This window comes from Ptychodera flava, chromosome 3 (assembly GCF_041260155.1).
Source record: "Ptychodera flava strain L36383 chromosome 3, AS_Pfla_20210202, whole genome shotgun sequence".
In the NCBI taxonomy this organism is placed as follows: Eukaryota; Metazoa; Hemichordata; class Enteropneusta; family Ptychoderidae; genus Ptychodera; species Ptychodera flava.
In genome coordinates, this window is record NC_091930.1 from 43616106 (window position 1) to 43688194 (window position 72089).

Sequence of the window (72089 nt, forward strand, 5' to 3'; positions counted from 1 at the left end):
AGTATGGTACTAATTTTTGATCCTCTCCTCGCCTTCTCAAAAGAATAGCAGTGAATCCCTTTCATCGGCGATGATTTTAGAGTGAAAATTGTTGAAAGCAAGAGTGTTTTCACCGCTGGTTTTCATGGAAAGAAAATGGTGAAATTTGTCGATCTGCAGTGCATGCAATGCGGTCGACCGCCGCGCTGCCAAAATCAGAAAATAACCCAGCATAGAACAAAAGGTAACCTGTCAATCATCCAGGGGCCCCTGTGAAATTGTTACAATGTTTCAATTGTTCCATTCGACATCACCCCAGCTGACATCACGATCGGGCTTATGCCGAGGTTGTTGACAACTAACTAGAAGACCTCCGTCGGGCTATCTTTCCACTTCTGCATTTCTGTGTCCATAGAAATTGTATAACCATTTCAGTCGGATTGAAAGTTAGAAGTCACTCACAATCTGCAGTATGTTCAACCCGTGAAACAGTGATAGTTTGTATTCAACACCACACGTATACCGTCTTGGTTACACGTACACCACGGTCCCGCTAGCGCTCTAGAGGGACCGATCGTGTGGTTACTTGTCCGTTAATGCCTTATAAAACTGCATTGACTATAATGACAGGAAAACAAAATTAATGAAATATCACAGCAGCAGCACTGGTGACGCTCAAAACGTTTATTTCGGTGGTTAAACTGTTGGTGTATAACCACTCCCGTGATGTGATTCTACAGGTCATGCCATGTACTACATAGTACATAGCACGCTGTGCCGATGGGGCTATACGCTACAGGTCCGGAGCTAATCGATATGCAGGCTAGGTCGAAGTCAATGTTTCGTTTTCTATACCTTTGATGGTGCATATATGAGAAAGTCGGACCTATTTTGAAAATTGGGTCCTGTATCGATTCGTGATGTTAAGTTATCGCGGCGATGTTGAAACTTTACAACAATTTCTTTTGATAAACATGCGGCACGGCACCGCGCGCAGCGAACCTGTATGATCTTGGGCTAAAAGAAAGGGGGAAACCGCTTAAAACAAGCAAAAGAAAAATAAATCTGCCCTCTTCTAATCTTACTGTTGAGTAGAGGACACGTCCAGCAATTTTCTAAACTGCTTTAAGAAAGAAACTGGAAGCTGTGCATGGGCTAGAACTGGAAGCACATACTTTGTAAACAGACGCAACGGGTCACATACACGCGACTAGGTCAATGTCTAGCAACGGAGAGAGACTTTGTAACAAATTTTTGATCGACAGTCACTCAGTGTGCATGATACCGGAAACTTTCTATGCACGAAGTCCGTGTTGTATGCTGTGTCTGAGTCTATTGTTTATTATGACGGTCGGCCTGGGCAATCGAAATCGCGGCCGAAACAGCGGCCTGTTTTGATGTCATTTCAAACGTCTCCTATTTGATCTACCGTCTGGTTATAAATGTTCAAAAAGTTCGTTTGTTTCTTAAAATTGAATATGTTATCCTGATAAAGTGGTAAACTGTACAATCACAATTTCTTTAACAAGTTACAATGTCAGACGTGATTTTTTTTTCACGCAAAGTAGTAAGCAATAAGCAAACGCCTAGCTGCCCAATTTTTACTGTTGTTCTGCGTTGAGTTCAAAGTTCATTGACTTTAGCACCAAATGTAAGGTGACACTGAAACACAAAGGAAATTATGCCGTGTTTGGAATGAGAGCTTGCATAGTTAAAAGCAATGACTACTATATCACCTTGTTTATACTTGTTTTTAAATTCTGTTTCAGACCTGTGTTCCTAAGGTAAAAAAAAAAAAAATAAACCTGTGAAAATGATGATAACTGTGAAAGTTTAAATAAAGTGACTAATCAAACAAAAAAAAATCTAAGATTTGATCGTTTCACAATATTTCTTTCCCGTCAATGAACAAGAGCTTCAAACAAATCACACCCACTGATGTAAATTGCAAGCAAATTTATATAAAACACACACAGCCACATTATGTATACAATACTTTACTTTTATTTTGTGCTATTATTTGTATTCAGTATTATTTGCTTGCTTTAAGTGTTATAGATACCTTACTAAATTTGAAATAATTTTTGTTATGCAGTGCCATATTTTTATTTATAATGTCGTTGGATTTTTAAAGAGAAAATCACCTCACTGTATTATGTTTTTTAAATTTTGTATCTATTACCTTCTCCACTATACTTATACAGAACTATGGGGGAAGGGGGGTTTATTCTGGTGCAGATTGAGATTTATTTTCCCATACATTCAGCTGTTTAACTCTCCATGAATTTCATTACACTCTTCTGATAATTTATCTTCTTTTCAGGTGGCTGTTGATTCTAATCTGCTGATCGCCAAGAAAGAAAGTGGATGACTAGGTTGTATGCGTGAGACTTTCGTCATTAGAAACTCATCCCTAGGTTGATGTCAGTGAAATAATCGTGTCTCAAGGAACGTACAGGTGACCGTCTACTCCACTCCACCCTACCCCGTCCTCCTTCCAGAATACTGTATCTGTGAAACATTCAACATCAAAGATTTTCGTCATGGACTATCATTTCTGCAAAAATACTTGACTCATATTTGGACATATTTGAAGGACATTTTCAAAGCTTGGGAGAATAACCGTTTTGCTCGTGAGGAGATACCATCAGTGACTGTGCCACAACATTACGTCATTGCCTTAGCCTTTATGCAAATTTCTATACAAGTCCCGCGCGCGGGGCCTGATTTGACAGATTTTATCGTTCACCGGCAGAGTTCCAAAATCTAGGTAATTTGTATCAAAGAGTGTTCCTTTAGGGTTGACTTTGACAGAGAGTGTTTCCGTTTAAGGTTGACTCTTGGCAAACATGGACATGATCCACCCAAAATCTATAAATAGAGGTAAAATTATGAACTCTGTGTGCACTCAAGACCTTTGACACGGAGGTTAAGCCAGCCCCTTTTTAAGGTAAATTGTAGCTTGTGTCTTTGTTAGCTTAGCTTCATTAGTAATAGAATAAGTCAAAATGTTCATCGAAAAGACGTACTTCGTGTCCATATTTATTTGCTGGTGGCAGTAATCATTAAGTTTTTCCATTGTGTTCCCAGCGAAGACAGCGAACACAAGGAGTGAACCGGTGCACTAGTATTCGCTTGGAGTTGATTTTTTGTACGTGTGTGTGTCACGCGGGGGTTGTCTCTAATGCATTGAAGTGACATTGTAATATTCATCCGGCCTACTAATGGCAATAACAATAGGTCTCTAAGGGGGAGTGCATATGGGGGGGGGGGATGAATATTAAGAATGAGCAATGGAACCTCACTAACTAGCTTTTCCACTGCGCATACTTTTTTTGTTTTGTTTTGTTTTTAATGTATAAGTAATGTACGGTACATACGTAATACGTTATTTGAATTTGGGTACTACTCATACAACACCGTTGTATTTGATTTAGATTTAAGTGAAGAAAGATATAAATTAATATTTGTATGTTACTTAGAACGAAAAGCTCGTCGAGATGATTTTCGTACACTGTGTAATACCCATACTATGGGTATTATGGATGAAGGTCAACTTTGTATTTGGCGTTTTGACATAGCTATGGATGACATCAAACCAGACAAAATACGTGAACTTTGCCATCAATATATCCGAGATGTTCATATTGGAGAAGAACAATCAAAAGCAGCCTAATATGCTAGCGCATTGATTTATAAATGTTTATGTAACCCTGTTCTTGTATTTGTTCACATTATAGCCATAATGCCAGCACGATACAGAGCTTTTACTGTGGCCAGTTTCTACAATGGAAAAGATGTGTTTGGTGATTACAACTATATCAATGCTGGTGCAAGTTTTCATGGCATGGTCCAGATTGAGTGTAATACCGACGAACCGGAGTATATGGCTCAACGCTGTTTGACCAATATCCTAAGACGTGAAAAGTTGAGAGACTTTGTCCTGATACATCACAACTTCAAATGTTCCATTGGAATGTCAGCCAAACACCACTACCACATCTTATATAAGATTAATTGTCCCGATGATTTCATCGCTCATGGATTTACCAATCGTTTATGGCGATTAAAACAGGAAACTGGATGTTGGTTTTCATCATTTCCAATACAAGTTGGTGATGAAGTAGCTTATCTACACCATCTCATGAAAGATCATGGATATATTATTACAGCCCGTGGAAAACAAGCAACAGCCATGACAAAAGAAGCAGGAAGATTATTGCAAGAAGAAGAAGATGGCAAAACTACTACTCAAGAAGAATACAAGTTCAAAGTGGAAGAATATGGACGAAGACGATTTTGTTCTTGTTGTGGTGCAGCTGGACATTACAGTCGAAATTGCATTTATCTTTAAAAGAATTGTATGTGTTGAGTTTTCCCATACTAAAATTAAATTTATAGAGTTGGACACTGAAGGAAAAAATGCTCAGTTGGACTTTACAGTCGAAAATTGTATTCATCTTTAAAAGAATTGTATGTGTTGAGTTTTCCCATACTAAAATTAAATTAATAGAGTTGGACACTGAAGGAAAAATGCTCAGTTGGACATTACAGTCGAAAATTGTATTCATCTTTAAAAGAATTGTATGTGTTTGAGTTTTCCCATACTAAAATTAAATTTATAGAGTTGTGACACTGAAGAAAATGTTGCATAAGTTTTTCGAATGTGTAGTTTGTTTGTAGTATTGTTCTAAAGAAACTATCTTCTAGAAGTCCTAAAACAAAAAAAAATCTGATCAATATTTTTGTTGTCATTCTGTTTGTAAGACTTATAGTTGTATATTGCAGACACTTTCTCTAGGCTTTCAATGTATGTGATTCATATTTGCAAAATGAAAACAAAGAAAGAAGAGGGTACATTCCTCCTCCCCCCCCCTCTTTAAATTTCAAATATTGACTTTGACATTGAACATGACAGGTCAACAGTTTGTTTTGCTTTTTAAATTGCACCTTTCATGTCTTTTTACATGGTAACACAGCAAAACGCAGTTTCTGGTTTATCTTTTGAAATGCAATAAACCGAAGTCAATTTAGTTTATTTGAAATGATTCAATGGCTGGTTTGAATTTATTTGTTGATGTTTGTGAGTAAACATTTGTAAAATGAGAAAGAATGTTTGTTTGTTTGTGTGCGTGTGTGTTTGTGTGTGTGTGTGTATCCCCTTGTCCGAAGGCCAAAAATGGGCCCCCACTGCCCCTGAAGGCCAAAAAGTAGCCCCCCCCATGCCCCGAGGGCCACCAAGGAAGATTGGTCTTTGTCGATGAATGAGATCACACTTTCCCTCTTATGGACTCCCTCCTTCCGCTATTTACCCTTTGAAGGCCCCTCAGCCCCTAGGGCCTTATTTTGCCCTCCCTCTGTCAAGAAATGAGAACATCCTTTCTAGTATCATTTGACATCATTTGTCTCATTCTGCAAACAGTCTTGAAGCTGATCATCAATAATCCAGATTTCAATGTTCGCGAACTTCAAAATATTTGGCACACTTTACACATTCAAAAATGAAAATGTCTAAGATTAAAGAAATGTAAAGTCAATATAAGTCTTGGATTAATGTTATGGATTGGTATGATTGCGCTTATTTTGTTGGTTTTTTGGGGTTTTTTTTGTTTTGTTTTTTTTAAAGCCAGTCTGTAAAGTGTGTCAAACATTTTTTTTTTTTTGTTCTGGTAAGAACATTCTAACTCTAAGTATTATTAATTTGTTTTGCTGTATCCAATGAATAAAATTGAACGGAATAAAAAGGGCAAGCCCTTGTTCCACTTCGTAAAAGTATGCTGAGACTACAACAGTTCAGTCTGTTAACAAATCATCTGCGTGTGAATAATTTTATTAACGCTTTCAGTGCTGTAACTTTTCCAACCAAAATTTTACTGCCGCATTTTGTAAATTTTTTATAAATTTTCTGATTATTTTTTGATAATTTTCGACCAGTTGCACAGCTACAGTTTTGTTTTTTTTTGTTTTTTCAAAACTTTGGCAAAATCTGAGAAAAAAATTACTGGGGTTTATTTTGTAAAGGGGTAAAAAATTGACATTGACGCTCAAAGGGTTAACTTGATAAAAATATCGATACAGTCTACACATGTACGAGCTAAACAATAAGCTCATCACTCTGTATCTCAACATCGTTACATTAAGGATTAAAACAGAAACCGTAGTTGGTTTTAACAAAAACAAAACAAAACAAAACAAACAAATACTGAAGGGAAAAAATCATTAAAAGTAACAGCTCCTTGTCATTTAAAGTCAAAATGAATCTTTAGTGCTTTGGTGTTGATTTGTTTCTGTGTATGTGTGTGTGTGTGTGTGTGTTTGTGTGTGAATCTGCTTGGCCCTTGTGCCCTAAAGGCCAAAAAGTAGGCCCCTCTGCCCCGAGGGCCAAATTAAAAGAGTTCTCCTTACCATTGAATTGGATTACACTTGTTTTGATATAGGCCCTGCGGGACTTTATTAAGGCCCCGTTGCCCCGGGGGCCTTTTTTCTTTGATGTCCCCTCCCCCTCAGCCAAGAAATTATAGGTTCATTTGAATGAATCATTTGCCTCTATTAGAAATTTTGAAAATGTTTCAAACAGACACTTATTTAAATGATGGAATGGGTCCCATTCTACCAACACAAGTAAAGAAAAAAGTTAATCCTTTTACGCTCCTGATAATTATAGATTTTACCTGAAATGGTCCAAGATTTGGGGAGTGTTTTTTTTTTCAATTTATCGAAGCAATTGCTACGGAGAAAAAAGATGAATGGTGATACATTAACCGATCAAGTTAAAAGAGGAAGAAAAAAGCTGCGAAAACTATTGTTCATGTTTTGACACTTTTGATTCAGTTGTCTAATAATAGATTTTGTCTTGCAGAGCATGTCTTTGATTTAATTTGAAAAAACTGCACCACGTTAACAGAGGAAGTCTAAAACGATTCATTGCTGTTTCACTATTTGGAACGTCAGGGAGGCATACAACAACGTTATACCAAAAAAAAAAAAAACAAAACCCAAAACAAACAAAAAACAAGGATGTTCTCATTTCCAGACAGAGGGAGGGCAAAATAAGGCCCTAGGGGCTGAGGGGCCTTCAAAGGGTAAAGAGGGGTGGAGGTAATCCATAAACAGGGAAAGTGTGATCTCATTCATCGACCAATCTTCCTAAATGGCCCTCGGGGCAGCAGGGCCCACTTTTTGGCCTTCGGGACAAGAGGACACACATGCACACACACGCACACAAGCACACAAGCACACAAACAAACGAACATTCTTGCTCATTCAACAAATGTTTACACACAAACATCAACAAATAAATTCAAACCAACCACTGAATCAGTTGAAATGAATTAAATTGACTTTGGTTTATTGCATTTCAAAAGATAAACCAGAAACTGCTTTTTTGTTTTGTTTTTTGCTGCATTACCATGTAAAAAGACATGAAAGGTGCAATTTAAAAACAAAACAAACTGTTGATCTGTCATGTTCAATTTCAAATTCAATATTTGAAGTTTAAAGGGGGGTGTAGCCTCTTCTTTCTTTGTTTTCATTTGCAAATATGAATCACATACATTTAAAGACTATAGAAAGTGTCTGAAATATACAACTACAAGTCTTACAAACAGAATGATTAGAATACATTTGCAAAGATAGTGATCAGGAGATTTTTTTTTTTTCAAATTGTCAAACTACCTATAAGCAAGATCAATTTTAAATCTGCTGAATTTGATGTTTTGAAAAAGTATTCTTTTAAAACATTATACAGTGAATTGCTGGAACATACATGAAAATTGTGAAAACTTTTCACTACACTTCATTACATCAACCTCGAATAACTTGAAAGAATAGCACTTTACATAGATGTCATGGCTATAAAATAACATTTACAATAATTCTTTCGAGTGCAATCTACAAACCCTCATGATGGTTGTATCTGTGCTATAATCTATAAGTGTTGCAACTCATCCATTTAACTTATGGATAAATTTTGGGTTAAGGGAGGGGAGGGGACTCAATTTATAGTATGAATGCAAAAATGTGATATATTCTCCTTAAGGTATGAATCTGAAGGGAGAATCATCTGCTCTTTATTCTTAGGGATTAATTCTATATTGGTTTGTTTTGAATTCTGAGAAAGACTCCTTGTATAGGATGAAAAAGGGGATACTTCAAGTAGGGGGGATATCGTTGAATTTAATCCAGAGAGTGAATAGAAACTTTGAATTGTACTAGGTTTGTACATTACCACAAATTTCTTCTCAGTAAAAGAAGGTATTATTCAGTGAGAACGGAACAAGTGATAGTCTGGTCCTCTTATTTTTTCACTTAGTGTAGCCTGTATTATGATATTGTGCTCTTTTTTCATGATAAGCTACTGAGTAGCAGAAGCTGTACCTGCAGACCTTTTCTAAACATATGGACATCAAACCAAATCATATCAATGAAAGAAGAAAGCTATGGGTAAAACAATTTCTTAGGATTAGCAGTGTAATTATTTTTCTATATTTAAAAGATCTTGTGTGGGGTTGGGGTGAGGGCTTCAATGTAAAAAAATAGTAATAGAAATACGGTTGTCCAAGTCCATGGTGAGATACCACATACTTCACAAGTTGACATGATTTCCTCATACAGCAGTTGACTTTATTTCTTCATGATGGCAGAAATAAAACATAACCTGAAAGGTACCTTCTAAGTAGTTCTGCTTTCAACTGATCTTCAAATAATATTCCATGCTCTTTTCCTACTCTGTGACCCAAACATTGTTTCAGTGACAATTAACTACTGTATCTTTCAGGTATTTAACCTAAATTTCCATGATGAATACTTTAATGACTGCGTTAGAACATACAAATATTACTATGGATCCACATTACTTTCCTGATGTATCATATTTTAGTTGTGAAGCAAGGAAATGTTGTGTCACAATGACTGATTGTATCTTCTCACGAACAAAACGGTTATTCTCCCCAGCTTTGAAAATGTCCTTCAAATATGTCCAAATATGAGTCAAGTATTTTGGCAGAAATAATAGTCCATGACGACAAAACTTTGATGTTGAATGTTTCACAGATACAGTATTCTGGAAGGAGGACGGGGTAGGGTGGAGTGGAGTAGACGGTCACCTGTACGTTCCTTGAGACACGATTATTTCACTGACATCAACCTAGGGATGAGTTTCTAATGACGAAAGTCTCACGCATACAACCTAGTCATCCACTTTCTTTCTTGGCGATCAGCAGATTAGAATCAACAACCACCTGAAAAGAAGATAAATTATCAGAAGAGTGTAATGAAATTCATGGAGAGTTAAACAGCTGAATGTATGGGAAAATAAATCTCAATCTGCACCAGATTATAACCCCCCCTTCCCCCCATAGTTCTGTATAAGTATAGTGGAGAAGGTAATAGATACAAAATTTAAAAAACATAATACAGTGAGGTGATTTTCTCTTTAAAAATCCAACGACATTATAAATAAAAATATGGCACTGCATAACAAAAATTATTTCAAATTTAGTAAGGTATCTATAACACTTAAAGCAAGCAAATAATACTGAATACAAATAATAGCACAAAATAAAAGTAAAGTATTGTATAACATAATGTGGCTGTGTGTGTTTTATTAAATTTGCTTGCAATTTACATCAGTGGGTGTGATTTGTTTGAAGCTCTTGTTCATTGACGGGAAAGAAATATTGTGAAACGATCAAATCTTAGATTTTTTGTTTGTTTGTTTGATTAGTCACTTTATTTAAACTTTCACAGTTATCATCATTTTCAAAGGTTTATTTTTTTTTTTATTACCTTAGGAACACAGGTCTGAAACAGAATTTAAAACAAGTATAAACAAGGTGATATGGTAGTAATTGCTTTCAACTATGCAAGCTCTCATTCCAAACACGGCATAATTTCCTTTGTGTTTCAGTGTCACCTTACATTTGGTGCTAAAGTCAATGAACTTTGAACTCAACGCAGAACAACAGTAAAAATTGGGCAGCTAGGCGTTTGCTTATTGCTTACTACTTTGCGTGAAAAAAAAAATCACGTCTGACATTGTAACTTGTTAAAGAAATTGTGATTACCACTTTATCAGGATAACAGATTCAATTTTAAGAAACAAACGAACTTTTTGAACATTTATAACCAGACGGTAGATCAAATAGGAGACGTTTGAAATGACATCAAAACAGGCCGCTGTTTCGGCCGCGATTTCGATTGCCCAGGCCGACCGTCATAATAAACAATAGACTCAGTACACAGCATACAACACGGACTTCGTGCATAGAAAGTTTCCGGTATCATGCACACGGAGTGACTGTCGATCAAAAATTTGTTACAAAGTCTCTCTCCCGTGCTAGACATTGACCTCGTCGCGTGTATGTGACCCGTTGCTTCTGTTTACAAAGTATGTGCTTCCAGTTCTAGCCCATGCACAGCTTCCAGTTTCTTTCTTAAAGCAGTTTAGAAAATTGCTGGACGTGTCCTCTACTCAACAGTAAGATTAGAAGAGGGCAGATTTATTTTTCTTTTGCTTGTTTTAAGCGGTTTCCCCCTTTCTTTTAGCCCAAGATCATACAGGTTCGCTGCGCGCGGTGCCGTGCCGCATGTTTATCAAAAGAAATTGTTGTAAAGTTCAACATCGCCGCGATAACTTAACATCACGAATCGATACAGGACCCAATTTTCAAAATAGGTCAGACTTTCTCATATATGCACCATCAAAGGTATAGAAAACGGAACATTGACTTCGACCTAGCCTGCATATCGATTAGCTCCGGACCTGTAGCGTATAGCCCCATCGGCACAGCGTGCTATGTACTATGTAGTACATGGCATGACCTGTAGAATCACATCACGGGAGTGGTTATACACCAACAGTTTAACCACCGAAATAAACGTTTTGAGCGTCACCAGCGCTGCTGCTGTGATATTTCATTAATTTTGTTTTCCTGCCATTATGGTCAATGCAGTTTTATAAGCCTAAGGGTAGTTAAGAGGCATTGATGGACAAGTAACCACACGATCGGTCCCTCTAGAGCTGGACCGTGGTGTACGTACGTGTAACCAAGACGGTGTGCGTGTGGTGTTGAATACAAACTATCACTGTTTCACGGGTTGAACATACTGCAGATTGTGAGTGACTTCTAACTTTCAATCCGACTGAAATGGTTATACAATTTCTATGGACACAGAAATGCAGAAGTGGAAAGATAGCCCGACGGAGGTCTTCTAGTTAGTTGTCAACAACCTCGGCATAAGCCCGATCGTGATGTCAGCTGGGGTGATGTCGAATGGAACAATTGAAACATTGTAACAATTTCACAGGGGCCCCTGGATGATTGACAGGTTACCTTTTGTTCTATGCTGGGTTATTTTCTGATTTTGGCAGCGCGGCGGTCGACCGCATTGCATGCACTGCAGATCGACAAATTTCACCATTTTCTTTCCATGAAAACCAGCGGTGAAAACACTCTTGCTTTCAACAATTTTCACTCTAAAATCATCGCCGATGAAAGGGATTCACTGCTATTCTTTTGAGAAGGCGAGGAGAGGATCAAAAATTAGTACCATACTTATGAAATCATCACATTTTCACTCCATGATTTACGTGAGTACCGGACGATCGAACGCAACAGTATTATTATCTCGCGGGTCAAGTACGCACGGACAGTTATCACTCGCGTTACTCCTAGCGCTTGCAAAACGATGTTATTTTATCGACTACCGTAATGGATATGTCAGTACTCTTTAAAAATTGATAGATTTGATTCATTGAACTTGAAACATTATAAAATTAAACACTGTTTTTCAACCTCTTCCTTCAAACTCGTATTCGTCGCTAAGTGTAACGTGTTCACGGACAACATGCACTGTGCATGCCTCGTGGCGCTAGCGCCGCGTATGTTGGACGGCGTGGTACAGTGCAGCATCGCTCCTTTAGTTTACATTTTAAAGGCAAAATTTCACATTTCTCATACTACCTACTCCTTTATCGAATGTTGCAGAATGATAATATATCAATACAACTGTTGAAATCGTACATGTACATGCCCCGGCACCCCTCCCCGCTTGTTTGATAGACGAAGCCAGGTCGGGTCGATACTGCATATCAACATAGAACAAAAATACATGATGTATTAGATCGAAGAAAATGAAAAGTAATGAAATATATAGCAAATGAACTTACCACATTATCCCTTGACATCTTATCGTCCATGCTGACTGCAAAGAATGTCAATTGTTTCCTGTTATTTGCAGCAAAGTCGGAAAGACTCACTCGTATCCAATGTGACTGATTTACGTACGGTGTACATCACTACCCTGCTAGTGGTAGTGCTGTGAATAAACTCCAAAATCAGCCGTAGGATTTATCTTCATCAATTGAGGGCCAGGTAGTGTGCTACTTTTCCAAGTTTTTCAACTTCTGAAGCAAATAACCTATGTGCCACATTCCTACATTTCTTGTTCGGCTCGAAGTTGTGCTGCTCCGCGAAAAAAAAACCCACTCGTATACAGCAGGCTCCATGCACAGAGTGACCGAGCCCATCTATTTTCACTAGGCTAGGGGTCTTTTCATCACCTAGGAGACGTACGTTTCTACCAGGCGGCCATGACAGTCAGTAATCTATATCTTTTTAAAAGTGATCTATATCTTTTTAAAAGTGGTCTATATTTAAGCCCCGACAAAAAAGTGATCTATATCTTTTTAAAAGTGATCTATATCTTTTTAAAAGTGGTCTATATCTTTTTAAAAGTGATCTATATCTTTTTAAAAGTGATCTATAAGCCCAGGCAAAAAGTGGTCTATATCTTTCCAAAGGGGTCTATATCTTTTATATCTATGTTCAGTAGGCTAGGGGATCTTTCCATCACCAAGGAGACGTACGTTTGTACCAGTCGGCCATGACAGTGGTCCATATCTTTCAAAAAAAAAAAAAAAAAAAAAAAGACCCCCTAAGTTACCCAACTGTTCTATATCTTTCCCACCCCAAAAAGACCCCCTAACTTACCCAAGTGTCCTATACCGTCTCATTAACTACTAACGCATTATAAGGGAAAAAAAGGAACAAAAGGGCAAGAAGTTAAGCACCTCTAGGAAACCAAAGTGGTATACCAATGATCTTGGTAATTTAAAAAATGATGTTTACAAATTATCAACTAAGTTGAGCAGAGACCCATATAATACTGAATTACGGAGCTCGTGCTACAATTTAAGGAACAATATAAACGTCTAGTTAAAACAAAGAGAAGAGAATTTAAAAGTCAGATTTTAAACAAATTAGACAGCTTGGGGAAATCAAACCCAAATAAGTACTGGGAGCTGATTAATGAGTTGAAATCAGATTCACAAAATAATAGCAGTGAACACACACCAATTGAAAAAGAAAGGTGGTACAGTCATTTTAAGGCACTTAATACAAAGGTAGATTTGCCATTAATAGATGAGAATGTCATGATAGATCAACAGAGGCTGGGAACACAGATCTCAGCTTTGGACAAACCCATCTCTGAATTAGAAATTCAAAAAGCCATCAGTACTTTAAAGAACAGGAAAGCCCCAGGTATGGATAAAATAACAAATGAAATGATAAAAGCAAGTAGACATGTATTAATTAAACAAATCAAAACTCTTTTCAACATAATCTTAGCTAGCGGTCACTTTCCTGATGCATGGAATACAGGCATTATTGTACCGATATATAAAAAAGGAGACAAAAATGACCCGAGAAATTACAGAGGGATAACATTGCTAAGTACAATTAGTAAACTTTTTACTTCAGTTCTAAAACAAAGACTAATTACTCATATTAAAAATGAAAACCTTATAATTAGGGAACAAATTGGCTTTATGCCAGAGTTTAGTACATGTGATCATATATTTGTTTTAAAACAATTACTTACAAAGTATCTGAGTAAGGGGAAATATATTTTTGGCTGTTTCATAGACTTTCAGAAAGCCTTTGATTCAATTTGGCATGTGGGGCTTCTACACAAACTAATAAAGTATGGTATCACAGGGAAATTTTATAACATCATTAAGTCAATTTATTTAAATTCGAAGGGTTGCATTAGGGTGAAAGAGGGACTCACTGAACAGTTTCCCATGGAGAGAGGAATAAGGCAAGGTGATGGCTTAAGCCCACTGCTTTTTAACCTATACATTAATGACATAAAAGATTCGCTTAATTGTGTCACCAATGACCCACCAACTTTATTACGGAGTACTTTATCATGTCTACTTTATGCCGATGACTTACTTCTACTATCTGAGACACCTACGGGGCTACAGAATGCTATAAATTCAATAGGGCATTATTGTGAAAAATGGCATTTAGGCATAAACATTCTCAAATCAAAAATCATGGTTTTCAACAAATCGGGGAAAATTTTCAACAAATTTAAATTTACTATACATGGTAATGAGTTGGAAATGTGTCAACATATTCTTACCTTGGCATAAAGTTAAATATTACAGGAAAACTAAACAGAGCACAAATTGATTTGAAAGACAGAGCTATGAAGGCATGTTTTAAATTGAGACAGTTACTCTTTGCAGAATCAAATATTCCAATTAAGGTACATTTACAAATGTTTGATGCCATGATAAAACCTATTCTGCTATACTGTACAGAAGTATGGACTGCGGACATATGCACAAATGCAAAAACCATACTCACAAACTTAACAAACACAATTGAAAAGTTGCACATTAAATTTTGCAAGCACATACTTAAAGTGAATAACAAAGCATCCAACATAGCATGTTTAATGGAACTGGGTAGATATCCTCTAGTTGTTTCAAGCATAACACAAATGGTCAAATATTGGTTAAAAATAAGTAAGAAAGCAGATACAACACTGACTCGTGAGGCTTATGATCTGGGTTGTCAACTGGACAATGCACATACAGATAATTGGGTGTCAGGAATTAAACAATCGTTGCTGCTCGTAAATATTGGAGATGCCATGAATGTAAAGATAGAAAATGACAAACAGTTTAAAACTAATTTCAATGTAAAAGTTAAACAGCTATTTGAAAAATGTGCATTTGAATTGATTCATGATGATACCAGACAGGGGCACCATAAAAATAAACTTCGCACATACAGAGAGTTGAAAAAAGATTTCTCTCTCGAAAGCTACCTTTCATGTTATAAAAAACCCAGATCACAGATCAGCCCTGTGCAAGTTACGCATTAGTGCACACATACTACACATAGAAACAGGTAGATATAGAAACCTTGATGTCATAGACAGAGCATGCCCAATTTGCCAAAACAAACAAGTAGAAGATGAGATACATTTTCTTTTTCATTGCAAAGGCTACACAGACATTAGACATGATTTTTTCAGTAAACTAAATATTTGTAAAACGCATTCAGAGGCACACAAGACCTTGTAAGCATCTTTTCAAGGACAGATAAAGCATCACTATGTGAATTGGGAAAATACATACATACATGTTTTAAACTCAGACAAGACAAAATGAAAAAGACAAAGTAAACTATTTATGAACCTTTAATATGTTGACCTCATGTATAGATATTTATATATATATATATATATATATATATATATATATATATATATATATATATATATATATATACACACATATATATATATATATATATATATATATATATATATATATATATATATATATATATATTATATATATATACTCTTTCATTGTTGTTTTTGCAAAACCTTTATTGTACTTTATGATCAAGATCCAACTGGGATACGATTTCAATAAAGGCTTACTTTACTTTACTTTACTTTACTTTACGTAAAACAATGGCTAGCGACGGCAAAACATTTCACGTTGTCCCATTGATAAAGGCAATAGAGAACAAACGGAAAGCCTCAACAAAAAGACTGCAGCAGTCGGATAACTACCTCCCAGTAGAGTGGTCATCGAATTGTGCAGCGTGAAACAGTTTTCAGAGGTAATTTTTGGTCGTATGCCGACGATTTGCCGTACGCGTACGTACGTACTGCCATGGGGTGGGGGGGGGGTGTCGGAAAGGCCTTGACGGACGTGATTCAAAATGTGGTGGCACTGGCACACCTTCATGTGTTCATTGGCATATAAGTTGACATTTGCAGGCTTTTTTAGGTCTTGTGTGCCACACACACGGCATAGACGTGTCAGCATGGAGATATGCTTCTCCTCTGAGGGTCTATCACCGCTCACCTCCTCCATTTTCTAGGTCAAACAAGCCAATCCTATATGTCAAAAGACGGAAAATAGGCTATGCATAAAATCCCGTTCCCTACATTACAGTCGCGTTCCCGACTTGGTTGTGAGTGGAAATGTTAGGTGATGTATTCAGGTCACTGGGAAAATTAGCGGTTTCCACATGAAAAATCTCATTCATCTTCTCCAGGTCCTCTAAAAAGGACAGAAAAAGATGCCCAGAAAACTTCAGAAAATCACAAATTTTTGAGAGTGATTTTCAAAAATGTGTTTCTTACAAGAGAAATCACAGAATTTCACCGGGTTTTCACTGTTTACAAGGTTATCTTTCTGTCTTGCGATTTGCGCATGTACAGAATTGTTTCAGCCAGTTGTTGATTCAGAATCGAGCGTCATTCCAAGACAAGCAAAACCTGTCCGCATGAGCCGATGGCGGCGCTCTTCAAAAAAAAATTACGTCATTGCTCATTACCCTCCCCCCTATAGAAAGTTATACGGCTATAGGAAAGTTGTTTGTGCCTTAAGAAGTCTTAAGGTATACTGCACCTCTGTTATTCTTGAATTTTGCGCATAGTTCTGCGCAGTATGTCACAGCTCATTTTCGGTATGCCAAAACAACCCTTTCTGTCGATGCTTGTGTACACATTCTATCGCCACCATTTATCACTTGCAAATATGATTCAACCAGTCCAATTATGGGAGACTAAATCACATAAATAAGTTACGGCAGCATTTTGAATTGTTTTATCATAAAGACAGTGAGTGCATAGGAGCAGCATATGCCCTATGCTGTGTAATAACGCACTAACAATGAAACTTTTAGAGTAAGTTGGCATTTGAATAGTAGCCTTTAAGTTCGCACTGTTGTTTATGATGCGGTTAATAATAAGACATTATTGTTTGTTATGTACACCCATGATATTCCTATACCATATCATCATTTATTACCATAGCAACCGAACTAGCGGGCATCATTAAACGCTGACTTAAATCAACTTAAAAAGTTCAGCAAATAGCCTTATGTAAAGAGACTTGATGGTGAGATGCAATCTCTGTTACCCAAACTTCCTATGGACAAAATTAAATCCAAATGCCACTATATCGGAAATGCTTTGAACAATAATGCTAAGGAAAGACTAGACGCTATTATCGCTAAAGAAAGACTGGATAACCATGAACACGAAACTACATCCAGACTTCGGCTGCGATCTCATCGTCTGTGAACGTAAATGATGAAACCAATGGAAAAACAACTAAGGGAAAAAGCGCAGCAATCGTGTTCAGAAGAAAGAAAACCGATCCACCATGGCCGTGTCCTGAATGTAGAACTATCACAAAATTGTTGAAGTCCACTGAATTGAAACTAACTGAAATGTTGAACGAACGGGCCAAGTTCAGAGTTGAACTTTCTTCTCTTTAGGCCGTAAACTCTGATTTAATAACACAGCTCTCTATTAAAACGACTGAAAATGAACAATTAACTACAAAATAGATGTCATGAACTTGAATCTAACTGCGAGTCCATGCGACAGGAACTCAATACGCCATGCAATACGAATACCGATGTGAACAATGACTCCATTTCTAATTACAACGCAGATAACGAACACTCTGCCCAATCTCCATCAATTCGATCGCGTACAAATTCCTCAACAGCCTACGAGGACCACTCTGCAGCTGGCCGCCAGAAAAATGTAAATAAGGTACTGTTCATCGGTGATTCGTTATTACGCAATTTTTCAAGCAATTCAACTGACACTATTGTCAAGTGTCTGCCAGGTGCTACCATAAATAGAATGCGTCACTTCATCGCCACGAAATACTCTGGCAACGATCCTTTCAAGGAGGTTATTTTAGAAGTAGGTGGAAATGACTGCAGTTCACAAGATCTCACTGTTGAAAACTTGACTGCTGACTATGAACTACTTTTAAATGAAACAAAGAAGATTGTGCATGAGAAAAACTACTATTCTCAGCATCTGTCCCAGGATTGACCAGTCAAATCCTGACCTTCTTCTGAAAATTGATCGAGTCAATCATGAACTTTCCCAGCTGTGTGAAAATGGAGACCTTGCCGCTGCATTTATTGATAATGATGCTAATTTTCGATTTCGGGATGGATCAGTTGACACGTCTCTGTTACTGCGTGATGGTGTTGTTGTTGTTGTTGTTGTTGTTGTTTCTTTATTTCCTCCCTTGCAATAAAGAGTCACAGCAACATACATATTTACATTTTAAGTGTCATAAATGATGTAAACTGTCATAACAGTTTACATCAGAGAGAAAAATGAAACTAATTAACGCAAAAATATTGTCTGAAAATTCCAGGGAAGTTTTCACGAGAAACGTACTATCCTCAGAGCTGAAAATGAAGGCGTCTGTAAAAGGGTTTTCCTTTAATGTGAATAAATAAAAAATAAGTAAATATAAAAACATTCATATGGTCTATCTTTGACTTCTTCTACCTTAAAAATTCACGTTGTGACCCCTAATTTTTTAGCCTTATTTTCTTTCAAATATCCCCTATAATTTATTCTGAAAATTTCAACAAAAGTTTAAATCTGGAAATGGCAAAAATAGTCAACGGTTTAAAACGTGCCAATTTTACAAAATTCGAAGTACGTAATTCAGCATTGAAAAAGACACAAAATGATGATATAATGCAAAAAAAATATCGACTTTGGTAAAAGTGATTCGTTCATGATAGGTTCATTCTATAATGACCTGAAAACATGACAGCACAACCAAAACAATTATATTTAAAGTCGTTCTGAAAGTATATTGGGAAATTCGAGATGTACAGTGATGTCTCGAGTAGGCCTACACAAGTCAAAGGCTGTTAGCGATCCATGGCATTCACTTGCTTTTCCCACAGCAATGCCGACATCACAACCCACAGCTGTGACAGAGATATCCATTTCATGACAACAGGTAGATCTGAAATTATTGTGAATTGACAATAAAACAAAATTATGTTCCTAATGATTATTTGCTTGTACCTCTCAGACACTTGTACACACTCGCCTATTTAGAATCATGAACGGCTAAGCTCTCATATGCAGCATTTGATAATGTGATGCGACGGTAGGTCTAATCATTCGACACTCAGGGCATTGCTAGCCAGGGTTTCCCTACTGCCTCCATGTTTCCAGGTTAAAACGATTGCTGATAATGTCACAGCAATTCAAGATAGCAGTACATTGCTATGATTCATCAAGTCACCAAGCTGAAATATGACATTGACTGACATTGATTCATATTTTGATTAATAAACGTCAAGTCAACACACCGGAATCGCTTTCACCAATTTGAAATTCCCGCTGTTTCGACCGATGCAGGTTGCCCGGATTTTATCACTGAATTTCACTTCCGAAGTTTGTAAAACTAAAGAAACAAAACTGTTTGGTGTGTCGAATTTATTTTCGTTGATAATATCATGGATAAAAATGCCAATACTCACCAATTTTCTAGGAGTGCACCGGCGGCTGCTTCCGGATTGCGGCAAGCGGGTCTATTGTTTACGTTGGACTGCGTGTTGCAGCTATGGTTACGTAATGTCATTAACCTTTGACCCATAGTGACAGAAACCTTTTGATTATTTGCTTTTTATGTCTTCACTTACAAATGTCAAGGAATACTAATAGCAATTCCAATGACGGTAAATATTTTTTATAATTGTAGTAGAAGCAGTGCTTACTTGTTTGCTGTATCTAAACACTTCCTAATGTCAAATATTTTCCAAGGCGACACTTTCAGTAAATACATACAAGAAGTCTAACTTACTAACCATTATTTGTAGTACTCACAGCTACTTCAAGCTTACAAGAAAATGTGTCATGGTATTTTCTTTAGTTTGGACTTTGAAATTGTTCAAACTATTTTTTTGGTATGTGTTAAATGTCATATTCCATTTTTTCGAAATTAAACTGTTAGCAATAAACCGACGATGAAAATAATAACAAACGAATTAATTTATGAATTCGTCACCCTTATACCCGGAGTATATGTATTCATATGGTAACAAACAAAACGTGTCACGAAGTTGCTACTTGTGTTGTTGCTAGTATTGTTGTTGTTTATAAATTTGAAAATATGTTTTTAGGTTTATTTTTTGTCAATGGTATAAAAAACGAACTTGCTGATAAATGATTAAAACAGGCTTTAGCAAAAATCAAAATAAAAAAGTAGCGATATTTCATCACTTTTCATGACAGCATAACATGAAAAATAACTGTTTGCCCGCAAGTTTTAAAAGTGATTCACAAAACATTAGTCATGTTATGTAACATGATGTACATGTCACTACGGGATCTCGCACAAGGGTTACCATTTTTAATTTATAAAATTGGAAGTTTTTAACGCTGAAATTTGCTCAGATTTCACTTCTCCGGCATTAGAGCGCCCTCTACGGCAGAGAAGGGTCAAAGGTCAATATAAGGTTACGGACGTACTGAGGGGACCTTACTCATGACAAATATATATACTGATACCGTCACTTTTTGTTAGATAATAATCTACAATATAGTGAATATGTTGCATTTTTACAGAATTTTCAACTTTTTAAAGGGGAAATCGTAAGGAAATATGAGGTCCTCACCATATCACGTGACATGGCCTGTAACATCAAAATGGGTCCGTTTAAACAAAAAATAAAATTCGTTCCTTCTTAGTTAAACTATGCCCTATCATATGCGATATGTTTCATCTTAATTGAAAATTTGACCTTGGCCACCTTTTGCAGGTTTTTACAGACAGGGCCTCTTAAATACAAGAACTTTTAACAAATCCGAGTCCGTTATCGCAAAAAGCTTATGCAATTAATAAATAAAGTTTCCTGGCGTGCAGTATCAAAAATTAAAGGCACAGTTAAAGGACGACGACGTAAAATCAATTTTAATGATAAGCTCGAAGTTGCTGATAGTTGATGACGAATAAGATGTTAATCAATTAATTTTTGTATATGTAAGGGACTCAAAACGTTATACCTCAGTGGGAGGTGATGATGATGTGATTATTTACCGCAACTTTAGTGCGATACTGTTCATAACTTAACAACATCAATCATTATAATTTCATTCAGACTATTGACTGAAAGCTTGACAGCTTCAGAGGCGTTGCAACTTAGGCCAACAAGTATACTAATAGGAGAAACATACAAGTCATAATGTGCCTAAAGGTGATGCAAATATGTTAAAAGGGCAAAATGATGTAATAGTTACTTCATAGTAAGTTTTTTCTTTTGCATCTCCTGTTTTTTATTTATTGCTAGGCCACCTGTAGTTAATTTTTTTTCACTAACATCTGGTGAAAATCTTCTGGTTCCCCCCCCCCCCCCAAAGTTCTTACAGATCGGAGACCGATATGAAATGTTGCATCCCCCGGTAATACCTTTCACCAAAGGACAGTAACCGATATTCCTTTGCGCATGAGCGCTAAGGTTTTTATATTTGGTCTGACATTCAGGCAATGGGTACATGGGTTATAGCCACATGGTAAGAGTATGAATGCTTTGTATTTCAGTTACATTGTTTAATTAACTTCAAAAAAAAATATGGCCTTGCTTAAACTTATTTGTTTGTGATTGCAAAAATTGTTGATTTCGAACTTAATCAAGAGATATACATAAAACAAGATGAACAAAACGTATAAATAACTCGAGCATAAAAAGTATAAATATCACATGTCTGCGGGTTGGAAAAACGAAGGCGCCTTATAGGCAACGGTCAAGTAATGTAACTTTTATTGGGGATTTGTCATGTTTATGTAACTTCGAAATTTTGGTTCTGGCTGCGTAAACAGTATTTCCTCTACGCTGTCTAATTGACTTTATTTTCTTTCAAAGCCATGGCCTCGCTTCATACTATGTACAGTTGTATATGACCACATGTATGTGCCGGTGATTCGAAGTTTGCTGGCTTTGTAAATAAGCATTAGACCGTGTAAGAAAAAAATTCTTTGTTTGCCGTCCTTGGATTTTTGAAATATCTACCAGCCAGCCAGCAAAAAACAAACAAACAAACAAACACAGAAAAAACACAACATAGATCAATCACATAAACTTTAGTTTTCCCATCGGTTTATGGGTCACAAGTATGAAAAATCATCTGTTACATTTACCATGCAGTGTTTTTTATGCTCTTCATTAAGCACGTTGAAAGCAATGCTTGGAAACAAAGGTTATACTTGTATAAGTACAACAAGCATGCTTAGAGTTAGTCTGAACAGAAATTCCATAATTAACAATGGCAATAAACACTATACCAGTACATAATGTACCACATGTACAGTGTGATAGTAATCAACTGGTTGTGTTACGAAGATCTATAGTTTGTCTCTGACGGAGGTTTATGCACTAGGTGGTCATAGGCACAAGTAAAACTATTAATTAAAATAACAAGATCTCAATTATGAATACAAGGCATATTCGCGACAAATGTAAAAAGATGCAAATTATGTATTGCGAGGATGTTTACGAAGTTTTGAAGAAAACAAAATATATTTGAATCAACACTTAATGAAGGAACATAAGAATTTCACGTAATGGGTTCAATTTTGCAAGGTGTCTAAGTGACATTTGTATATTAACTATGACATGTAAAAAATAAGATCAAGACCTGCATTGATGTTTACGATTGGACGTATATTTTTATCTTTAATTCATATCTATCATATGATCAAAACCAAGCCTTAAACATAACGTTTAAAATCCCATTCTAAAATAATACGGGAAAGGGAATACAAAGGACAAGAGAGAAAAATACAACAGACAGGGCAGGAGGACAGAACGACCAAAGAGTAGTCCAGGGCATTTAGACAATTGGAGAAGCGTATCTTGGGCGACGGCACCTGTCAAGCTTGTCTACCGAGAAATAAAGTCTGTGTAGTACCAACGAACTCTGAACATCTCGTGTAGTCAATTGAAGATTACCAGTACCTCTCAGCAAGCTAAGACGAGTCCATGAGTAAAAGCAGGCCAAGATGAGGTAAGGGCGACATTTTTTATTTTTGTGTTTCTCATCTCCCGACCGACCGTAAATTTCAGCTCCGACATCCTAGGCGATCATCCTAGCAACAGCACCACCCATATCAAATTGTGAGATTGCAGCGACTCAGACTGAAAGGACAGAGAGTACAGAACACTGAACTGAAAGACAAGCAATTGCAGTGACAGTGAATGGACAGAACATTAAACTGAAACAAATACACGTTTTTTTGTACTTAAAAATTGTAGAGACTGAATGGACAGAACATTGAACTGAAACAAATACAGTTTTTTTGGTACTTGTTTTTTTTTATTTCGACCGCCCGCCCTGCCCGAGTATTCCTCTGGAGATGAGAAACAAAAAATTAAAAGGGTCACCCTAATGAGATAATACGAGAAAAAAACGAGTAGTAGGCTTTAACAGTTGTTTTGACAACTGTACACTATGAATTTCAAAATGTTGGGGTAAGCTTAGAACAAAAAGGTGTTCTTGCAAAACCTGAAAATTCCAAATATTAAACTGCAAAAGTTACTGAGTATAACAAAGTATGTAGTTGTCACTCAAAAAACAAATGCTTAACATTTTGGCAAAAGTGAAACTACTATCTCTTCCATACAATTACAATTTTGCAGTAAGAAGAGTGGGTAGCTGAACAAATCATAACAGCCTTGAGTACAAATCCTCCTCTTTACTAAGAGTCAAATAAGTAATAGTCCTGAGCACTGTTTCTCTTGAGTTAAATGCTCCATTAGCTGTAACTTTAAAGGCTATTTATTCTAAAATTTTGTTTTTCAACTACTCTTATCAGCCGAATTCCAATAGCACTGATCTCGATGTAAGGTTTGTACTAAGTACAGCTGCACGCCCGACTTCGGACACAGATGCCTGAAATTCGGACAAATTTTATTGTTGCATGCGCGGTCGTTGTTACAGCTTGTAGTCTGAGCCATAAGTTCATAAGAATAAGTGTGACTTTTAGTATGCATTGTAACACTAGCAGGTTTAATTTCATCGTTCTTGCCGAAAATGTGGACAAATATTTATTTTTGCATATTAATGACATAAAAATGACGTTAAGTGATCAGCGCCGTTGCATACTAAAATGCTGTCAAGACAGCAATGCCGAGGGACCAATGCTATTTTTGAAAACTGAATTCTAATCCGGACTTTAAAATTGACCAAATCGTTTCCTAGCAGAAAAAATGCTCAAAGTAAGAGCAACTTCAACCGCGTACGAACTATTTGGAACATTGCACCGGTGGTATACCTGCTTGCCCCGGTGCAGATCCAATATCGTGATCAATCGCGGATCGCGAAAAGCTGATGTAAAGTCAGTTCCGTTCCTTATTCGAAGCTAAACCAGTCCAGAATTGTTTTCGATCCGTCTTGTATGGAGACCAAAACAATTTTACGCACTTCCGCCGACTTGAAAACTTTTAGGGAGAAATCAGCTTGTAAAACGTACGGTCGATCGATCTTCACTTACGGTACACTGCAGTCCGCTACAACAGGAGGTGCACATGTACACTTTACGTACAGCGGTTGATGTACCCCTTTACGATAGGTAACCTGATTTGCATTGAAACAATTGTACGACATTTACGTTTTCGCGACACTTAAGTAAATTGCTGCGACATTGCGAACAAAGGAAGGGCACAACGCACCGTATTTTTGAGCATACGATCTCTGTTTGTTTTTTTCAGATTTCGTCCAAAAACCTATACTACCCGGACGCGGACGGCAAACAAAGAATTTATTTTACGGCGCCTTAGCCATAAATAAACCAGTCACGAAAATAATGTTAAAAACGTTAAAAGTTGTATTGTCATTGGTTGTCACACGATCTGGTCACTTGGAACGCTCTTTTTATGTGTACATTTAGAGTATGCAATTATTATACGCTGACGTCACACATCTGGGGTCCGAGTAAGTTACAAAATTTCTTACAGAAGTATAGCAGTGCTTTGTCGTGTCAAGCTGACCAAATTGTGTACTTGTAAAGCAATACCTACAGTGGTCAGTGAATTGATCTTCCGTCTTCAATATTTCTAAAGATTTTATTGGAAGTGTACCTGCAGTTATCAGTAATGCGGGATATAAAAAAGTGCATGGAAAACTATTACAAAAATCTCCATCTCCAAAATAGATGCCGTACTTATAGTTTTACCATATGAGGGCGCTCTTCACAACAGAGCTGGCCACATTCACAGCCAGACACAACAAGCTGTAGCTCACTCAGGAGGAAGCGCTTCGCCATGCGCTACTGCCGCACGTCAGCATTTAGCAACTTTCAGTTTACCTCACCAGCTCAGCATGTGACTCAAACACGTTACATGGACTTTTCAAATCATAAACTTGGGGATCACATCACACACTACAGTCACACTTTCACATTCATTTACAATAAACAAGCATGAAGTTATAATTGATGATACAGCAGCTACCTCCCAGAGAAGAGAATATCCTATATTTAAGTTACACCTGAGTTTAGGGAAGAGTTAACCGTTCAAAACGTTCAGTTTCAACAGAGCATAAATGAACATGTAGTACTGCCGTATGGAAAAGTTATTACCGAAAACGCAAAAACAGCTGGTGGGATTTCCTTCCTCGTAGATAACGATTCTCTGTTCGGCTAGCTGGTCGATACTAAATTCACACTTTATACACGCAGTCGACTTGTCAAGAAGAAGACCAACGGTTTGATAGAGTTATGGATGTAGTGTCGTTTCCACATTCGGCTTTGGAATTTGCAATGAAGTTGAAAACTGACTATCTTTGCAGCAAGGACATGAAACAGAGCTGTACGAGATTTGCTGGTTTATTTGCCTTCCGAACAATGGATGTCATCCAATGGTATATTGGAATATGTAAGTACATTTTGCAAATGAGAAACTTACAAAATACAACATTTTATCGCCAAGCTTGTAGACATTTATACATATATTTCGTTTTAGATCAAGAGAAATTACTCGTTATTCCTTATATCTCGATGTAAGCATAGATTTGGACGAAAGACCATGGAAAGCATATCTTGAGGATTTAAAAAATCAGTTTAAGCGTCTGTCAAGGGAGACACCAGCAGCAAGGCTGCCATTGATGGCGTAGCAAAACGTAAATGGACGTCGGGGTTACTTGGAAAAGATGTCAACGGGATACAAAGTTTTAGCGATGATGTGTTTTTGTCTTCTCAGATTTCTTAATTGTAAATGAACTTGATAGTGGAATCATAGCGATCTGAATAAATTATTCTACCGTCTGTAAACACTTCAATATAGTAAAGGTCTCCATACAGTTACAGTTTCCTGGTATTCAACCTGTCTATAAAATTTCATTATCTTCCCTGCATCTGCCACATGAATATTGTCTGCATCGTCAACTGTAACTCAAAATTGTTGCACCAGTAATCACTTCCAAATTGATTGAATATTTCAAGATTACTGACTGTCCAAAACATAGATACAATTTTCATCACCATCACGTAACACTATGAGTTGATATTTGCCATTCATGGTCAGAGACCAGGGCTTACTGAGTTGTTGACTTGAAATAATGTCCCCATCTCCATTACATTTGATTACACAGTCTGCACTGTAGTCTGCTATGAAAACATTTCTGTCTTTATCAAAAACAATACCGTGGGACATTTCAGTTTACCCATTCCTGTTATTTGTTTCACTCTAATCTTTGCATCACTCACTACAGACAACTATCACTCCCTTTGGTTCAGATACTTCTCCTGATGTTTCCTTGCCATCTCTTTGCATTAAAGCCCTAATAGTGTTGGTCAGTGGTTTACCTGTAGGCAACATTTGGTAAGTATAAAGCGTCAGTTGTCAGTTATTGAGTGCACAGAACATGACTTTGACCTTAAAGCAATTCACTGGTTTTGCGAATTTCCCCAAAGGGGCGCTGTCTTCTTATACTGCTCAGCTCTTCTTCGTACATGGTCATGCGCACATGTGCGTTGCCATCTCGATAAATTTGAATATTGTTATGGCTACGTATACCCTTTCCATGCAGACTACCTCCGAGGACAATGCGAAAGATTACACTTTTGACATATGTTATATGTTGCTGACACGTAGCTCGGTCGAAGTAAGAGTACCGTCAGTGATCTGTGTTCTATTAATAATATGTCGGGCTGTATGCCAAGTCAGAACATGACCAACACAACAACCATTCAAGAACTAATGTACATACAGTGTGATTAAAAAGGTAGTCTTGTTTATTGAATTGCATATTGAATTGCAAGAATTACATTTACATATGAAAAGCTCGTTTTCCAGTACTCTATTGGCCATCACAAATCACATGACTAAACCATAAAATCTTCTGTTGAACGTCGGTAAATTTCACTACAAAATGTCGAGATAAGTTTTGCAATGTTGAATACCTTCACGCATGCCTTCTGCTTCAAAGCTGCTTGCTGACTGAATTGTACCATATTATTAGGATAGGAACATAACGAATAGCAGTGACTAAGACGCATATTTGAGGATGGTACAGCGGCTATATGTCTGCTGCGGGTTCAACTTGTGGTAACACACGTCAGACCGTGACCCTAAATTGACCCATATCAGAACAAAAGCCGAACCAAGCACCGCGTTCCTGGCAAGAACATGCGGCTGCTGAGTTGAATGGAGTATTCATCTATCAGAATAGAAGTGCAGTGATATCGCCGGAAAAATGTAAGTACACAACGATTGCCTCGATGCCTTTCCCTAAAGGCTGGCATTGTAATCAGTGATAAGGACGGATTATATTTTCTTTTGTCCATTGTCGCGCGAAACATATGTGAAGTACTCTTATATACATAAACCAGGTTCAGTAAGATCAGCTTATTGACAATATTGTGTTTCAAGTCCCCACCATACAATATGGACGTGCGGATTACATATAGTGAGGCGTGACAAATACATGCTAGGCATTTAAAATATTAAAATAAATATGTAAAGATAAGAAACTTTCAGGGGAAAATAAAAAAGATACTCTATCTATCTACCCTGACTTTCATACGTATACGTTTCTTACTTTCACAGTGGCAATGAGTATAATAGTTTTGTGATACAAAGTTTATCCCAACCTTGATTGGCTATGTAGGTAAATGTGGTATAGATCACTGAAAATGTAAATGACAGACACTAGTTTCATACAGCGTTGGAGGCGTCCTTCACCGTCCACTACAAAGTACATAATACTAAAACAGCTATCTATTCAGCTTCTCGGTTTGTATTCTTGCATCACTCACAATGCTGAGACGATTGACATCAGCAATGGAATTACGATCAACAGAGTTAATCCTGAGAGAGAGAGAGAGAGAGAGAGAGAGAGAGAGAGAGAGAGAGAGAGAGAGAGTTGTAAAAAGAACCCAATGGCGCGAGACTGCGAGCTGGCAGTAGAAGGATTATCTTTACGAATGTTTGCGATGTATTCTGCGGCCATCGCCGTACTGTCTGGACGCTCGAGCGGGGACAGTGTTATGCGCCCCAAGCCTATGTGCCACTCTCACTTGTTAGTAGTTCTGTTAATTTTACATATAGCAGTCTTTTTGGTATCTATAAATAAACTTTGTCGTTGGTATAGTACTTCACGTCCGCTAAAATCGCATTTCCTCCCGCAGTAGTATAGCCTTCGGTTTGTGTACAAGATACCAGTCGTTTATAAATAATTTGTCTCGGTTATCAATGTTCATTTACATATGGTTTTGGCGTAAGGAATTCGGTAATTGCACTGCAGTGCTAATACCGATGCGCTCTGATGCAAGTGAATACGTAAAATAGGGGACACTTTTATTATAGCATGTCAAACATAGCTTGTGCTTTTATTTCGTGCCCTTGTGTCAGTCCTAAGAATAACTACCAAGAGAAATACCAATTCTCAATATTAGGTATATTATATCAGAAAGAAGTAAACACATGCTCTTAAATGAAGCAGTCCAATACTTTCATGTTGACAAGGAAGTGAATAGTTAAAAACAGCACTGGCATATAACTCACCTTTCGAAGCAGTTATGACGTTGGAGGCGTTCCCACAGTGATCCGTTTGTTTATCTCGAAGATATCCCGGAATGCAATGACCATTTGCGCATCTGAAATCATCCTTGTTTTGGCACTTACCATCTTTATCTGATAGGGAAATAATGGTTTACTTGACCTATTTTCTCATTAGTTTATCATTACGGCATTTAAATATTTTCTAAACTTGTTATTATAGAAATAACAGGCTCGGCAAGCCCGTTAGTTTTGGCTTTCCTCTCGCCCGCGTCCTTAAATAAAGTTAAAGGTCAACGACCCCCCTAAAACCGTCAAAAATTACGAAAATTTCCGTGCGAACGACAACACAGCCCAAGACTTGTCAGTGAGTAGTGCGCGCCCTGCAAAAATTTAGCAAATCCGGAGATTGTTTTGAAAAAAGTATCTAAACTTGGCCCAAAAGTGCTCTATTTCATTTTGTGATTGATAATGATCTTTGTACAAGTCACGATTTTCGTTTTAGCTGTAAAGTTAATATGTTTACGTTACGGGCATGACAACAAACCATTAATGTGTATTTGTGGGTAGTCACGTGGTTCTGGTCGACCAATTAAAACGCGATGGACAGGGCATGGTAATATATAATTTTACATATAAATCTCTCCATTGTGCCTTCAAATCTGCATTACAATATCCGACGGCGTGATTAGACATATATACCTGACTTGTGGAGCAGCGTGTAAATCGCTTCAAAGCCCTTTTTCGTCTCGCTGGCCTCGCTGACGTGCATCTCCAGTGTCACCCTTCCGCTCATGAGGTAGTCCTTCCCATAATTCCCTCGGCAAAGTACGTCGACTAGCTTGCCATTGCTTTTGATTTTGATTTTCTCACGCATATTGTCACAGTTAGTCACGATACCTGTGTTTGAATGTTTACTGTGTTAGTATGTTTGTTCTGTTTTTAGGTCTTTTTAAAAGAAAATATTTGATAAAGGTATAAAGATATGAAAATACAACAAATGACAGAGTAACTTGAATTTGGCGCCACGATGAGCAATGAATTATACAGCTAGACTATATTATATTCTTGCCGTCTATATATCACTGGATTAGTCTATAAAACAAATATAAATAACAGTGAAATTTCAAACATTGGTACAAAGTTCGTAGTTACTCAAAAGTCCATTATCCCAGATAGTGTTTTTTTTCTTCGTCGTCAAATCCTGTAATTTACCTATACGCTGCGGTACCTGAATGAAAGTCCTTGGAATCAGATGGCGACGGGATCGTGTCCTTCAACCAACAGTTGCCTTGTCTGGTGTCATAGCCGTAAGACTTGCAGTTTTTATCAGCCTGGCAGACGTGGCAGCATTTTTCAACGCTGTCAACAACCTCAGCTTCACCGTCATTGATATCTGATCCGTCTCGAGCTGTGAACTCTTCGATGTTACAAGCAGCATCTGAGTGGCAACCACATACAGACGAGCGTTTCAAAACCCATCGCCAAATCCTTAAGGTAGCGCATGAATAAGCTTTCACGAGTTCAGTGTAGGAAATAAGGGGTTAAAGGCAGAAATACACGATCGCTTTTATTTTGAATAAGTTTTCAGTACATTGGTACTTACATCGCTGCAACATGAGGGCAGCATCGTTATGACGGTGTAGTTTACGAAATACTATGAAATGCTATCGCCGCGCTAGAATTGTTTTGTACACGATAAGACTCTACAATGGCAAAGCATGCTAAAAGTTACCTTCAATCTTTTCATTTGTAAGATGAACCGTATTGAAATTCAGATATATTTCGCTGTATACTTTATCCTGTCGTATCGTAAGTTCGTATACTCCACGCGGCAGTGGGGCGCTGTCACGATAGCCCCAATGGGAATACAGTGTACCTCCCCTTGCTCGTGTCTCGTCATCTTCTTTTGCTGTTTGTATAAGAAATTTCATGAATGTGAAAACAGGTAATACATGACATTAGCAACGTGAATTGGTTCACTTACAGAGAGAGAGAGAGAGAGAGAGAGAGAGAGAGAGAGAGAGAGAGAGAGAGAGAGAGAGAGAGAGAGAGGGAGGGAGAGGGAGAGAGGGAGAGAGGAGGAGAGAGACAGAACAGACAGACAGACAGACAGACAGACAGACAGACAGACATTCATTCATCTCAAGCCTAGATAAAGCATGCAGCAGTCAACTGACAAGCGATCTATTTTATGTTGATCACTTCTTTTGTTGGTCACATTTAGTCTCTACAAGTCATGAACCACAGCAAGACCATCCGACCGACGCTCACCTGTATAGTCTGTTCTTGTCGATGAGGGCGTGCCATCGTCATCGATTGGTGTTGCGGTGAGGTGGAAACCACCGTCGACGACAGATCCGTCAGAGCGAAACTCAATGAAAAGTCTGGGACCGCTCGTGAGTATTGTCTCCGGTGTCTGGTTTCCACAATAATTGTTAATAATCGGACTTAGGGTATCACCTCCGTCGAAGATGTCAACAAAGTCTTTCTTACATTCATGCGAGTTTTCCAATGCAAACTTAGAAAACTTCACCTTTACGAGTAAAGGGAAAATGAATATATGTTTATATATATATATATATATATATATATATATATATATATATATATATATATATATATATAACCGGGAGGGCACATTGTATACATTTTGTGTATTTCGCTCACTGTTTTAATAGCAGTTAGAGCACTCTGAGATTGTTGGGCAGCCTCTTGCGTAATATAAGGGGCGTTCACTGTTGGCACTATGCTTCGCTCATGGTACGTGTTGCCGTTTGAGCACTCTGGTGAGTCCATATTTTTCAATTCTCAACAATGTGTAACCGTACTCTCTGTGCCCAAGTTCAGAGGTTGCCATAAAGCCATTATGGTGATAACCGGGAGGGCACATTGTATACATTTTGTATATATATATATAATATATATATATATATTATATATATATATATATATATATATATATATATATATTTGGCAGTTTTTTGTCTATAGTAGTAAATCGGAAGATGTTCCTGGCTAAGACGTTTATTTTCGCCCAGTCTTTGCTTGACTGCTTCAGTAGGCCCTGTCCATTTCATTCCTCTGCTGTCCTGTCATGTGATGTCACATGATCCAAATGGTCTATTGTCTTCGGTTGATACCATTATTCCAACGGGTGTTTAGTTTTTTTTATCCAGAATGTTTCACGTGTTAGTCTATATGACCTATTGTTCCATGTTTTTTCAAGTCCAATTATTTTGAAGTCGGCTATTTGGTGATTTGGTGAATTAGAATGAACTGGTACCGGATCTTTTTTTTTTTTGCGCGTATTGTAGATAGGTGATTTTGCATGCGAGTGTGTATTGTGTCTCCAGTTTATATATATATATATATATAATATATATATATATATATATATATATATATATATATATATATATATAATCACCCGCCATCCATTATTAATCACATACCTGACGCAATAAGCAAACGCATCTCAACAATATCTAGTGACAAGGGCATCTTTGATAAATATAAAGGGCGATACAATACAGCGCTAAAGGCAAGCGGCTACACCGAACAAATTGAATTCACCAAGACCAACCAATCAGCGAGGAGAAGCAATAACAGGAAGCGTCATATCACGTGGTTCAACCCCCCCCCCTTTCAGCAAGAACGTGGAAACTAACATCGGCAGGAAATTTCTCCAACTTGTCGATAAATATTTTCCAAAGGGGTCTAAACTTCACAAGATCTTCAACAGAAACACAATTAAAGTGAGTTACAGCTGTATGAGGAATATGGCAAGTATAATCAAATAGCATAATAAGAGGGTAATCTCCGGAGAACAGCGCAAGGACCAACCAGCTGATTGCAATTGTAGGGTTAAGTCGGCATGCCCCTTGAAGGGTAACTGTCAAGTCAAACGCGTGGTGTACAAAGCCAACGTATCAGCGGAGGACAACGGAGAGAGGGTTTACATCGGCCTCACTGATAACACCTTCAAGACGCGCTACACTAATCACATGAAGTCGTTCCGCAACGAGAGATACAAAAACGACACCGAGTTATCAAAATATGTATGGAACTTAAGAAATAAGGGATAAGACTTTGACATTCATGGTCAATCATTGATAAAGCATTGAGCTACTCTAACATGAACAAGCGATGTAATCTTTGTATATCAGAAAAGCTGCACATTATCAATGCTGACAAATCTACACTGTTAAACAAACGCTCTGAGTTGGTTTCAAAATGTCGCCACCAAAACAAATATTATTTATCGAATTTTAACACTACCTACAAATAGAATGGTTCGTCCCAATCATATATGTAAGAGTGTCGAGCTAGTAATCCTTTCACTCTATCTGAGGATTGCAAGATGCATGAAACTTAAGTAATAGATTTCATTACTTTGTACTTGAAGTAATCTGTTTATTTATAACGCTCTGCTTTTTGCATTGAGCACTGTAATTTCCCCCGAGGACATCTGTATACTTCGATATATATATATATATATATATATATATATATATATATATATATATTATATATTATATATATATATATATATATACACATATCAGTTATTTATATATATTGTCATCGGTGTATATATATATATATATATATATATATATATATATATATATATATATATATATATATATATATATATATATATATATATATATATATATATATATATCAGTCACTTCAACTACATGTCCTTAGATCATATTTGCGAATGCAATATATTACAGAGTTTCTTGATATTAAACCTATTGTATAATACTTGGAAGCTCTGATTCCCGAGAGAGATATGATGTCCGTACACTACTACAATAAAGGCATTCAGTATTTCAGCGTGTTCAAGCTTGAACAAGTACACCTGCGCAAGCGCAGCTACATGAATGACATCACAGCATTTAATACCTACCTCAATGAGTTTACCTGGCTCAGATTCAAGACGGTATGAGCACTTTTTGTAGAGAGGGTAATGCTGTGGATAGAAGGGTGACATTATATCCGTCGCTTCTTTCGTGAACTGTTCGTAATGGCAGTCCACTGTGAAAAAAATAAAGCAATCTTTAAATTTAAACCCAGACGTAAATGAAGTGAGAAATGATGTATAACATAATAAGATTTAGTTTAGAATAAATAGATTGACTGTAGAGCTTCAACAAGATGAATAAGTACAACTATAGCGTAGAAGTCGACGCTCTTTAGAAATCTTGAAATCATTCATATGTTAATAACCCCCTTTTGTACACATTCAACCTCCAATAATAGACACGTCCATATAAGCATGGTTTTCGTGTCCCGTGTAACCCGTGATGGTTTTTAAGTGGAACTGAAGGTTGAGTGCAAACATTTATGTCCTGAAGGACACTACTTCTCGATATAGAAACATTTCTTGACATAACTTCGATATCGTATAAATTTCCACCCTTCACGGAGAAATTTTCAGAGTCATCAAAATTTGACATTTCAAGTTGACTTGTAACGCGCGTACCACACCTACCCCCATTTCATAAAGTAACGAAACTAAACGACGTGAGATTTGAATGTTCTTACCGTCATGGCATTCTGCGCCTACAAAGCCGGGTGCGCAGTCGCATCTGTACGAAGTGTTGTTGTCGAACAGACACGTTCCGCCATTTTCACAGGGCTGGGAGAGACATGGATCAAAGCCTGTTGAACAGTAAGTTACAGAAACTTAGACGTTTCATGAAATACTATCGCCATACTGGGTATAAAAGGGTGTAAGTCACCAAGTATTTTAGTCCTTAATATAACTAACATCTACTTAGATACTACGATCTTTCCAGATAAGTCTTAAGTACGAACACGGTCCACTCCTTACTGCGTACAATGACAGTATTTTATTATCAATCGGTGTTTCTGTCTGTAATAATATCGTCAGTCTTCAACTTACTGAACGAGTCAACGTACAGTCAACTCTCTAAACAGTTCAAATGTGTAGAAGGAGCGTGAAGCACCACTTGTTTTTATAAATATATTATTCGGCACAATCCCCTAATCGTTGTCAACATCAATTTCTGTGCGCAGGGCTTCATAAATTTGCGTTGAAGGTGATATTAAACAGCGTAATATAGGAGACTGGCGACGTTTGAACTTATCTCATGCCTTTACCTGTCACGGGCACTTGTTCGCTGGATCGACTTGACCATGCCAGCGCGCATAAGATAAGTAAGCCGAATACTGCTTTCATCTCGTCAGGCTTTGGATCTTGAAACTGAATTTATGAGATGGAAGAATGGTGAGAAGAGGAAGAAGGGCCATCTTATATTTTACCACAATTATACGGAAACTGACGACAATAACGAGGGGCCAAGAGCCATGATCATGAAATAAAAAGTATGCAATGCACAGATGTATGTAACATTGAAAGTACCTTCGTAAAGGCGGAATTACTGCGAGAAATACCTAACAAATGACTTATAAAACGCAAGAAGGGAACTGAGTTTGAAGGAAGTAACATAGAAATAAGATTTTCATCAGAACTTAGAAATTGAACAGTTGAGTCGTGTAGTTTGAGATTTCCAAAGAAGATAACAATTAATGCATTCATGTTTATGGCGACAATATTCGGCATCAATAGTACTTTAATGTTCATAGTTTTGAACATCAACACAAGCTTCCTATCAGTGTTGCAAAAAATTGACAGTCAAATAAAATATGTTAGCGGGGTTGTTGCCATTTCCGTGACAATTTTCTTAACTTGACTAATTACAACATTTGCATGACAAACAAAATTCATTGCCTTCTAGATGAACCTCTCCATGAGCGAAAGTTAGGGTGTGTGAAAACCCAACATGACAAATTATGATTCGAACATTCCGTGAACCAATTGATATGTCAAACGTGAAATACTTAAACATTTGCTAAAAATTTCCTAAAGGAATCCTTCAACTGTTCTCTTTCAAAAAAAAAAAAAAAAAAAAAAAAAATCGGAGGTCTCCGTGCTAATTCTGGTACTAGAGAAACAAATACTCAAAATTTACCGATATTTAAAATTCAACTTGGCTGCCGTCCCTGTGTTGCTCTGTGAAGGAAAATAAAATTTTCGATTTCCGAAAAACTGAGACGGTGATAAACTTACACCCAAAGCTTTAAGATAAACCCCAACAAGTGGTATATCAAAGAAGAATTATAAACGTTAGAGAGTCCGATTATCTGTCCCGAGGCGCGTTCTACCTTAATGTGCACTTCTCCACTGAGAGTTTATTTTGAGGACAGTGGCTTTCATCGACCCTCATTTTGCCATAAACCTTTTGTCCCCATTGTAATGTGGTCTTAGATCACTTCTAAAATGGAACTAAAGCCTGTAAACCTCTATTGAACGGTATACAAGGCAGCGTCTGAATTGTCTGCGGATGACGTCGACCATTGATTAAATCGAAAGTGCTCAAGAAAACAACACTTGTTTGTTTTAAATTTAATTTAGCAATTTTTAATATCATGACGTGTCCGTGATCTCTCAACTGGCTCGAAATGTTCTTCATCTCCCTACCCTAGAGGTAGTGACAGCACTAGGGCTGTCAATTGACAACTAAGAGTTCTTGCACAGCCAAAGGCAAAATCAAGTTCATCATCGTTCAGTGCATAAGAATCCTATTTTAAAACGAGCACATGTACGATGACAATTCATATCAACTATCGATGTTATTTTACCAATCTGATCCACTCACTCGCAATAACGGACGACTGACGAAGCCAACAAACAGAAATGACAACTGTAAATGGCAATTTATCAAGTTCACAGGCAAAAGTACCATAACAATCCTATGATTGCTGACGTTGGTAATTTCGTTTTAATAATCGATCGTTGGTGGGAATATTGTCCACACACGCTCTTCACATAGATATACCTCTGTATACACATAGAAACAATTGTGATATGCTTGAAAAACAAAATACACAGTAAATTGGATGCGCTTATAAAAATGGAGCATGGAATGATTTAAAATTACGAAAGGTCTTTTCTCCTGAGCTTAGATCCCTCGATGAATGCTTGTTCCCAGTTCTCTGTCAGAGATTAGGACGCAGGCAAGTGTGTAAACAGCCGACGGAGATGCGTTTGTATGTATAGCATGGTATACCGTCGTGAAGAACTCTTTTCAATGGTATATTTTTAGCACAGGGGAATTTTTGTTACTTGCCTTCGGGAAAGTCCAATATTTTCAATGATTTTGACTAATGTGGGCGTTATTTAGGGAGTTGAAATTTATTCAGTTATAATATAATATACGATGTTTTCTGTTACTGTGTCGACAACATTATGACAAGAAAATATTACGCACATATCGAATCTCTCGAATAAACCCTGTGTGAGGGCACACATCAGAAATTGAGTAAGCCGCCAGTCGACGGCTATGCCATTACACAGAATCACCATATTTTCGCGTTTCGGCCATCGAAATACGAAGAGCGAACTCGTTGTAGGTTGAAACACTATTGCTATTGTTGAATATCCATAACGGTATATATCCATGGATGATTGGAGATTAAATAACTAAATGACTTAAAAGGTATACGCTTTTCAAGGCGACGGGTGACAAGAGAGTGACTCTGAAGCAGTGCACTATTACAATGTCCGGCTCTTTAAAATCTGCACAGTCACAGGCAGAGTCATAAATATGATGAAAATAAGTCTGTAAAGATTGCGTTATAACTTTTGGTTGCACTTTTCCGGAGATGCCAGCCCCTACCCATAGACTCTGGACCACCTCGCCGTACCCTATCCCATGTTCCGATACACGGAGCGATGTCGTTGACCTTGTTGGAGTGCGCTGCTGACTAAATTCGAACTCAAACCACTGAAACCATGTGAGTTTCTTTTCAGATTTTTTTTTGCATTTTATACTTGCAAGGTACAGTTCTCGTCTTTACGATGGTGTGTAATCTTAAATATACTGTATACAAAGTTTCAATGTATGCACTCAAATCAAAGTACATCCCCTAATACTAAAAACGTGAATACATCCACTTAATAGGCGTGGAAAGCGGCAAACTACCCTCAACTGAATTTATATCAAGAATTTTCGATGGGCCAATTTAATAATAGGACGCAACTAACATTTAATGATATTTAACCGTGCCTTAAAAACTTCTAACAATCCTAGGTCCCATGCACTAATGTTAATATGGTACAGAATAATGTTCCTATCGATAATTGAGGATGAATCCGAATCTACCAATCTTTGTGAATATAACGTCACAGTCGACAGTCTTCCTTCTGTGAATAGTGACATCCTTAAAATTCATTGCTATAAATAAAATTTTGGATTTGGTATGCCAAACTTTGTTTTTGCTTATTATGTCATATGCTTATCTGTTATTCTTTATTATAGCTCACATTTTGTTGCGATTTTGTTTGTACCTGATGATAAGAACTTAGCCACGAGAAGGATTTAAAGTCACCACTTTGCCTAAAGGTGTGCCAATGTTTAAAAGAACGGTCTACCTTGGACTCCCAAATAATGACCACTCCCTAATACTTGCCACCACAGGACAGTGATCGATTATTTTTTGCCTGAGCGATGAGGTTATTGTATATAGTGTGACGTCAGGACAATTGTCACATGGGCGATGACCTGCTTGGCAGGGTTTGTATGCCGGGTATTTCCCGTTTGTTGTTTAATTGACTTCTTAGAAAGTGTGGACTTGCTTCATGCTGATTCAAGTCAGATTCGGTAGACAGGTTCGATATGCCTATGGCAAACACTGATTACATTTTTAGTAAGTGTGGCTTGCATATTAATGAAGCTATGAAATATCTTCTTTTTTCATACGATGGTTTCCTATGGAGACAGTCATGACAGTGTGGACTCATATCAAGAAATACTGCACAAAATTTCATGAAACTTTTCACTGATAACAATCTCGGACCATTTTTTGAGTACATGTTGTTTCATTGCTCCCTATTGAAAGACCAGGGTACTTTTTAAAACAATTATTTTGATCAAAAATCTCACTTCATTTTGATGATACTGTGAATGCCATGTCAATTATCTCCTCATTTGCATATTGTCCCATATACCTGCTACATATATGAAGGTGACAGACATCTGGCCATTCTGAGATATATTAACATTGTTTTTTGAAAGATGCTGAAGGTTTTTTTACTTGATTTGAATTGTACATAATTTTTTTTGTCCTGCAGAAAATCCAACTGACAGCAGTCAATGAAATTTAGCGATTTTTAATTCAGCTAATTACAAATTTGTATATTTAATGACCTTTGGAATTAATTTGTGGTATATATTGTCCATGATGTTGATCATAACACCTTCGATGAAGTTCTAAACATGCGGCACAAGTTTAACGTTGCAAACAACTGCAATATATACTGAAACACGTGAGCATATTCAGTTTATATCTGGTCATGTGTATATGGTCAAAAGTATGTTTCAGTGATTGAAAGATTGTTGGCTTCGGAAACAAGGAATGGATGTTAACTAAACACTCACGAAGATAATGTTGAAAAATAGTTTGAAGTATTGTCATGGGTTGTAACACGATATGATCACTTGGAACGTATTGTTTACTTTCTCTACATGTACATAAAAGGTATTCAAAGAGCATACGAGGAAGTCACATAAGTTGGGTTTAAATAAAGTAACCAAAATTCCTGGGTTGTTCAGCTGACCAAATGATGTACGTGTAAAGCAATGCATACTGTTCAATAATTACCATGCACAATAATCGTCAGTAAATTGATTCTCGACTAATTTCTGCAAATTTTATTGCAAGTGGACCTGTAGACCTAACTGGTGTGAGGCCTTTTAAAAATTGAAAAGAAATTATCAAAACAGATGCTGTATTTTTAGTTTCACCACATGAAGGCGATTTTCAAAACCAAACTGGCCAGATACACAGTCAGGCCCACCAGGCCGCTACACTGCAGTGGCAGCACTTTTTAACGCCACTACTACCGCACGTCAGTTTTACAGAAAAATGCAGTCTACTCATCACCTCATCAGCAAGTGACTCAAATACGTTAGAGGGACATTCCACATCATAAATTTAGGTATCACATCACATCGTACAGTAGAGTCACAAATTCTTTGCTTACAACGAACCATTACGGAGTATGCTTATACGCTGATTGCGGACACACACTTTGTGCTGTTTTAATTTTAAAACTGTTGAAAGTTGAAAGTTTCGGTGTGCTGAGTTGAAATAAATGCAAAATCACACAAATGAATCCGTGTTTAAACAGCAGGAATGGACGAACAAAAATATACATTTTAAGCAGTGAACATTTGGAAATAATTTGTGAACGTATTTATATGAGGAACAACAATATTGGAAGATTCTATGTCTTCAACTAAAAACATGTGAAACCTCATCAGTTTTTAGCCAGGTAGATAAACCCAATACTTGGTTATTTTAACAACGGTGACATGATACATGTTTGTATAACACACCCATTTTAGGTGCCAAAATGAATTCCGTTGCAGCAAAGAATGTGCTACATTGCGACACGTGATGACGTTAGGGCTAATATATTTTTAGCTTCGCCATATGCGGGCGCACTTCAAAGCGACCTGGCCACATATACAATAAAATATATGCATAGAGACATCACGTCGGTGGTCAGAGGTCAGGTATGGTCACCATAACTATTTCCAGCAAATCAACATGAAGACATTTAGATTCACCATTACATTGTTATACATCTCACTTTCTCTCTCAATTATCACCATTTTTTATCAAGTTGTGGTTTACAGGCCACAAACAAAGCGTAAAACACAAACAAATTGTAGTTTTGAGAATGAGAAAAGATATAGCCTGAGAACTTCAATACTAAAACGTATCATTTTTATTTCATTATTTTATTTGCCTTTCATTTACGTAAAAACATTTTATAATGTCGATATTACTTAGATTGTACTGATCCTAGAGGGAGCGTTGGTAGTCACTCCTTCATCGCGCTTATCACAAAAGTGAAATCGTAATATGTATTTTCACCAGCGGTACTAGTCCGCTTGCGAGACCGACAGATAATCTGTGTAAAGCCTGCCTCTTCCAGCGCCGACTTCAGAAAGGCTTCATCGAGGAGAATGCCTTCAAAGACCCAGTCACCGAGTCGGTAAAATGACAGGGGTTCACAAAGCTGAACAAACAAAACCTCCCGTCTTCAAAAGGCCGGCCATGTTTTTCAGGCATTTCACATATTCTGGTTTGCTTCGGCACGCTACTTCCAAGCAGTAAGCAGACGACATGCAGTCAAACTTTGGCGGGGAAGCATGACCGATCAGCGGATTAGCCAGGCGGACGTCACAGGGAATGATGTCTTTGATGGTCTTACGTAGCAAAGACTCCCGTTCTTTAAATTCACTGAAATACAAAACGAGCGGTAAGTGGTCCAATTCAACAGCTGAAATTTAAGAAAAGCAGGCAAAGGATAATCTTAATTATTCAAGTTTTAATAGAAATATTAATTTGAAGTTTCATGACATGAGTTACAGTTTAGCCAAATAAAATTGGGAATATAGGGAAACCACTGTTGACTTGACTTCCAAGGCGAGTAAGAGTTCCAAGGGTTTCGCACTAAGGCATACAAGTAAATACGTAAAATTATGTGATGACGGGTAGACTGGAAAAGGTGAACTTGAGCCAACCGAGCAATAAAATCCAACGATGTTGTGTGGTTATATAATTTCGAATTCAAGTCATGGGAAAGACAGGATTATCTCATCAACCCAGTGATCTTGAAAGGCTGATTAAAAAACTGCGACTTAGAATTTCACTCGAACTTACCTATGACCTTCCAACTGACACACATGTTCAATGATCGACGACCAATCGAAGCTGCCGGGTTCGTTATCAACCCACCGCTTGAGGGCGTTCCTATTTTGCTCACTGTACTCACCAACGACGATCTCCTTAAATTTTGTACACGATGACACGAATGAATAGATGCATGGACCCGTGCCGATGTCGATTAGACGATCACCTGAAACCCCCTCTGAGAAAATAAAAACAACACAAAAACCATAAAAAATCAAATAGCAAACATTCCAACGGGTTGTACAAGATATTCGAAAAAAAGGACAGAAAACATTTGTCCTTTAAACGCGTCTCAGATTGTTAAAAAAGTATATTGGACGTATGTCGAAATTATCTTTCCCTCACCCCTGTGTGTTGGTTTATTTGCATGGGGGGAACACGTCTACGTTCATGAAGAAATATGAATATTATGCATAGCTTTTATGGCAGCTTATGTACATAAATTGAAATAGTATTTGCCACAAGAAAATGGTTACCATCGTAGATAGATGTGATATGGTCTGAATTATCTAAGAATCGTAAACCTGGACTAGGCTATTTTACTTGATATGCGTACAGCTATATTTGCGTATATGAACGTATATGGAGCACCACATTAGTGGAATATGTGATGTGTGTCTTTGTGTAAGGAACAGACATCGCAGTGCAAGAGTACATAAAGTCTTCTTGCAATTGGGTCAGGCTATTTTCATTGACAACAAAAACCTTACCATGGCTGAAAATACTGTGCAGAATCTCGAGGGTCCAGGGAAGAACGCCCTCCTCCTCTTCCACATATCCTTCCACCGAACTGTAGTAACGGTCCAAGTACGCCTTGGGGTTGAAGTAAAGGTTGTAATTGTCGGTCACGCCTGCCTTTGACTCCATTGGCCCACAGAATTGTACGAATCTTGAGTCGTGGCGTCTGATGTTAATATGGTAATCGTGGTGAGCTAATCTGGAATATGATCACAAAGAGAGCCCATGAATACACATTATAAACCCATGCTACTGAGTATTTATCAGGCAGGATACCGTCTTCAAATCTTTTTGTTTGTACTCAAACTGAACTATAAAACCAAGCACAGTTAACAGCACTTACCATATCCATGACTGACTGAAACTAATTCCCAACCTTTCACCTTTACCTGTACACGCGAGTTTCTTGAAGCTGCAGGACTCGGTCACATGAGAGCGCGATTCTTTGATGCCCAATGCTTTGATTCAGTTAGGGCTTACAGGGCATGGAGACTGTTTTTTAAGACAGCTGCGACGGTGGCATGACGCATCGCCTAGTCGAAGAAGTTGCACAGTGTTACTAATTTGTCACTACAGCGATGAAATTTGACAAAGAAGGGCATACCTGTGGGCCTGTTGCTGCCTGTTCTGGTCCGACGGTCTACCCTAGAAGGTACGTAAGCCTTACGAGGCAAATATAACCCCACTTTCCACACGCCTACGTCACAGGGGATTTGAGACTCCTCATTTTGTCAGTGTATCACTCTTAGGGAGCCTTCAGTAATTACAGGGGGTTGGCCGGGAATTCCATGCGCACCTGTACTGTAAAATGTGGTTATCCCTTATTCTGTGTCAAAATGTGACTCTCCTCTTGTCCGGCATTCTAAAACTTGACCCTCCCCCGATCACTGCGGTATTTCCCCAGGAATAACTAAAAACAGGACTAGTATCAGTTAATTTACATAACAATTACTTTAATTGTTATGAAAGTTACAAACAAAAATTAAAGCTGCAAGCAGCGTTGGCGGTGCCCAAGCCTAATATTACATATACACACAAAAATTGACCTTGAAATCGGGTATTTGAGAAAAGATTTTTATCTTATAGTACTCGTCATGTACCAAAATTCGGCCCTCTTGCCCTATTTGTCAGCCTAGAATTAGATATGCACATAGTTAATAAGGTCTGGGCAAAATTGAGATTGGTAGAGTCTTTTGCTTCTTGTTAAGAAGGAAATTGAACATGATTTCATAGTTACTGTTGATTTTACCAGTAAACGTAAGTTTTACGCAAAATCCATTATGGCGGCAAAACCGCTTGACAGATCAAAATGTCTTTTGCAAGCATGAAAGAGATCACTTCAAGGATGACATGAGTAAAATTTCGACTCAATCGGTGGTTTAGTTTTGGAAAAGTAGATTTTTGAAGATTAAATTGGTATTTTTCGAAAATCCAATATGGCGGACAAGTCACGTGACCGATCCAAAATGTCTTTCGCAAACTTGAAAGAGATAACTCTAAGGATGACATGAGTAAAATTTCAGCTCAATGGTGTTTAGTTCGCAGAAGAAGATTTTGAAGATTAAATTGGATTTTTTCGAAAATCCAATATGGCGGCCAGATCACGTAGCCGATCGAAATGTCTTTCGCAAACTTGAAAGAGATCACTCTAAGGATGATATGAGTAAAATTTCAGTTCAATCGGTGTGTTGGTTCTGGAGAAGAAGATTTTTAATGATTAAATTGCGATTTTCGTAAAATCCAAGATGGCGGCCAAATCACGTGACGATCCAAATGTCGTTTGCAAACTTAAAAGAGATCACTCTAAGGAAGACATGTGTAAATGTCAGCCTAATCACTGTTTTGATTCTGGAGAAGTAGATTTTGAAGATGAAACTGCGATTTTCGCTAAATCAAATATGGCGGCCAAATCACGTGACCGATCGAAATGTTTTTGCAAACTGAAAGAGATCACTCTAGGGATGACATGAGTAAAATTTCAGCTCAAACGGTGTTTTGGTTCTGGAGAAGAAGATTTTTAAAGATTAAAAGGGTATTTTTCGAAAATCCAATATGGCGGCCAAAGTCACGTGACCGCATGCAATTTTATTTACAAAATCGTCAAGACCTTAGGTCATGCTTGCTATGTAAAAAATTCAAATTGACCAGACCCCTAGATCATCAGGAGAAGCCGTTTTAAGGTTTTTGGAAAACCCAATATGGCCGCCAGGTCACGTGACCAATAAAAATTCAAGGGTCAGGTGTACCACTTTTTATTGGCCCCCATCATTTACCAAGTTTGAAATGTTTAGCATAGGCGTTATTCAAGTTCTAGGCTGGCAAAAAATGGACACAAGAGAAGAAAGAAAAATTCCAACGAAACCAATAGGTGCCCAAGCTTGGGCACCTAATCAAAAGGGGAGCGCTGGCGTTTTTGGAGGGAGGGTTGCAATTAATCACACAAGCATTTTTGAAATGTTCATGCATGTGCGGGAGGGTCACCATTTTCTGCGCAACTATAAGGCGGCAAGATATGGCTGATATAGTGCTTCATCCAGAAATATTAAATCATAATACATCTGAGTCTATCAGGACAAGTACGAATAATTTTCCACCAAACAACAAGCTAGATGTGTACATTAATATATGTTTGATAATATATGAAAATGCACTTTGCTTGAAATGGGAAGTAAAACATGTTGTGTGAGCAAGAAATTGGATTTTGGAATTTCACCGAAATGTTGATTCACTTTATATGGTAGTCTATGACGAAACTCCGGATATATTTTCCTATACAAAAATAGGTGTATATGTGTATTTATGTACTCTTGGTTTTCATACTAAGGTACTTGATTAGACAAAGGTCGTGACAAATGGATTGATGTTTTGCCAATGTAAAACATAAAACTAACAATATCTGTGCATTTATAGACATTTGATAATTGATATACACTTTGCCATCTGTCCCATATGTTTTGTCTCTTGTCTTTCATCAGTTTTAACTGTTCAAGGTGTTTAATGTAGGATACCACTGCATCTTCTTTGCTTGTGAAGCTTGTCGATAACGTGTATGTATTTAAAAGAATCGCATATTTTGTCGACAATTTCCTATTTAGGAAATATCAAATAGACATTGAAAGGTTCGGCTCTGAAATCTTTTCTATCAAAGTGACCCTCCCCTAAGATAATTTTATAAACCAGATATGAACTGAATATGCTCTCGTGTTTTACAGCAGGTTCATTAATAGTAGTACCCTTCACAGAACAATAAGATATACGTTAACACTATATGTAGCAGGTTTTTTCAACTTCGCACAGTAATTTCAGAGTTAAATCACTAATTACAAAACTTTATTTAATATGCAAATGAGCTGTTGATTAACTTGACACTGCTCAATGCTTCATATAACAACTAGATATCCATCAGTTCAACATTTGTAGCACGTTTATTTAATTTAGTGCTGTAGTTTTAGAGTAATATCACTAATTACAAATTTCAATAAATATGCAAATGAACCCTTAATTAATTTCACACTACTAAATGCTACACACTTCAGTTAGATATCAGTCAGATCCGTATCTGCAGCAGATTTCATCACATTGGGTGAAATTGTATCGGAGTTATATCACTAATTACAAAACTTCATACATATGCAAATGAGCTATTTTAACTCGACACTGCCAAATACTTCTAAGTATAATTAGATATATATAAGATAAATATTTGTTGCAAGTATCATCAAGTTTCGCTCAGGAATTTCAGAGTGATCTCACTAATAACAAAGTTCATTAAATATGCAAATGAGAAGATAATTGAAATGACACTCACAGTATCATCATAATGTTCTTAGATTGTCATCTGTGAAAAGTTTCATGAAATTTGGTGCAGTTTTTCTTGATATATGTCTACACTGTCATTACCGTCTCCATAGGGAAACCATTGTACGGAAAAAAAACAATATTGCATAACTTCATTAATATGCAAGCCACACTATCCAAAATCTAATCAGTCCTTGCAAGAAGCATAGGGTACCAGTGTACTAAATCTGACTTGAATCCGTTTAGGTTTTTTTGAGTTACCGTGTAAACAGACAGACAGACACACACACACACACACTAACACACACACACACACACGGACAGACAGACAGACATCGCTATGACAATAGCCCACGTGTTTACACACGTGAGCTAAAAATGGTCGATAACAACTATAACAAATTAAACCACTCCTGTGATTACTGAAGCTCCCTAGAAGAAAATTTACTAATCACATATGTAATTCCTTCGAAACCAGATATGAACTGAATATGCTCACGTGTTTTACAACAGGTTCATTAATAGTAGCACGCTTCACAGAACAATGAGATATATGTTATCACTATATGTAGCAGGTTTTTTTTAAACTTCGCACAGTACTCTCAGAGTTTAATCACTAATTACAAAACTTTATTTAATATGCGAATGAGCTGTCAATTAACTTGACACTGCTCAATGCTTTATGGGACAATTAGATATCCATCAGATCAACATTTGTAGCACGTTTTATTTAATTTAATGCTGTAATTTTAGAGTAATGTCACTTATTACAAAGTTCATTAAATACGCAAATAAACCCTACATTAACTTGACACTGTTCAATGATTCATAGCACAATTAAATATTTATCAAATCAATATCTGTAGCACGTTTCACCAAATTTTAGTGCCGAAATTTCAGAGTTATATACCTAATTACAAAGTTTATTAAATATGCAAATGAACCCTTAATTAACTTTATACTACTAAATGCTTTACAACACAGTTAGATATATGTCGTATCAGTATGTGCAGCAGTGTTCATCACATTTGATGCAGTTATTTCGGAGTTATATGACTAATTATAAGACTTCATGGAATATGCAAATGAGCTAATTATTAACTTGACACTGCTCAATGCTTCTCAGTACAATTGGATATTTATCAGATCAACATCTGTAGCAAGTTTCATCAAATTTAATGCTTTAATTTTGGAGTAATATCACTAATTACAAAGTTCATTAAATATGCAAATGAACCCTTAATTAACTTCACACAACTAAATGCTCTACACCACAATTAGATATCTGTCGGATCAGTATCTGCAGCAGATTTCATCACATTTGGTGCAGTTATTTTGGAGTTATGAGACTAATTACAAAACTTCATAAATATGCAATGACCTTTTCGTTAACTTGACACTGCCAAATGCTGCTCAGTACAATTAGATATTTATCAAAACAATATCTGTACCAGATTTCACTGACTTGGGTGCCGTAATTTCAGAGTTATATACCTAATTACAAAGTTCATTAAATATGCAAATGAACCCTTAATTAATTCTACACTACTAAATGCTTTACACTACAGTTAGATATCAGTAGGATCAGTATCTGCAGCAAATTTCATCACATTTGGTGAAGTTATATCGGAGTTATATAACTAATTACAAATTTTCATAAAATATGCAAATAAGCTATTATTAACTTGACACTGCCTAATGCTTCTAACTATAATTAGATATATATAAAATCAATATTTGTGCAAGTATCATCAAGTTTGGTGCAGGAATTTCAGAGTTATCTCACTAATAACAAAAGTTCATTAAATATGCAAATGAGAAGATAATTGACATGACACTCACAGTATCATCATAATGTTCTTAGATTGTCATCTGTGAAAAGTTTCATGAAATTTTGTGCAGTATTTCTTGATATATGTCTACACTGTCATTACCGTCTCCATAGGGAAACCATTGTATGGAAAAAATCGATATTGCATAACTTCATTAATATGCAAGCCACACTAACCAAAATCTAATCAGTTCTTGCAAGTACCACATGGTACCTGTGTACCAAATCTGATTTGAATCCGTTCAGGCGTTTTTGAGTTATCGTGTAAACAGACAGACAGACAGACACACACACACACACACACACACTAACACACACACACGGACAGACAGACAGACATCGCTATGACAATAGCCCACGTGTTTACACACGTGAGCTAAAAAGGCATCCGCATATCTCTTATTGATTTTGATTTAATACGGGTTAAGCAATACCTTGGGATTTAAAGCAGGTTGTGCTGTATGACCTTTAAAGCAAAGCTAAATTGTAGTTGTGTTTAAATAGGTCGCCTTTTTAGCTCACGTGTAAACACGTGGGCTATAGTCATAGCGATGTCTGTCTGTCTGTCCCTGTGTGTGTGTGTGTGTGTGTGTGTGTGTGTGTGTCTGTCTGTCTGTTTACACGATAATTCAAAAACGCCTGAACGGATTCAAGTCAGATTTGGTACACAGGTACTATATGCTACTTGCAAGAACTGATTAGATTTTGGTTAGTGTGGCTTGCATATTAATGAAGTTATGCAATATCGTTTTTTTCCGTACAATGGTTTCCCTATGGAGACGGTAATGACAGTGTAGACATATATCAAGAAATACTGCACAAAATTTCATGAAACTTTTCACAGATGACAATCTCAGAACATTATGATGATACTGTGAGTGTCATGTCAATTACCTTCTCATTTGCATATTTAATGAACTTTTGTTATTAGTGAGATAACTCTGAAATTCCTGAACCAAACTTGATGATACTTGCAACAAATATTGATCTGATATATATCTAATTATACTTAGAAGCATTTGACAGTGTCAAGTTAATAAATAGGTCATTTGCATATTTTATGAAGTTTTGTAATTAGTCATATAACTCCGATATAACTTCACCAAATGTGATGAAATCTGCTGCAGATACTGATCCGACTGATATCTAACTGTAGTGTAAAGCATTCAGTAGTGTGAACTTAATTAAGGGTTCATTTGCATATTTAATGACTTTTTAATTAGGTATATAACTCTGAAATTACGGCACCCAAGTCTTTGAAATTTGGTACAGATATTGTTTTGATAAATATCTAATTGTACTGAGAAGCATTTGGCAGTGTCAAGTTAACAAATAGGTCATTTGCATATTTAATGAAGTTTTGTAATTAGTGATATAACTCCGAAATAACCGCACCAAATGTTATGAAATCTGCTGCAGATACTGATCTGACAGATATCGAATTGTGATGTACAGTATTTACTTGTGTGAAGTTAATTAAGGGTTTATTTGCATATTTAATGAACTTTGTAATTAGTGATATTACTCCAAAATCACAGCGTTAAATTTGATGAAACTTGCTACAGATGTTGATCTGATAAATATCCAATTGTACTGAGAAGCATTGAACAGTGTCAAGTTAATAATTAGCTCATTTGCATATTTCATGAAGTTTTATAAGTAGTCATATAACTCCGAAATATCTGCATCAAATGTGATGAAAACTGCTGCATATACTGATCTGACAGATCTAACTGTGTTGTAAAGAATTAGTAGTGTAAAGTTGATTAAGGGTTCATTTGCATATTTAATAAACTTTGTAATTAGGTACATAACTCTGAAATTACGGCACCAAATTATTAATGCTCTGTGTGTAAGAAAACTTTTCACCGGCTTAGTTTTCGAAATTCGAAAATATTTATTTTTCTCCATAGATTTAACACAGGATGGCGGCCATTTTGAATTCAAATATCGGTAAATCTCGGGTTATTTGTTTCTCTAGTACCAAAATTTGCACGGTGACCCCGATTTTAGCTCACGTGTGTAAACACGTGGGCTATTGTCATAGCGATGTCTGTCTGTCTGTCCGTGTGTGTGTGTGTGTGTTAGTGTGTGTGTGTGTGTGTGTGTGTGTGTGTGTCTGTCTGTCTGTCTGTTTACACGATAACTCAAAAACGCCTGAACAGATTCAAGTCAGATTTGGTACACAGGTACCATATGCTACTTGCAAGAACTGATTAGATTTTGGTTAGTGTGGCTTACATATTAATGAAGTTATGCAATATTGTTTTTTCCGTACAATGGTTTCCTATGGAGACGGTAATGACAGTGTAGACATATATCAAGAAATACTGCACCAAATTTCACGAAACTTTTCACACATCACAATCTACGAACATTATGATGATACTGTGAGTGTCATGTCAATTATCTTCTCATTTGCATATTTAATGAACTTTTGTTATTAGTGAGATAACTCTGAAATTCCTGCACCAAACTTGATGATACTTGCAGCAAATATTGATATGATATATATCTTATTATACTTAGAAGCATTAGGCAGTGTCAAGTTAATAAATAGCTCATTTGCATATTTTATGAAGATTTGTAATTAGTCATATAACTCTCATATAATTTACCAATGTGATGAAATCTGCTACAGATACTGATCCGATTTTTATCTAACTGTAGTGTAAAGCATTTAATAGTGTGAAATTAATTAGGGTTCATCTGCATATTTAATGAACTTTGTAATTAGGTATACAACTCTGAAATTACGGCACCCATGTCAGTGAAAATGAGTACAGATATTGTTTTTGATAAATATCTAATTGTACTGAGAAGCATTTGTCAGTGTCAAGTTAACAAATAGGTCATTTGCATATTTTATGAAGTTTTGTAATTAGTGAGATGACTCCAAAATAACTGCACCAAATGTGATGAAATCTGCTGCAGATATTGATCAGACAGATATCTAATTGTGGTGTAGAGCATTTAGTTGCGTTAGGAAAATTAAGGGTTCATTTGCACATTTAATGAACTTTGTAATTAGTGATATTACTCCAAAATTACAGCGTTAAATTTGATGAAACTTGCTACGATGTTAATCTGATAAATATATAATTGTACTGAGAAGCATTGAGCAGTGTCAAGTTAACAAATAGGTCATTTGCATTTTATGAAGTTTTGTAATTAGTGATATAACTCCAAAATAACTGCACCAAATGTGATGAAATCTGCTGCAGATACTGATCAGACAGATATCTAATTGTGGTGTAGAGCATTTAGTTGCGTTAGGTAAATTAAGGGTTCATTTGCATATTTAATGAACTTTGTAATTAGTGATATAACTCCAAAATTACAGCGTTAAATTTGATGAAACTTGCTAAGATGTTGATCTGATAAATATCCAATTGTACTGAGAAGCATTGAGCAGTGTCAAGTTAATAATGAGCTCATTTGCATATTTCATGAAGTCTTATAATTAGTCATATAACTCCGAAATAACTGCATCAAATGTGATGAAAACTGCTGCACATACTGATACGACAGATATCTAACTGTGTTGTAAAGCATTTAGTACTGTAAAGTTAATTAAGGGTTCATTTGCATATTTAATAAACTTTGTAATTAGGTATATAACTTCAAAATTACAGCGTTAAATTTGATAACACTTGCTACAGATGTTGATTCGATAAATATTTAATTGTGCTATGAATCATTGAACGTGTCAAGTAAATTTAGGGTTTACTTGCATATTTAATGAACTTTGTAATTAGTGACATTACTCTAAAAATTACAGCATTAAATTACATAAAACGTGCTACAAATGTTGATCTGGTGGATATCTAATTGTTCCATAAAGCATTGAGCAGTGTCAAGTTAATTAACAGCTCATTTGCATATTAAATAAAGTTTTGTAATTAGTGATTAAACTCTGAGAGTACTGTGCGAAGTTGAAAAACCAGCTACATACAGTGATAACATATATCTCATTGTTCTGTGAAGAGTACAATTATTAATGAACCTGTTGTAAAACACGTGAGCATATTCAGTTCATATCTGGTTGATTGAATCAGATAGTGGTATCGGACCATGAACCGCCACTCCCCATCACAGACTAGTGGGGTCACTGCCATTGTTTTTAAACGATCTGGTTTGTCCAGACGGAGGCCACACGTGACATACTTGCACAAAATCTGCCAATGTCTGGTACCAAGATAGTCCAAAGATCGTGTCTACGCCCTTTTGTTATGGGTAACACTTGCGTTCTAAATCTGTGCCGTCGTCTACAGCTTTTACCTGAGAATCTTGTGTTTTTTTATGAAAAGTCACACACAAAGGCCCTATTATGCTACGAAAGGCCTTTTCAAAAGCAACACACGTGCTGCCAGGGTCAGAAGTGTACGTCTTTAAAACTCATCTCCATAGACAATCTGTCTATCTGTTGATTTGATCACAGACCCTATTTTATCTCTTGGGTATATGATTTGATCTACTCTATCAATCAACAAAGACAAACCCAACATCTGCACACTAAACGACAACGATCCAGTATATCGTAGCGTTCACGAAAGCAGTCTCAGATAAAGCACCTAAAAAGTTTGAGACGGCTTGACAATCCGACAACGTTCGTGCTCACTATGGTCGCTGGATTCACTGGTTTGGGGTGAGCGAGAATACGTTAACAAATTCGTCTCGAGAGTGATAATTACCGAACATCAAACCACAGACTGACCTCGCTACTCTGGTGACAAGTGTCGTTCCAGTGAGAAACTGTACTTGCGCCCAAAATACAAACAAGCAAACACACAGATAGTCGCAGCTGTCCCCGGTACTGGCAGCCTACTGGACACGAACAAATTTCCTTTATAGTACAATTAAAGTACGGGTCAAGGTTCGGATGAAATGACCACAGGCAAAGCAAAACAGCGCCTATCACAGAGACTGAAATCACATTGTTACGGCGCCCAGTCAATACAGAGTGAAGCAAAGGAAAACAAGAAGAATAGTTGAAATTGAGCTTAAGCTTAAAACGTGCAGAATAACTTTAAAACAACCAACAAGGTATAAAACGTCCCTAGTTTTAGTCTCTTTAATTTGCTGTCACTATTACTTACATATTATCCTCCGGGAAGCTGCATATCCCCGACTATCAACTCAGTGAAGATGAGGCTGCTCACTGAGTAATTATACGCAAATTGTGTCGTCGTCGTCATTCGGAAGAGTTGCGATGAAAAGATAAATTATTCGTCGCAAACAAAACGAAAATAATAAGACGAGAATAATTATAAGCCCTGGTGTGTCATCATTTTTCGGCGATACCACTTGTGTGTTAGTCCCTGAAATCCTACATAGGCATCTGTCACAGACCGTCATGATGTCAATTTCAATGGGTCCACCCAGAAGAATACAACAACTTTTCGGCAGCCGCATTTGATGGTGTTCGCGACAGCAATATTGATCATCCCAGCGCCGAAGGCGAGGTTGTCGTTACAATTCGAATATCGGACAACAACTAGGGACCAATGCAAATCGCTGGCTGCCACTAGTGTTCCTCGCTAATGACTGTGGGAAAACAAACGTTATTTATAACCAAAAATACAATTATAGGTCGATAATAATCTTTTAACATTGGATTTGACGCAGTTTCTGAATTAAGTCCCCATTTCGTTATTTAAACAACTAACCATAGATACGTACCTTTTCTCTATAGGCCCATGAATTTACGCATCGTAAATTTAAACATATAAACAAAACATAACGCTGTAACGTAAGGCTACTTTATAGTTTTTCGCTCAGGGTGGTTGATTTCGTGTATACCCGAAAATGATAAGGTCTAGAACGTATGTTGTCTTTGTAAATTTTTCATCGGGCCGAATTTGTGTCAAACGATTTCGAAAGTATTTTCAGCATTGTTGTAGCTTTTTCCTAGAACACTTCAGGTAAACTTGTACTTAAGTATGAACTATTCTGCTAAAAGGGCACTGTCATTTGTCAGTTTTATCCATAAGCAAATTGACTACCTTGATAAAAATTTTAAGGATGATAAAAGAGCATCGATCTAATTACTCGATCTTAAAAAAAACTAATCCGAGAATCAGGGATCGAGAACTGCCCCTAAACCAGCATGATTTTTGCGCATGTTCAACAAGTTTGGTTAGGGGGTCATATTTAACAAAAAAGGACTTGGAGGAACATTTATGAACATGCCCCGATTTCATCCGATCCATTCCCTATCGCAATGCATGAAAGCTCCCTTAACACGATTTGGAACTAATTTGGGATAATTGCATCTTCATATTTTTAAAGTTTCTTTTATTTTTCAAAAATGGTAGGTGCTCTACAGCTGAATGTTGCAATATTATACATTACTCATAGAAACGACTGTATAACTTAAACAGATAAGCAGATGACTTTTCACTTGCAGATTAAACCAACATTACTTCACCACCCATTACCCCAAATTAGTTCCAATCGTGTTCCTTTTAACATTCTGGTCATGAATCTCTCTCTCCCTGCAAGGTTAAAAGAAGTTGCAGCTCTGCATTGGCTACCGACGAAGCCTGGTCTATGATAAATCGTCGTATAAAGACACAATGACTGTGCGCCGACGGAGAACAAACTTTCGGACTTACGGCCCATTTTTTTGCAGACATTATCGCACGCTGCTCTTCAGAATGTGAACCGGAAGATCTGTCGCACGAGGGCACTCCATACTCCACAACCAACCCCGATAGGGCAAGCCCTTGTGCGACGGCCCGGATTTCATAGTCTCTTTACTCCTGATGTGCAGCATGCTAATAAGGTTATCTCTGATTGGTCCATTGTCATTATTCACAGCGACTTAGGGAGTCTATTTTTATTTTTTAATCATATTGGTAAGATTCAGCTACCCGATTGGATAACAGCTTCTTCAATGCCGCACAATAGCCCTCTTTTCAGGCTGCTGATACGCTTTCAGATTTACTGGAAATTACTGAAAGCCTAATAGAAATTGTATTACTTAGTTGCCGGTGACTTTCACCTAGGCTCAGATTTTCAGCTGCCAGAATATACCCTTCACAGAAGGACTTACATTGCACTTCAACAGTTTTTTATGATTCGTTTACACTTGACCTTTGAGTGTTATTTCGAAGGGGAAGGGGACCGGCTTTGACAGTTATCTCGGAAATCAAATCGCTGACAAAAATAAATATTGAAACAGATACGTTAAGTGATTAAATAACAAGACATTACAAAACTGTGTAAAGGTGTGTATGCTTCACTGAGAAAGGCACATCAACTCCCGGTTAAGTGACAGATGATTAGAGTTAACACAGGGATGGCGGCCATTTTGAACTTCAAATATCGGTAAATATTCGTTATTTGTTTCTCTAGTGGCAATCTTTGCAGTGTGATTTTTATTCTTGATTTGGTAAAAGAAAAGTAGGAATTTTCATTGAGGAAAGTTAGATTAAACATTTGCTTTTTACTTTCACGACACAAACTATATGTAAATTATAGTGCTAAAATAAATTCCAGGCAATAAACGTTTCTTGATACGCAACTTCTCTACTAGTAAGGGTCACCTAAGGACAATGACCTGACTATCACAGTGTAAGTGTTCAATTGATACATATTTAATATATATATATATATATATATATATATATATATATATATATATATATATATATATATATATATATTATTTATATAAAGTCTGCTTCAAAGAAGTGATATATGTCGGTTGCAAGTCTCAGAGAAACTACAATTCGCCAATAATGGTTGTATATTTTTATTGTAGTTATCAAAAAAGCCTTAATACATGCCTTATTACATCTGGGAAAAAATTGTTTTAAATTACAGAAGCCAATAGAATATTGAACATTGATCATACATTGTCATTATCATGTGTCATGTCTGTTGTGCATGGGTCTCGGTGGATACTAGAACTGTAAATTCCCCACTTCTTATTATGTGAAGACATTTTCTTTTTTAAAGGCAATGTGAAAGTCAGTTTGTACAGAGATAACAAATCTTTTGTATGCTATAAAGCTGGGTAGTACCTTTTTACTAACAATTTCTGCATAGATTTAACACAGGGATGACGGCCATCTTGACTTTTAAATATCGGCAAATCTTAAGTAATTCGTTTCTATAGTTCTTAAGAACTTTGCATGATCACCCACGATTTCTATTTTTAGTTTTGGAGAACTTTGTTTTGGAATTTTCCATGATGAAATTTTAAGCACATTTTAAAGCTATTTTTTTCAATTATGCGTTGCACATTTTCTTCACATGCAACTAAATGGAGACTCCATTTAATAATAAATCTTAACTGCATACGAAGGACTGTCCTTGCAGTAGCCTACTGACGGAACAGAATGCAATTGGACAAGCGTTATTTCAGATAAGGACAATGACACACTAATACACCATCAAGTAACACGGTTAAAGCAAACAAATTATTAACTTCTTCGTCGACAAAATACACGAGAAAACTATTTTATCTAGCCAAAACAATGTCACAGCGGCTACTACGAACAACACTCACAGTTTAAGTACTTCTGGTGATAGTTTGACAAACGGAAACGAACGCAAAATCTTCGCCAACTTCAGACAACTAAATTCGAAACTATTCTTTAATTATTTGAGAATAAAGCAAATACAAAAGCCTTTGTCAACTTCTTTCCATTTAGCATCGACAATGAAAATATTCTGTGAAATGTTAGAAATTATTCTTCCTTACTTGCAGACATTATAGGGTGGATGTGGTTTTTCATTGATAAAACAGAGAAACCTATCCTCTTTTCAGTGCTCCAGTCAAAGGGTAGAAGGGTATCAATGAGAGACAATACAAGTTAAAAGGAATTGATTTGTCATTTGGCAATTTCTGCCTTGGGTTCAGTAATTCCCAAACTTGCAGAAGCATATGTGTGATCTTTGAAACTATAAGCGGTGGGATAAAGAACCTGATACTACTCAATCGAATGACTACAATTTCTTTGATCCTCGTGGGTCGTAGAATAATGATTCTGCTATTTGGTTTTTTCCTTGCGAGCTAGTTGAGTCTAAAAATTCCAGATTTTGCCATAAGCCATCGCTGAACTAATTCCCGCGGGAAGAGATATGCTTATTAGTTCACGTCGATGGTCAGCCGGACGCTGTCCTCTCGTGCGAGGTTACAGCTGCAGTGACATTCCTTACGAGTGTTGTCAGCGAATTGGAAAACGACCAGGAGCTGGGACAGCGTCGTCGGAAACCACCAGTAGGAAAGCAGCTCGGGCATGATGCAGTACTGCGGTGGAGCCAGCGAACCATCGGTACCGGGCTGTGGCAGGAACAGTAAGTAAGCGCCTACAGGGAGGAATATTTGAATGCGTGTTTACTAAAAGCGGTTCCAACGTCAATAACCGGCTACTGAAATTATCTTACCGCAACGTGAACGTTAAAAAGCAAACAAAAAAAGAAAAAAGAAAAAAAAAAGAATACAACAGTTTCCGAAAGGTACATGTGATTAAAATTACGATTTGGCATTTGCAGTGACCTTATCTAATAATCAATCCAGAAAGAACACAGAATTCTGTTAAGAGAGAGTCAATCGAAAACGAATCAATATTTCCCGTAAAGTTGAATATTCGCGGTTAATGCCAAGTTGCTTGCCAGATTGGAGATAAACCGCAATCGTATGGAACATAACTCAGCAATGCAATTAAGTTTACATAGTGAAAATGGCAAATAAACGAACCAGAATAGTGGAAAATGTACGTATAGCATACTAATATGGAACTAACTGCAATTTCAAATTGATATTCCTGGCATAAGATTTATTATATCCTGTATATTGATGGCGGAAATACAGCGATCTGATTGGTCGAGACGTGAAAAGAACCGTGGTATCTTCGCAGTATCGCATGGTTGGCACACGTGCGAGCTCTCGGTATGATATGAGCAAAAATCCCTTTTTGACGTTCTACACTAGAATTTACTCATACTGTTACATAGCAATAAATCACATCGATTTTGACCAGTTCGCTTCATATATGCACTCGCTATCGCTCGTGCAACTGAACTCGTGCAACTGAACTCGTGCTTGTGAACTGGTCAAAATCTTGCTGATGTACAATCGCTAGGTGTGCTGCATTGCTTAAACACAACTGGGCATAAACTACTTCTTAACTTTGCTTAAACTTTCCACAGGAAATTGTTTTACTATTAGAATAAAAATTAGGGTTCAGAACACAAAAGTTGATGTTGGAAAAACAAAAGGTGTAATTTTTACTAGCACTTAATATTCAGAATGGCCGTCATCCCTGTATTTACTCAATGAAGCGTGGTGGCAAGCCGCTCTTGATGAATTAACTCCCTTGCGGACTGAACAAGTTAAACGTGTCTATTGTTCCGAGGGATAACAACTCAAGATGAAACCTCTATGAGTATCAGGACTTTGTGTCAAAATATGCCATCATGAAGACTGTACAGATGAACCATCTATGGTTTGCCAATTGTTAATTTTCCTGGTTCAAGTAATAGAGAGTTCGTGTTGAAAATGGTAATGTTAATTCACGCAGTAATTTTAAGAATACAATAAGGTGCCTTTCCAAAATGAACTGATACCTGTTTATGTTACCAATACCTGTAAAATCTACATGTATGGCAATAAATAAATAAAAAACAAACAGTACTTACCATTGGCCATCAGATAGGTAAACAACCCAAGCATAGATATGGATAACAGAACGGCGTATCTGGCCATCGTCGAATTTTTCCAGCTTAACGTTCCGTTCCAAAAGAGGTAGACGTATTTAACGTTGGTGACAAATCCCAATGCACCACTGAACACGAAAAATGTAGACACGACCAGTAGGCCATGGCAAGTTTTTCTGTACGAAATACCTGTTGAGATATGTGAAATACATGGTGCAATCAGTAGCTGGACATTGTTACGAGACGCAGATTATGTTTGTCGTTCAAAATGCTTTTACACACTGCAGACACAAACAAGAAGTTTCAGGCCAAACAATTTTTTTTGTTTTTTTTTTGTTTTTCTTTGCTGGCCATATAGATAACAAGTCATTGCTCATCGTGGCGTGATGTCAGTTTTCGGTCATTGTGTTAGAGCATAAAAAGTAATAGGTATATTTATGGATAATTTCAACTTGAAATGCATACAGGCCTTTATTGACTGAACGGCTTTTTTCCAGTTCTCACTAAATCTACTGTGATCGATATCAAGGGCAGCCACTTACTCGATTTAGAGAAGTTATTACACTTATCAAGTATTCACGTACTTCGACTACCCCCGTATTATATAAAACTTTTGACTCCAGCCGACAAATTTTCCCACTCCAAACAAATAAACCTCAAAATTGCCCTATCCTAAAAGATAAAATTGCAGACTGATCACTCCAAGCTCCTGAAATCTCACCAATGCCACTCGTACCTGGCACAGACCCATAAGGGAGCCGTCATTGTTTACGGCCTGGGGATTGGAGGAATGTGAAGGTGGTTACTCAAGAAGTTGAAAACTACAGGGGGTTACTCAAAATTTGAAGAGAAACAGGGGCTACTTAATTTTTTTGGAAATATACTGACGCGTTGAGTATAGTTATTCAATGATACAAAATTAATAAAAAAATGAAAAACACTACAAATGAAAAAGTGAATAATCGTGACTCAATTTAGTGGATATATACTAAAGAGAGCTTATCAGATATTCAGAATCTTGTGGCGTCATGCCGTCAAATTATTATTGATAATCTATCCGATTATCCAGCAATTCTGTCCCTAATTTTCCTCTATCTACAAATTACTAGCATTGCCAAAACTTTAAAGGAATAGCAGTAATGTAGCCCCTACGGGCCTATAAGGGAGCCGTCATTATTGACGGCTTTGGGTTGAAGGAATGGTAAAGGTCAATAAAAAGGTGAAATCTACAAAAGGGGTTGACTCAAAATTTGGGAAGAATAAGGGGGCTACTCGTTTTTTGCATTTTTTTGGAAAAAACCGAACCGTTGACTGAATTTATGAAACGAAACGAAAGTGATATAAAAGAATAAAAAAATACAGATTAAAATGAGTAATGTAGCTTACATTAAGTATATCTATATATAATAAAGACAGTTTATATTATAAGCAAATGGAATCTGTCTGTCTGTCTCTATGTATGTATGTATGTATGTATGTATGTATGTATGTATGTATGTATGTATGTATGTATGTATGTATGTATGTATGTATGTATGTATGTATGTATGTATGTATGTGTGTGTGTGTATGTTGTATGTATGTATGTATGTATGTATGTATGTATGTATGTATGTATGTATGTATGTATGTATGTATGTATGTATGTATGTATGTATGTATGTATGTGTGTATGTGTATGTGTGTATGTGTGTGTGTGTATGTGTGTGTGTGTATGTATGTATGTATGTATGTATGTATGTATGTATGTATGTATGTATGTGTGTATGTGTATGTGTGTATGTGTGTGTGTGTATGTGTGTGTGTATGTATGTATGTATGTATGTATGTATGTATGTATGTATGTATGTATGTATGTATGTATGTATGTATGTGTGTATGTATGTATGTATGTATGTATGTATGTATGTATGTATGTATGTATGTATGTATGTATGTATGCTTGAAGTATGTATATATCTAATTATGTTTCAAAAAGTCCTTTTTTACTAAAACCACTTTCCCTACTGTTTTAAAACTTCAGTTGGTATGTATAGTCCAAAGGTAACCACTGGTAGGTTTGTTCAAATTGCGGTGAACTTTGTATATTTGAATTTTCATTTTTTTTTTCAAAATATCTTCTCTGAAATTGCTGCGCAAATAGGTTTGAAGTTTGATGTCAAGGTCAATAGGCGATGTTTCAGACCAGCTTTGAAGGTCAATAGGCGTTGATTTATATCAGTTTTGTTCAAATTGTGACAAAACCGGCAATATCGTATTTTGGGGACAATTTTTGCTTTTCTGGACTCTAAAATGCTACCCATCTCATATTTAATTCCCTGGTTCAATTGCAAAACTCGGGAACCGCTGCACATTTCACCTTTTTATTTGGCATGAGGGGCATGCTCACCTATAATGAGTATTTGTTCAAATGAAGTTATCATTTACCAAGTACGCTTATGAGCTGCCAAAGCATAAACATGGTGACAACCTCAATTACTATGAGTATGAATTATACATGTTGGGTATGATCTGTAGAGAAACAAAACATGACAAACACTTTCTTTTTATATAGGGTACTCATTTGTCTGGAGAATCTGTAAAAGTAGGTAACTTTGCAGGCAGTTTATCACAGTTTGGAGTTTCAAATTAAATTTGTTCGACCCTAAAGGCAGTAATTATATGACAGCTCTCTAATGAGGTCAAGCAAAGTGTGTACTCTATGATGTGCTCGGCTTTGCCTCGTACTTTATGTTGTGCAACGTTTCTTTTTTTCTAATACGGTTCTAATATGGGGTTACATTATTGCTTAAATTAACGGACGCCTTGTGTTGACTGAGCCTGTACGAATTTAGTCGTGCACATTTGTCGATTAATAGGCAACTGGCCGGCCAAATAGAGTTATTGGACTCCGCTTCGTACGCTTCTCATAATGGTTACAAGTTTAACAGAACAATTCAAGAAAAGCAGCCCTCTTGACGGTCACCCGATGCGAGCAAGCCCCACCACTAGCCTTGAATTAGGTCAGAGTAAACCGTGACGACTGAAAATTGTATGCCCAGTGAATGTGTACTCTACACTGTTTAGATAAAACCTAGGTGGCAGTAAACTTGTATCATTATTTACTTGAAAGGCATATGACCTATTTTAGTGCTCAATAAAGTTGATTGAATTGTGTGTTCTGGAACACAGTTGAAGATTACTTGCCCATTGCTATAGTGATGACCTCGATGGCAGAGAACACCAGGAGAAGACCGAATAAAAACACTGAAAAAAGACCATAAAACAAAAGAAACATGAACGTCATACTTTCTTCCGTAAATATCAGGTTGAGCATATGTTTATGTTGCATAAAACATCTTTCGTTATTTTCAGATAGAGAGGGTATATACGGAATTCTTAGGTAGACAACCAAAGGCATAGAAAACTGGACACCTAACTAAAAGAAAGTTCGCCTGTGTAAATCTGAGTGTGACAAACGTCGTATTTGCCGGAGGACGATAGATTCCTGGGCGGATATAACATAAGTCGGCCAAGAAACGGTGTACGGCCTTAGTACTGGTGGCAAACTCCCAAGCTTTGTCAAAAGTCCAACACTCACCGCTTCCTAATGCTGACGTCTGCTTGGACGTGTTCCTGGAGAGTGGCTTTACATCCATGATGTACCTTCTTCTAACTCAGACAAAAATCAAATCTGCGATTCTTAAAAGTGAAATCTTTGCTCTTTTACGCAAATTTGAAGAGGTGGTAAGAATCTCGATTTCTCGCTTACCGATCACCTTTGATAATATGTGTGTGCTATCGGTCGGCAAAAACTTTGTTCCTCGTGTGTAGAGCGAGTAAAGGTATTCTAAGCTTATGATGACACAAACCTTCACCGTGACCCCGAAACGACAAGTCTTTCGCCTAATAGTGTTCCAAATTAAGCGTCGGCGAATCACAAAAGCCTGGCGCAGTACGGTTCAACACAATGCCAGGTAATCTAGAATAGATTGAATATGCAAGTCTGGTGTTGAAAAGGCTATATACGCGATCAACTTGAATTCAAAAGCATGAGACGTGGCCTTACTGACATGAATGTACCTTGTTGAACTTTTGCATTCGTCATGTGACCTTACTAAGCAGGTTGAAGGTCGCCAGCGCAGGGCAAAGAAAAGACAAGATTTTATTTTTCGACGAATCACCGGTCTTGTCAGACCGCGTCGTTTTTTTTTCACTTCTGCTTCAGAAGACTGAAAACAGTTCGGGAACTTACCGCTAAAGATAGAAAATATCTTCACGTGACGTCTATTTACCAGATACAGTATGTTTTTCAAAACGAGGCGGGACAGCATGCGCTAATCTTGACCCGGAGTTGACGACTGTAAACGTTAAAAAACATCAAATACAGTTTGTTTTCCTCGCATCAGCCTGTTTCTAGTAGAGCTTTGTGCAACTTGTTCGAACATTAGTAGCTTGAATTCTCTCGCGGAGCCTACATTTTGTTTTTGTTTATACTGATGATAACGCCTAAGCTTGTAAGTGTGGATACGATGGAATCTGTACACGCGTTCCTATTTTGAAGTAAACGCTTATCAAGCTTACTGGCCATTGCCACGTCAGTTGGAATGTCAGCCCAATTGAAAAATAAACAAACATGTAAATCATGTCTCCCGAAACTCTAGTTTGCAGGTAAAAGGAATTGTACCCTTGAATATTTGTTTAAATGCGATAAAATTCAGAAAATTCTTTTTTTTTTTGAAAATACGAAAACAGTGTCTAGAGTCCATGAGTTCTTCTAGGGTAGGTCGGCTAAACAGAAATATTTTGTTATACGGGCCAAATCTGTGAAGCTCATCGTTTTCCGAAGAAACACACTGCATTTGCGCGTTGTTCAGAAGCATGCGTACATGGAAGGACTGACTGTACCCTGGGGGAATGGCCTACAATTCCAAATGACCCTCCAGGGAATATTTCTTTACGCGTGCACCTTGTGTTGACAGGCCGCTCGCGTTAAGCAGTGGTGGGAGCGCAACCGATGTTTAATACAGTGTTTTGCGCTGCAAATGGACGGAGGGCGAAATTTGTACTACCACTGCATCCAAGTCCATTAATTCTACACAAAACAAGACGTTGGCTTAGACAACCCACTTTTTTATTAATTTATGAGCAAGGATTGCCGAACCAGCCACATATTTGACCTTTGTTTCGCAGGATGTCGTCTTTTACCAGGTTCACCTAATCAATCGACATCACCGAAGCGGTTTGAACAAATATTGTTGTTACAATAAATGTAGACTCTATTTATCATCACAGCTACCTGCTGTGTGGACGTAACTGTCTTACACAGTTGTCTATGACTCGTCCAGTAGCATTCTAGGTAAAAAAGGTGGAGTTTAATAAATATTTGCCCATCTTGAACGCTTTACTCCTGCTGTAGGTACGGTATTGGTTTCAAAAATACTGTTCTTTTGATTATGACAATCAGGTACTTTGAAGATTTTCCCCTTGCTCAGTACATCTGCTATAAATGGAATTGCCTTGGTATTATGACGACGTCAAATTTAGACCCAAATTAAACTGTTTTTTATCACTAAGCTAGAGTCTTTTTCCGCTATGTGACTTTGATCGTTTTGAATGATAGACTGTAACGTTGACGTTACGAGAAGTACGTCATGTAATATAATACACATTTCACCTTGAATCGATGGACCGGTAATTCACCAGTATGTTTCGATTAAACACTCTCACAAGTTGCCATGATAAGCCAAAGAAGAACAATGCCTTATTTTGATAAATCTTTCTGGAAATGAAGACTAAATACCAAGTATTTTGCTTAGAGCAGACAAGAACAGACGTTAATTCACTAAGTCTCTGGGACCAGCCTATAGTTTTCTTTACCAATAGGCCAAACCCGGAATTTGAATAGACCACGGTACAAACAAAAAAATGTGCGCAAACGCGCATAGACGTACGTGTATTTCCATACGCGTTGGTACGCATGTGGGTTCGTTTGTACCGGCTCCACGTGATTATTTGGGCGTACTGAGTCTGTAGAACGCATCGCGTCCTTTTTATTCCGGAGTAGAACCATTGTGCTACTGTGACCTCGACCTCCTAACCACAGTATTACAAAAATAGGCCACTACAATCGATGATGACTTCAAAAGCAATCAGGGTGTGTACATTTAGATAGAACCAAGTGGCCAACGAAAGTTATCAGATGTGCTTTAATATTGGATACTTTCCTACAGTCTGTCCGAGCACCTCGACTACGTTAATATGAAAAGTGGTTAACTAAGATCTGGCTTGAATAATAATTTGATTCTTTCAGGGTAATCTTAGTCACACCCTTGAATATGGCGTGTTGGTGAACTGATCTCTTCAGCGCTGGGTCAAGGTAGAGATGTCACAGACGCTTTAAGGTAGAATGCACCTCGTAAAGTTGAGATAAAACTTTTGCTGAAACTTTTCTTAAAGAATCATTCAACCATTCCCTTTCAAAATCAATGATAAAGATCGGGGGTCACATGTAAATTTTGGTACTAGAGCATCAAATAACCCAAGATTAATTAACATTTACAATTCAAAACGGCCGCCATGCCTGTGTTACCTCTATCGAGAAAAAAATTAAATTTTCCAATTTGAAAAACTAAACCGGTGGAAAGTTTTCATCTACCAAGAGCTTTAAAATAAACCTCCTGCAAGTGATATACTAGTAGCATGAGAGAATGGGTAAAGTTTGAGAGTCCGAATATCTGTCCCCGAGGCGCGCTTTACCTTAATGAAACGCAACTGTCAATATGGGCGGAAGCTGAGGTGAAAGCCTATACCTTGATCAACTTGAAATTACTTTGGGAATAAAGACTAAACACGAAGCGTTTTACTTCAAGCAGCCAAGAATAGACCATGATTCCCTAATATTTAGCCTTTCCAGTCAATTTAGGCAGTAAGGACAGTTGGAGAGTCTTCGGGGTCATTTGTGCTTGACCCGTTTACAATAGTGAATCACGTATGATATGCATTTTCCATTTACAATGGCTTCAATAGCAATCATTGGCCGTATCATTGCCTGCGTCATGATACAAAACTTTTGACAAAACCAACTTCATGACAAAAGTACTTTCGAAAGTTTTTAAATCGAAAAATATAACCTTAACGGTATAATAAAAGCATATGAAAGAATTTATCGCTGGAAGTAGGGTTTACCTTGTACCTTTCCCTCACCCCCGCCCAACAAACAAACAAACAAACAAACAACAAAAACGTATCGGTTGCTGGCTGATGTTGAGTAAATATAACACAATTGGAACTAACTTAGGATAATTGGATCTTCATATTTTTCAAATTTCTCAAAAGTGTTAGGTGCCATATAGCTGAATGTCTCAATATTACAAATTACTCATAAAAACAAGCGTGTAATGTAAAAAGAAAAGCAGATTAGCTTACATTTGGAGATTTTAAAGACATTACTTCACCATCCAATTATCCCAAATTTAGTTCCAATCGTGTTATGTGTAGTACCTACAAGAGGCCAGGTATTACTTAAATTGGATGAATTTACTGTTGAAATTTCTTGTATGCAGTTAATGGTTTCAGTGATATTAAAAATCTATGCATTGCTCTCTAATTGAACTATCATCAACGCCCTCTACTATCAGACGAGCGCGACGTGTAAAGGTAAAGTCCGTGAGCTTGACATATATCTCACATCGTCCAGATCTGCATGTGAAAATAAAGACAGTGGCCGCTTTGGCGCTTGAGCACAAAAAGTGAGTTCTCTTCTCTTGGCGTGTTGGTGACTCTATGTCATCGTATGGGAGGCGTAAGGGCCTTAAGGCCGACTGCAGCTACCCGCCGTCTCATGTGCTGAACCCAATTGCAAACTGTAAAATCACTGCTTTGAGTTGTTCTGCTTCAATAGGCGTTAGGCTGCGTTCACAAAAAAAGTGAAAGATGGGCCGGAGGAATTTAGGAGGATTCAATTTTTTCTGGGTAGGGGGACTTAAAAACTTTCCTCCGCCTATAGGGGACCTGAAAATTGATTGGTTCCTTTTTTATGATTTCAAGGATTGGTGGGTAACTCAATAAAAACTTAATAACATTTTAATGTCATCCAATTGTTATAATGTCAGTGACCATGTTGTCGCATTTCATTACCTTTGTCTCGAAAATATCAAAAAATGCTTGATTTTCTAAATTTTCATTTTCTCATCACAAAATAACGCCGATGTAAAACTTTGTAAAGTAAAGACTCTAAATGAAAAGAGGTGTGACCGTATGAAATTATTTTAATTTTACCATATTTACCATTATTGCTTGTCATAATCATTTTGTGTGCTCTTCAGCAGGTGCCATTGAACTTGCCAGAGTTTAAGTAAACTCAAGTCAGCTTCGACTGATAAATCCAAAAAGTACACTTATGTGTTTAAACAGGAATCAATTTAAGAACTTGCCTTAGGAAAATGGCACAACAAATTGCTAATAACATGTAAAATGTTTGGATTTACTGACCAACGTCACTTATCAATTTGAGTAGTTGTCGACATAGCCTAACACATTAAAAAAATCAACCATGCGTCCGTCTCTTCCAAAACTTAGTCATTAAAGCTTCATTTCTCATGAAAATGTTCATTTCTTCTGTATTTAAATCATAGAAAAAGTTAATTACTTACACTATTAACATGGATTATTGCCTGTATTTTTGCTGTACATTGCATATACAGATGAATACAGTCAATAACTCATTGCTTGTATTCGGCAAGCGTGTATTCATGTTAACTCATGCATTATTCAATATACAGGCAGCACATTCATCTGTATTATTGCTTTGTTTGTACTGGCAAGTTTGTGATAACTAAACTTTCGAATGATATTGCAGTTACTAGTATTATTATCTCTCTTAAAATATTGATTATTCTCCAAAAAAATTTGATTACCTTCTAAAAGTAAAAAAATTCATTGTTAGATCACTAATTGCCTATAATGCAAATAATATGTTTCCAATTATATATAAGCGTATTTGCGTATTTGCGAATTTGACGTAAATTGAACGTTACTCATAATCCGTACCTATGCTTGGCGTTTTAGATTGTGTATTGAACGGAGGTACAGCGGGAATAGCAATTAAAAAGTAATAAAAATCATTAATAATAAAGACATCTTGCAAAGCCTGAAATGTCATAAAAGCCAATAGACCGTTGAAAAGCTGTCTGCAATTATTATCTAGTTTAGTTGTTCTGCTCAATGTTGTCCTCTTTTGACATTCATGTTTTTAGCGACAAACAAGATTAAATTGCTATATTAATCATATCAAAATTAATAAAAGCTAGTTTGACTCATGGCATAAAAGACAGTGTAATGAATGTAGATTAAGCTTGGGAAGAAATAAAATTAACAAAGGAAACAAATAGCTATATTAATAATTTGAGAGACATCTCTCGAATGTACGCTTAAATTAAGCCTGAACTATTCCTAATTAAGCGATGTCCCTATGCCTTAAATTACAAAACCTTCGGCTCGTCGATAGTATTTCTTTACCAGCAAATAAGATTTAAAATATGCACTGTTTTGCACGGCACATTTTTGAATTCAGAGACATAATGTGAAATTCATAGTGACCATCTAAAAAACTAACATTTCATTCGAAACGGCGAGAACACATGCGCCCTCTCAAGTGCTTCTCGTTATGTGCATAATTTTGCCTGTCAGTTAGTAAAGCTGACGTTGTATTGTTATGTTGGATGATTCGTTTGAAAATTTATTTTGTCATATCGTCTCGCATGGACTGCGATTTCGCGGTCACCCTTCATTATGAGCGCAGATGGATGTCATGCTTCTTCACTTGGTGCAATATATTACTGTAGGACAAGGGCAAAAGATGCGTCTCGATTGTTGCGCGTACAACTATTTGTAAAAATGGGCTTTCTGTCATTTCAAATCAGCGTTCATAATATTTAACGATTTTCTTGGAGGCCACTGCTAGTGCATTGCTGCATATTTGATTATTTAACGAGGAAAATTCCGAAATTGATATAAGTTATCGCTTAAATAACTAACAAAATAGGTCTACGCTGAGTGACATAGTTTACGTGAGGGAAGCGGAAATAAACGTCGACTTCTCGATCGTTGACGAAATTGTAAAATTAATTAGTGTAAAAATGACTTTCGCAAATGGGTGGACTGTGTGGTGTGGAAGGTTTCGGTAAAAAGATTCCAAAGGTTGCCCTTCAAAAATAAAGTCAATGGTTGAAAAAATAGATGTATATGAAGTATAAATGATGCTTCAATTTTCGTTCCCACAATGCCACCACCTTCTTAATGACCTCGCACTTGTTTTTTGTACCTTTGGTCACCACATTTTCCTAAGACCTGCTTTAATAAATATTTTATTTCATTAATGCCATGACCTGATTATCCTTTTGAAGCATTAAGTGGCATTATTCATTTGTTGTGCCTCTACTCTGCCAAGGCTTCTTATTCTTGCAGCCGAGAATATCTTGAATACTTAATTCAGCTTGTCTGTATAACCTGTATTGGAGATCTTATTCCAATTGTTGTTCCTTACTGTAATGTGCCAGGCTTATCATGACTAGTCAAAAAGCATTAGTTGTAAATGATTGGTTCCCCAAACTAACCTCAATATTGCCTGATTCTTATTTCTAACAATTTCAAGCACGAAATTTGCAGTGCGTTCTGACGAGGGTTGGACAAGGAACTATTGGATATTGTATTCCCATTATTGGTTTTTTACTATGATGTGCCAGGCTTATTATGACTTGAAAGAAAGTGTTAGTTATGCAATAATGTACCCCCTCCCGGCCAATATGGACGAAAGCAAACTTTGCACGACATAACGTACTCGGCTTCGCCTCGCATTTTATAGAGTGCAAAGTTAGCTTGCATCCATTATGGGCCGGTATGGGGTACATTATTTCTATTATTTTATGGTTTTGGTAATGCCAGTGAATTTCTAATTGTAGACAGCGAATAAGAAAGGAAATTTAAACTGAGTTTAAAGCCAGTAAGCGTCGTCCGGCATGATCGGCCCTGACTCTGTACACTGTATACATTTACATGCACTCCACACTGCACTGCACTGAACACGCACGTTCAACACGAAAAAAAATGAGCAGCACTTTCACGGGTCAATTTGAATTAAAAAAAGTACTTTCGAAGGAAGTGAAAAGAAATGCGTCCCTACCGTCTATATCGAACTTGAAACATCACCTTTCAATATCATGCCATTCAAAAAGCCGACACGGTGAAGTGCCAGACATAAAGAAAACGGAATGTTCATGCATCGACATCAGCACGATCAGCGAGCTGCATATTATCAGCTGATCAATACAATCATCATTATGTCGCTAGTAGTACAGCATTCAATTGCAAAGGATATAAACAGAGTTCAACAATGTTATTTAAATCTTTAAGTTTCATTAATAATTTTTTTTTGTGTCTATAAATTGAATTTTCGATGACTTCTTGAGAAGAGCTATTTTATTTCGGCGAACGAGAAAACTCGGCTTAAATGGGTGCTTGAAAGGTACAGTTGACAAACATAATGTTGGGTCTCAGTCACTATGTCGAGAACAAGGCAAGGTGAAACCACGGACAAGCAGAAAAAAGCGATGAATGAAAGTTGTCTCCGATTACCGTCAGGCATCAGAATAAGGTGTCCAAGATGTTAGATCAACTGAGAGCCAACCGGGTCGTCATGACTGCTGGCAGTAGCTGACGTTGGACCGAGACTGTGGATGGCTAACAAAAAACATACATTGGCATTCAAGCGCGTATATATACTCATGAAAATAATCTTCTGTGAGCGTGGGTAACAACAACTACGTTTAAATTCACACATTTGAAACAAAATTCAAGCTGAATTAGTGGGGTAACAAGTACTGCTTAATCGTAAATCTCCCATCCCCTACTGATTATTAAATGGTCTATCCCTTAATTGCATTGCATCTATTGTCACAAAGGTACCTAGGCATGGAGAAATTGCTTGAATGTAGCCATATCGAATCTACATAAAGCCTGAAAACATTCAGGTTAACGTTATTATCTTTTTACATGACTGTTTTGATGTTTCTTAGTAACAATTACAAATGATAGACATTTCAGAATAAAAGCGTGCAATCATAATAAAAGAAAACTACGATGCATGGCATGACATGTAGTAAATTTAATATTGATTGAACGCTAAAGAAAATTAAATTTGCAGAAACAACGAAAACACGTTATTAAATTCAGGATTTAAGAGATGTACCATGAGAATTACACTAAGGATTTAAGTTAATTATGCGTGGAAAAGCATTAGTGAAAGAAACAGGGTCTCATCTACTTCCACCTTGTAAAACATTTAACCCACTGTTGTCAATGTCTGATAGTCTGTTTACGTGACAGACAAGACTTTAGTCGACATTTCGCCATAAATAACAAAATGAAATGTTGCACAATATGTGCATTCTTTGATTTGAAATTCTTTTTCACACTTTAACGAATCCAGATGTATAATTCATCACAGTGACCATCCATTAGCAAAATATGTGCATTTCAAACGCTTTCAATAACGTGAATAGTAAGACAGTAAATTCATAATTTTACTGCGGTTTTATAGACAGTCTAGTACATGTCACCTACACTCAGAATTGTATTGTGGTGAATAGTTCGCTTGTAAGTTCATTTGGTAAGTTGTCTTGCATGACCTACATCTCATATCTCACATGGATGTTACCGTAATAGTTATACCACATTTCAAGTACCATGTCGTTGCAGCAAGACACAGGCAAAATATATATTACTTTCATTATGTTTTTTATTAGCTTACTCGTGGCAACTGAATATTTCATCATTGGCAAATATTAGAACATCAAGCATGAAAGCACAGAAACGAAAAAGTTGTCTTGGATTCCCCATCAGAGTTGTCGTGATCGCACTGGCTATTTCCCTCCACAGATCAGGTAAGTCTGTAATTTTGTTACGATTTATATGAATTCGCATATATCTTTTTATTTTTACCTAATGGATTTAACACAGATACTTATTGTACACCTAACTGTCAAAACCTCTCATTATAGCACCAGATAGAACAACCGCCTTGTGAATTTTGATGGAAAAAACTTTTTGATTCCAAACATGATCGTCCGTAT

At 37.0% G+C, this 72089-nt stretch overlaps 2 protein-coding genes across 2 annotated transcripts; both read right to left on the reverse strand.

Moving 5' to 3' along the window:
* Positions 1-27428: 27428 nt before the first annotated feature.
* Positions 27429-35469, reverse strand: LOC139130103 (zinc metalloproteinase nas-39-like). The gene is made up of 9 exons (XM_070695823.1): positions 35277-35469; positions 34698-34814; positions 34060-34187; positions 31413-31674; positions 30874-31050; positions 30370-30579; positions 29841-30038; positions 29145-29273; positions 27429-28448 (listed from the first exon to the last, which is right to left on the reverse strand). Exons 1-9 carry the CDS (start codon positions 35353-35355, stop codon positions 28393-28395), a joined length of 1356 nt encoding a protein of 451 aa, XP_070551924.1. The 5' UTR covers positions 35356-35469; the 3' UTR covers positions 27429-28392.
* A 5483-nt stretch (positions 35470-40952) lies between these two features.
* On the reverse strand, positions 40953-53146 carry LOC139126799 (nicotinamide N-methyltransferase-like). Its single transcript, XM_070692758.1, has 4 exons — positions 53027-53146; positions 42653-42879; positions 41913-42120; positions 40953-41489 (listed from the first exon to the last, which is right to left on the reverse strand). Exons 2-4 carry the CDS (start codon positions 42807-42809, stop codon positions 41258-41260), a joined length of 597 nt encoding a protein of 198 aa, XP_070548859.1. The 5' UTR covers positions 42810-42879; positions 53027-53146; the 3' UTR covers positions 40953-41257.
* Positions 53147-72089: the final 18943 nt, after the last annotated feature.

Excerpts from the sequence above, each read along its gene's own strand:
- LOC139126799 (XM_070692758.1), bottom strand. The coding sequence starts at position 42,809 with ATGGAGTCAAAGGCAGGCGTGACCGACAATTACAACCTTTACTTCAAC. Across the intron at positions 42,121-42,652 it reads GCACAGTATTTTCAGCCATG|AGGGGGTTTCAGGTGATCGT; the intron begins GTAAGGTTTTTG and ends TTATTTTCTCAG. Across the intron at positions 41,490-41,912 it reads TGTCAGTTGGAAGGTCATAG|TGAATTTAAAGAACGGGAGT; the intron begins GTAAGTTCGAGT and ends TTTGTATTTCAG.
- LOC139130103 (XM_070695823.1), bottom strand. The coding sequence starts at position 35,355 with ATGAAAGCAGTATTCGGCTTACTTATCTTATGCGCGCTGGCATGGTCA. Across the intron at positions 29,274-29,840 it reads CACGCTGCTCCACAAGTCAG|ATAAAGATGGTAAGTGCCAA; the intron begins GTATATATGTCT and ends TTTCCCTATCAG. Across the intron at positions 28,449-29,144 it reads CGTCATAACTGCTTCGAAAG|GATTAACTCTGTTGATCGTA; the intron begins GTGAGTTATATG and ends TCTCTCTCTCAG.